The sequence below is a fragment of the Hibiscus syriacus genome, unplaced genomic scaffold (assembly GCF_006381635.1).
Source record: "Hibiscus syriacus cultivar Baekdansim isolate YM2019G1 unplaced genomic scaffold, ASM638163v2 tig00113123_pilon, whole genome shotgun sequence".
In the NCBI taxonomy this organism is placed as follows: Eukaryota; Viridiplantae; Streptophyta; class Magnoliopsida; order Malvales; family Malvaceae; genus Hibiscus; species Hibiscus syriacus.
Genome location: NW_024063443.1, coordinates 839,564 through 911,652, shown reverse-complemented (window position 1 = coordinate 911,652; position 72,089 = coordinate 839,564). Strand labels below are relative to the sequence as shown.

The following is a 72,089-nucleotide window of genomic DNA, read 5'->3' as shown; positions in this document are numbered from 1 at the left end:
ATTCAAAATCCAACTTTGTTAAGAAAAGTTTTAGAAGCTACAATCATAGAAGTCCTCAACGAACCTTGAATGGTAAAATTGTTAGGAGTATATGGGTTTCTAAAGAATTCATTACTACTAAAGATAAGGATGTCTTTTATAAATGGATACCAAAGGGGACAAGGATTTTAGAAACTAATGAATATGGACCCAAAAGAATTTGGGTACCAAAAATTAGAAATTAATCTATGTTTGTATGAAAAGGAACATTGCTACAAGGCACGGGAAACAAAATCCAAATTCATGGTACCTTGATAGTGGATGCTCGAGACACATGACCAGAGACAAAAGCCGGTTCATAGAGCTTAATGCCAAAAATTGAGGAGAAGTGACTTTTGGTGATTATTCAAAAGGTCACATTGAAGGTATTGGTACTATAGGTAATATCTCTTCCATACAAATTAAAAATGTGTTATATGTGAATGGATTAAAGAATAATCTATTGAGTATTAGTCAACTATGCGATAAAGGATTCAATGTCATGTTTGAAATTAATGGTTGTAAATTCGTTGACATTGCATCTAATCGGGTTATGCTTGTTGGTCATAGAATAGGAAACATATACATGGTGCATTTAGATTCTATTGATATGACTAATTTGTGCCTAGTTCCTAAGGATGAACATGATAGTTGGTTTTGGCATAGGAGACTAGGACATGCTAATATGAGTGTTTTGCAAAGGCTAATTCAAGGTGATTTAGTTCGAGGGTTGCCTAAGCTTAAATTTGACAATGATAAAATCTGTGATGCTTGTACTAAAGGAAAACAAAAGAGAGTTTCTTTTAAATCCATTAATGATGTGTCAACTCGTAGAGTATTACAATTGATACATATAGATCTTTTTGGGCCAACTAGGACTACTAGCTTGGGTGGAAAACAATATGTATTTGTCTTGGTAGATGACTATTCTAGATATACGTGGGTTCTATTCTTAAGTACTAAAGATGAAGCATTAGAAAATTTCATCACATTTTCAAAAGTAATACAAAACGAAAAAGGTTACTCTATCACAAGTGTTAGAAGTGATCATGGTACTGAATTTGAAAATCTTGGATTTAATGAGTTTTGTAATTCTAATGGTATTAGCCATAATTTTTTAGCACCTAGAACCCCTCAACAAAATGGAGTTGTTGAGAGGAAAAATCGAACTTTAGAAGAAATAGCTAGAACCATGTTTTGTGAAAATAATTTGCCAAAATATTTTTGGGAGGAAGCTACAAATACCACTTGTTATGTTGTAAATCGAGTAATGAATAGGCCAATTTTAAAGAAAACTCCATATGAAATTTTCAAAAATAAAAAGCCTAACATTAGCTATTTTCATCCTTTTGGATATAAATGTTTTGTTTTAAACAACGGTAAAGAAAACCTTGGAAAATTTGATGCTAAAAGTGATGAAGGAATTTTTCTAGGTTTTTCCTTAAATTCTAAAGCTTATCGAGTATTTAATAAAAGAACTTTGGTTGTAGAAGAGTCTATACATGTTGTTTTCGATGATAATCTCCTTCCGAGGAAGGATTCTTGTTTGAATGATGATGTAGGTATTATAAATACAAATGACGTTAGACATGACGTTGGAGAATCATCATCAAAGGAAGAAACGAAAGATGAGGAAACTCATGATCATCTTGAGAATCCAACCATTAAAGAAAGGGAAATATCTTATCTAAGAGAGTACAACTATGTCAAGGATGGTGAGATTATAGGTGATCCATCCAAAGAGGTAACAACTCGATCTTCTCTTAGAAATATTTGTAATTATGTTGCATTTATTTCATGCATAGAGCCTAAGAATATTAAAGAAGCATTAAATGATGAACATTGCATTATGGCTATGCAAGAAGAGTTAAATCAATTTGAGAGAAGTAAAGTATGGACATTAGTTGAAAGCCATAGTAATAAATCTACTGTAGGTACTAGATGTGTATTTAGGAATAAGCTTGATGAGAGTGGTAATATAGTGAGAAACAAGGCTAGACTTGTTGCTCAAGGGTATACTCAAGAAGAGGGCATAGACTATGATGAAACATACGCTCCCGTAGATAGGATGGAAGCAATTAGAATGTTATTAGCATTTGCATGTTTTCATGAATTTAAACTATATCAAATGGATGTTAAAAGTGCATTTTTAAATGGTTTTTTTTAAAAGAAGAAGTGTAGAAGATTCAAAATTTCTGGATCATATTCTTAAATTGACAAAAACACTTTATGGTTTAAAACAAGCTCCTAGAGCTTGGTATGAAAGATTGTCAAACTTTTTAATTGAAAAAGGTTTTTCAAAAGGGAAGGTTGACACTACATTGTTTTTAAAGCATAAAGGTAAAGATTTATTAGTAGTTCAAATTTATGTTGATGATATAATATTTGGTTCTACTAATGATGTTCTTTGCCAAGAATTTTCTAAGCTAATGCAAAGCGAATTTGAAATGAGTATGATGGGGGAGCTCTCATTTTTCTTGGGACTCCAAATCAAGCAAAGAAAAGATGGCATCTTTATCAATCAAGCTAAGTACGTCAAAGATATGCTCAAGAAGTTTGGACTGGAAAATGGGAAACCTCATGACACTCCAATGAGCTCTTCTACAAAGCTTGACTTGGATGAAGGAGGTAAATGTGTGGATGTTAAATTATATAGGTCAATGATTGGTTCTTTACTTTATCTAACTGCAAGTAGACCGGACATTATGTTTAGTGTTTGCTTATGTGCTAGATTTCAATCATGCCCTAAGGAATCACATTTACTAGATGTCAAGAGAATCTTTAGATACCTTAAGGACACTCCTAGTTTAAGACTTTGGTATCCTAGAGACTCTAGCTTTAGCTTGCATGCTTTTTCTGATGCGGATTATGGAAGATGCAAATTAGATAGGAAAAGCACCTCCGGTACTTGCCAATTCCTTGGAAATATGCTGATTTCTTGGTTTTCAAAGAAACAAAATTGTGTTGCATTATCTACCACTGAAGCTGAATACATTTCAGCTGGTAGTTGTTGTGCACAAGTTTTATGGATAAAACAACAACTTTTTGATTATGGAATTGAAGTAGGTACCATTCCTATCAAGTGTGACAATACTAGTGTTATTTGTCTCACTAAAAATCCCATCCAACACTCTAGAACTAAGCACATTGAAATAAGACATCACTTCATTAGAGACCATGTCACTAAGGAAGATGTAGTTCTAGAATTTGTTGATACTTTGCATCAATTAGCAGATATCTTTACAAAACCTTTAGATAAGGAAAGATTTTGGACACTTAGGAGAGAATTAGGTTTAACTGACCTATCTTCACTTAGTGTTTAAAAATAATTTTTAGCACTTTTAAGAATAAATGAAAAATGCTTAAAATAATATTTTTGATTGCATTCTTGCTATTAGTTAGGGAGAGTTTATGATTCTTGATGAAAATTAATTTTATAAATATTAATTTGATTGATTGAACATGATTAATTTTTAATATATGAGTTGCCAATACCACTAGAGCTAATTAATTTAGCATTTTGAGTATTTAAAATGGATTTTTGACTTTTTGTGCTTCATGCACCGATGCACTTAACAATGCATCGATGCATCCCTTTGAATGTGCATCGATTCATCATGTTGATGCACCGATGCACGCCTTGAATGTGCATCAATGCACAGGGTCATGCATCGATGTATTTGTCGGGTTTTGGGGTTTTAAAGGCTTATTTTTCTCATTTATTTCAAACCCTAAAAACTATTTCTCTCTAGCCGTTCATCTCTCTCACTCTAAAAATATTCATTCTTGCTCAAAATCAACGCTTTTTCGTCGGAATCTTCAAGTTTTTCAACTTTCAAACCTGCTTCAATCATTAAATCGCGCAAAACAACTCTTCATCCCTCTCAATCCGAATTTTCAAGGTATTTTTCTATAAACCTCTATTTTACAAATTTTTGATTTTAGAACTAGTTTTAATTAGTTCTAGAATGTACATTATATCGGGTATTAATTGATTATTGATTCTAAACAAGTTTTAACAACCAATTTCATCAAAAACACACAAATTTTCAAAATTGATTTGAATTTCGAAATTAAAAAAAATCGAAAATTGAAAATCAGAAATATTTTTTTGTCATAAAAACTATATTATAATCAAATATTGTTTTCAAATAGTTTTTCAAAATATGCCCATTAGGATATGGTTTAGAGAACCTTGAATTATTGAGGACTCATTTGAGTTTTGGGATTGATTGTACATACATGTGTTTCAAATTGCAGGTGATATTCCTTATTCCGATTTCCTTTAAACAATGTCAAATCCTAAACGCCCTAGAACTTCATCGAGTCGTTCTCGTTCAAACCAACCTCCTAATCCTATTCCTCCTCTCTACCTTCATCTCTATTAGGATCTTATTTTAACATGCCTGAGCTTCGTAGAGACGAATTGTATCCTAGGTACATAAATTCTTTCCAAACTTATAGAATTCGCGAAGAGCGTATTCCTTCGCTTCAAACCATGGTTGACATTGACTTCGAATACCTTCCGACTCTTAAAGCTTGGAAGTTTGATAAATTGTTTCAGCTTAAACCTATCGTCTATCAACAATTGGTCCGCATTTTCTATTCCAATGCAGTGTGTATTCAAAATGAAACTCAATGTGGAACTATAGCCATTAGATCCTATCTTTTAGGCCAATATATTAATATTGACCCCGAGACTATAGCTTTCCGATTTGGGTTAGATGATAGTGGTGTATATAATGAGAATGAAAATGTGGAATATCCCTATGTTCCAAACTCCAGTGTTAGTACTCTACGATCGTTTTCTCCATTTGATGATCTCTTGGTGGTTTAGACCATCCGGAGGTAGGTACTCCACACTTTGTGCTAGGGATTTATGGTGGATGTATTGTATTAAAAATAAAATCAAAATAAATCTGCCCCACATTATATTCAGTCAACTAGTGGACACCGTAAACATTGTTCCTTCAAAACATGTTGAAACATTGATTTATGGATGTCTTCTTAGTAACCTCTTTATCAAACTTGGTCTAGAAGTCTCTCTCGACAATCCTATCTCACTCCAAAATCAAATCAATCTCACATCCTTGAAGAAAGAGGATTGGAAACAAGATGAGGTAACCGATCAATGGGTTTTTAGACCCGGCAAGCAAACTCCGGGAATTAGTTCCTCATGAACTGCTCCTAGCTCCTCTCGTGCTCCTCCTCCTCCGGCTCCGGCTGATGACGATGATCCTGAATTTCAACAACTTATACAAGAAATCGATGATCACGTACCTGATAACAAGCCTGCACCGGAACCAGCACCACAAGAAGATCAAATACCTCCATATTTTCGTTCGTTTTTGGAGACATTTGATTTACGGTATGCGTCCATGGATTCGCGCTTCACATTCATTGAGTCCCAGCTCTCTACCTTGGGAGCTCGACAACAAGATATGAATGATCGTTTGGATGCACTCTTGCTTGAGAAGAGAGCTTGTTACACTCCTCCTCATCTCGATCCTTCAATGGATGAATAGACTTATCTTGCTTTGATTGTTTTTGGGTTGAACTTGAATTTAAATTGTTAAAACATTTTGGATTGTCTTTCTTTGATTGTTGGATGACTGTTTGATGGATATTTGAAATTTTATTTCATATGTATTTTGGTTTGTTACAATATATGCATCATTTACTTTTTAGTTGAAATATGACCAATTTACCATTTCACATTTTATTATGAATATTGATTATGAAACTAATGTCTAATCTCTCTTTTGATTGTGATATTAGCAGCTTAAGCTATATATATATAGATATTTAATCAATTGGCTATGTCTTTCAAAACCTTGTTTAAATCGATTTTAAGTCTTTTGATTTAACAAAAAGGGAGAAAATGTTAAGTGTAAAAGTTTTAAAGGGGAGAGTGTTATAGTAAGGGGGAGTAATTTGGAGTAATTTTCAAAATTGATTTCAAAACTTATTTTCAAAGAAAATCTTAAAATTACTCAAGAGTTTTGTTATATCAAAAAAGGGGAGATTGTTGAAAACATTTTGATGATTCGATATAACAAATTAAGTTAAATGAATTTTAAGATTTTACAAATGATTTTCTAAAAGTATATTCGATTTAATTACTCGAATATCAAATTATTACTCCAAGTCTTTTAAGACCAATTTCAAACCTTACTAAATGTTAAAATTGTTTTATACTTAATATATTTTTGAAACAATTTTCACAAAGTATTTTGAACCAAAATCAAGCCTAAAATCAATTTTTCAGAGTGATGCACCGATGCACCAATCCATGCATCGATGCACCATGAATTAAATTGAACATCGAATGCGTTTCATGTATTGATGCACATACCATGCACCGATGCACTGAGGATGTTATGAAAACATCGAATGCATTTGATGCATCGATGCACCAGTCATGCATCGATGCACTCTAGCTATTTTGAAACATCGAATGCACTTGATGCATCGATGCACTCTTAGTGCACCGATGCACTAAGGGTCCAACCGTCAAAATATTTGAATTTTACACTGATGCACCGATGCACCATGGGTATGCATCGATGCACTGACTCCCAACTGCTTTGATTAATTGTTTTCACACTTAAACGGCTCTATTGACTCCACTAATCATCCCCAACGTTCAGAAGTGATTCAAGGTGTATTTAAACAAGCTTAGAAGCCACTGATAAACAACAAGAAACATCAAGCAACTAGAATCAAGAGAGAATCAAAGAGAAAGCATCAAACCTCAAGTTTGAAAATTTCAAGCCTATTTTTCATTCAATATTCATTTTGCTTTCAAGAACACTTATTGTACTCAATTTTATTTATTCTTGAGTGTTCTTTATTTGTTCTAGAATTGTGCAAACATATTTTCCTTGTGAGGTTTTTCTTGTGAGTTTCCAAATTTGTAATATTCTCTTTGAGAAAAGAGTGCTCTCAAGAATTGGGGTATATTCTTGAGGGAGTTGTAAGGTTATCTCTTTGGCCTCAAAAGAAAGAACAAATTAGTGAATTTGTTGGAAAATCCTTAGTGTGGATAGCTAAGGTAGTGGACGTAGACTTGGGTTGATAAAGTCGAACCACTCTAAATCGCTGTGGAATTACTTTCAATTTCTATAAATGCTTCCACAAAATTTTAATTGCCAATTCACCCCCCTCTTGGCCGATTCCGTCAATCGATTAACTTAACACTCTTCTTCCCTCCTCTCCAAGTTTATTAGCAAAGGTAAGCTCTTGAGCCCATTTCAAGTTTTATTTTCGTTCTTAATCCCTCAAGCAACATGGATTTAACCATTCAAGCCATGGGTTCTTTGTTTGCAAGAGAAAGTTGAGGGTTTTATCATCAAAGTCTTGGTGGGGGATGATTTCTAGCTTAAGGAGATCAATTTCGGGATTCAATCATCAAGGTAGTGTATTTTTAATCCTTTGGAGTATTTAGATTCCATAAATTATAAGTTTTTGTTAAGATTTAAGTAGTTGAGCATTTTAGGGTTCATAATAGATTTCTTAGTTAAATCACATTTTAGGTGTTAAAAATATATTTTAAGACACCTAAGGACCCTAAATAACTTACTAAAATTTAGAATCAATTTAGAACTCAAACAAAGTTATTTAAGGTGAATTTCAAGTGTTTTTCGAGCCTAAAATATCCATTTCTGGGCAAGCGTATCGATATTGGAGGAATTAGGGCAAAATTTAGGGATTGCAGGCCAAGAGTATCGATACTTTACCTCAGAGTATTGATACTTTCCAAGAGTATCGATACTTTCTGCATCAGAATCCATTTTAGTATCGATAGTTTCCAGGAGTATCAAAACTTACCCTAGAGTATCGATACTACGCACTCAAAATGATTATATTCGAACCGATTAAGGTTCTTACGATCTTGGGGTGATCCGTAAGGATAAGACTTAGTTCGTGAGGGACGTAAATGACTATAGGGGCCTAGAGACACTCGTGAGACTAGATTACAGCCAGAGTAACCATAGTAAGTATAACACGTCCAAGAATCTTCAATGATCACGTATTAGACATATATGGTTGAAGGACTAGTGCGCAGGCTGTACCGACGAGAGGTACAAATAGGTAATTAACCTGTAAGACAATAGTGTCGTATACCGCAATAGTGACCAAGAATGTTGGATGCTCAAATATTCCTTTAATTCGAGGGTGAATTAAGAGGAAGCGTATGATTAGCAATTAGAGCATCGCTACCCAAAAATGAGCCCGAGTTAGATACCGGGTCAATTAGAACCTTACCTAGTAGCAGTAAAAGCAGTAATCGTCTTGAAGTCTCGAATCGCGTAGAGACTTCTCTAGAGTCAGAGAATGAATAAAATATCCTCTATTAGTGTATAACAATCTCAATATAGATAATCAATAATAACTCAGTAACAGAAACAAGATCAAAAACAAAATTAGTAATAGTAACAATTAAAACATTAAAAGTTGGGAATGTCATAAAAATAGTCTTTGTGTGAAACTTGGGAAACAACCAGGACACCCGAGTTACTCTAGTAATAGGGCAATTGTCTTGTTTGCAGTCAGTGGATTCAAGTCAGTGCTACGACACTTCATTGCCGACTAGGCGCCAGATGCCCCAAGACTCGACAGAGTAAGTCGGTGGGTGTACGTTTCCGATGTAGAATTTCAAATCTCATCCTAGAGTACCCGATGGTACTTCGGCAGTGGTAGAAGGGTGCGTGAGCTCCGAGATACAAAATTCCTCATTCGCACCATGATGCCAACCACAAATTATTGTTTGTTATATTATATCATGTATCAGTATATGCATAGTAGAACCAATATTGCTTTCAAATAATGCATACCAGAGTCAGTACTGCATTCTGACAATGAAATATATTCAATATCACATTCAGGTAATGCACAACAGAATAATGTATAACAAATACAAACATTAAGGTTAGAGACCCATACTTCAAAAATATGACACCTAAGCCTTAAGTAGGTAGCACTTGACTAGATCATGCATGTACTTACTACTTAACACCAGATCCTTAGCATTCTTGGGTTTATGAATTCTTGTGCTGCTTTAGATTAGCGATTATACTATTGGACTTTGTAAGCTCAGCCTTTGGATATTTTCCGTTGACAGGTTAGTAGCATGAGTAGTTCGAGGAGTAACATCGCTGTATGACTTCCAACATCTTCTTCAAGGTAACGTACCATAGCTTAGTGGGCATATATATTCATAGTTCCTTACTTATGTATTCAATTTATTAAACTCATAGTTTTATTATTTGATTCTAAATTATGTATCATTGAGCTCCAATTTGTAAAATGATTTTATACATTATTTATGTTTTATCTATCATACCACTCAATATGTTTTAAGAAAATAAATGAACAGATTTTGAGAATCAGGGGTTGCGTCGATTGTCCAATGTGACAATTAAATAGTTAAAGACAACTATAATTAATGGTTATTATTATTATTACTACTTATGAATCTAATTGTATTGTAAATAATTAATAATACTAAAATCATGATTTTAGATCACATGAGCCGACCCACACTAAGGTGTCGTTTGGTTCGCAGGAACCTCTTGGAATTAGGGGGAATTTGAATCCAATTCTATGACTTTCCCATGTTTGGTTCAAGTTTTCAAAGGGAATTGGAGTCCTAAATGACTTCAACTTTCCATCAAAGGGGGAAAGTAAATTCCATCCATAACATGAGAGAATTAAAATCCTTTTGAGGAGGGAATGTAAAATTTGACCATACTACCCTCATTAATAAAAATATTAATATTGTATAATTTATTGAAATAAAAATATTATAAAATTATATTAATTATTTATTAAAGTAATAGTGTTATATTATAGTATTAGAAATATTAATAAATATATTTTAAATATTTTAATAATTAATATTTTGATTAAAATGATATTAAAAATATTTTATTAATATTAAATTTATAAAATAAAATTATTTTGAGTATTTATTATTTGAAGTGAAAAGTTCGAAAAATGACTTACGGAAAATCAGACCGTAAGTCATTTTGGTATATTTTTGGTAACTAATTGACATACTTCGATTGAGATGTATTGAAATATTATTCCATCTTTTGGTAACTTATTAACATATTTTGATTGGGATGATTTTAACTTATAATGTTTATTAGCATGATTTTTATAATTTATTGAAATGAATAATCAATCAATAAAATGAAAATTTAATATTTTTTAAATTTTTATAATATATTGCTACATGTAAGTTATAAAACAAACTAAAATTAAGCAAAAAAAAAAAAAACAAGAAAGACAATTCTGTCATTTTATATTGTTGAAATTAAATTCATCTGACATGTCTACGAACCAAACAGAATATGTAATTGAATTCCCATTCAATTTCATGCCAACCAAACATGTTTCAGATTCAGATTCCAATTCCTGACAAATTTCAATTCCTTCACAGATTCCAATTCCAATTCCTGACAGATTCTAATTCCTTCACAGATTCCAATTATCTCAGAAACATTTCAACGAACCAAACGTCACCTAAAAGAATTGTTTATTCCACCCGCATAAATAGGAAGAGAAAACAAGATAGTCAACCGGGTTAATTGTGACATTTTCGTACCAAATTATTGATTTTATACGCACATTTGAGTCATGTGAAAACGCTTGTTAAATTTGGCCGGCAGTAAGATCAGCCGTAATCCAGGGTGCTTGGTCGGACCAGTTTAAGAGCATCGATGGACCTGTTGTTTAGTTTATAGTTTGACTTTGATATGTTAATTATGATTTTATTTCGGAAATTTAATTTAATCAATTTGATTTAAATGAATTTATCTCGTTTAATTTGATAGGTGTAGTTTGATCGTTTGGCTTTTCACTTTTTTTTTTAATTTAGAAATTTTATAATATTTGTATAAAACTTAGTTGTATATAAACTTTGGTAAACAAAAGAAATTATTCCATTTAATATATATATATACACTTGGAATTAAAATCCTGATTTGATTAATATTGTTATAAGTGGGAGCGTGATTATTACTGTTCTAAGGGTGCATTTGGTTAACGGAATGTAAGATTACCAGTGAGAATAGGATTACCGGCGAGAATAAGATTACTGAGAATATTGTATTTTGTGTTTGGTTCGTTTAGCAGGAATGTAAGATTACAATGTTTGGTTAAATGAATAAAAGATTATTGGAATATATATTTTATCAAATTGTCCTTATTATATATTTATTTTTTTAATAAGTTGAATTATACTATAATATTACTATAATTAATTTATATATTTCTTTAAAAATTTTAAATTAATAAAATTTATATAATTTTTTTACAAAACTGAAAAGATAAATAAGTTTAATGAAAGGGTAAAATTTTATTTTAACCCCTAAACTTCATATAAAATTCTAATTATAGATTTTTTTTTTGTAAATCTAAAATAGTTTAAGGATAAATCTATAATTTAACCTTCGTAGAATTTTTATTATTTAACGACAGAAGAATGGTATTTTTGGAAAAAAAATTAAGGGCATTTTAGTCCAAAATGCCGGTAATCCAACAATACCTAAGGGAAGGGTAATCACATTCCCAGTAATATACCCCAAAAATATCACTGTTGGGAATAAAAGATTACCGGAGAATAAAATTACTAGCCAACTAAACGGGGGAATGACATTCCATTCCCCCGGTAATCACATATTACCTGAACCAAACACTCTCTAAAAGACTAAAACTACACGCAAGGAAACCGAATGAAAAAGTCATCCAAGGCTCCACGGTTTGTTGTAATATAAAATATGTTAAAATCTTAAAATTGCATTGCTTTAACATATACTAGGATGTATGGATTTGATTTGGTGTAACTATATGTATGGACTTTAGTGGTGACGTAAAGGTCTTTGGTTGGGATTCTGCATAAGGAAGAGTTGAGTTCAAGAAGAGAGATAAGATTTTGTTGGAAAATTTGTGATAAACTAGAAATTTTGAGGCATATTTTCCAACGGTAAAGGTGGATATTCGAATAATGAAATTACTGATTCATATTTTACTCCATGAGGTCTTTACAACGATATCTCATATGTTTTCAATGATTGAGTGATGAATTAGAAATTAATACTCAAATTTGGGTACATGTGAATTGTGTTGTGTAAGAAAAATGAAAAAACTATATATCCCACATTGGTGGGATAACAAGCCTAAGAATGGTTTATATACGCCACTTTCTAGTTAGTTAATGACTTGGATTAAGATTGTGCTTTGTGCTTAGGCGTAAGGGTAAAATTCAAAGATGTTAATGAACCTTATTGGGCTGGGGCGCAATTAATTGATTGCTTTTCAATTTATTCATATACTCATTAATGACCTTATTTTTAGAATATATTTTTACTAACTGATTACTTCCGAATTTATTTGGATGACCTTACTTTTCATAATATATTTTTCAATTCTTCACCCATGAGAAACTCTATAAATATCGTGTAAACATACTAGGTTAAAAAAAGCTCAATTTTTTCTTCTTCTTCTCTAGTTTTCGATGATAGTCTTAGGCAAGATATGGTTCGTGATCTCTACAGTTGTATTATTGTACGCTGATCATCTCATTTTTGTATCCTGGGAGACGACAAAAAATCTCGAGCACCAAGGTGTGGCCGACAACCTGTCTTAAGGAAACTATGTGGATACAAGCCTCAACTAGTTTCCATTTCATTATTTTATCGAAATTTGAATTCTTTCCTCTAAATTGTACATTTTATTTATAAAATATTTCTTTATTTTTTAATTTTGTCTCGGATAGTTATACTTGTAACAATCTTAAGACAAATTCTATCTTCTACCTTTCATAAATCATTCGAGACGATTTGGAAATCTTAAGAAAAACATGAAAAAAAAATTAATTCGTTTTAAGATTTATCATATCATTTTAACGGGTTGCTTAAATTGGATAATTTTTTTTAACAAAATTTGTCTTTGAAGTAACATTGATCACTAATCGTAAATAAATAATACTTATTTTTTTATTTATTGAAATTATTATTAATTCCAATTTTGTTTCTTTTATAGAACAATGGAGACAACATACTCCACCAGGTTACCCACCGTGGATACCAAAATGATGATTCCAGTTCAGAATTCGAGTCTGAATATAAATTAATCGACAGTGATAGTTAACCATAGTGAGAGGTCGATGAAATTTTGTGGGCAAAATTTCAAGACATGCCAACAAAAGACATTATTTTATCTAACTGCAATGAACTATGCTAAGTTCTTGAAGGAACATCCTCCTGCTTTTAAAGAGGGAGAATGAAGAGAGGTAGATAATATCACTTCTTTCAATATGGTTGAAGCTTGCAAGCACTCTGACTTCATATACCATAACTATATCATGAATAGTTTACGGGATTTATTGTATAAAGTGTACTCTGGTTATCCAGCGGAAAAGAAATTGTGGTAGGTATTGGACCACAAATATTAATCTAAAGATGTTAGAGATAAAAAAAATTAGTTTTCGAATTCTTGAAGTATACTATGGTTGATTCCAAACCAGTAGTAAACCAAGTGGAGGAATTCCAACTGATTAATAACGAAATCCTTGCTAAAAAAATGATCATAAGCGAATTATTCCAGGTGGCAACTATTATTGAAAAGCTACCCCCGAATGAAATGACTTCAAGAATTACCTAAAGCATAAGAGGAAGGAAATGACCATGGATGAATTGATTGTCAGATTTCGAATAGAAGAGGACAATAGAGTTAATGCCAAAAAGCTCAACAAAGAAACCTTCAAAGAGGCTATAGCAAGTGTGGTATAATTCAAAGACTTCAAGAAGGGAAAACAACCCAATAATAGGTCAAAATTGAGACCTAAAGACATAATTTCCAGGAAGGAAAAATTCCAAGGAAAGTACTACAACTATGGAAATATGGGGCACAAGTCTAGTGAATGCAAACATCCAAAGAAAGTCGAAGCTTACGAGGCTAATATTATGGAAGGATTTGTCAAGAACGTGGAGGACTTGGATCTATGATATGATCTCTGAAGTCAACCTGATTGACTCTAACACAAGAGAATGATGGCTTAATACTAGAGCTACACGTCAGGTTTGTTGCAACAAGGATTTCTTTTCTAAGTTGATACATTGTGACAATGGGGAGAAGCTCTACGTGAGCAATGCTATGACTTTCAAGATCAAAGAGAAAGGTAATGTAGTCTTAAAGATGACTTCTTGCAAAGAACTTGAGTTGTAGAATGTGTTATATGTGCCTGAGATACAAAAAAATTTTGTTTCTGGTACACTCTTAAGTGTTCACGGCTTTAGAATGGTGTTTGAATCCCAAAAGCTGATTTTGTCTAAGGATGAATGTTTGTAGGTAGAGGATATGTATTAAATGATATGTGGAAATTCAATTTTATCTCTCTAAAAGCAAAAAACATGAATAAGAATATCGCTTCTTCTTTCGTTTATATGTTTGAGTCATTTAATTTATGACATGATATGCTTGGACATGTTAATTATGATAATTTGTATAGGTTAATTAACTTAGAACAAATCCCTTTGTTTCATATTAATTATAATTATAAATGTGAAATATGCGTGGAGGAAAAATTAAAAAGATAATCTTTTCAAACTATTGAATGACATACTGAACTACTTAGTCTAATACGTAACGACGTTTTTGACTTAAAATTTGTTCAAATGAAATGAGTGAATAAATATTTTATTACATTCATTGACGATAGTACAAAATATTTCCATGTGTATTTTTCTTAATAACAAAAATGAAGCTATAGAGAAATTTAAACTTTACAAGCAGGAAGTCAAAAAGCAACTTAATAAAAGGATTAAAATGGTGAGAAGAAATCGCGGTGATGAATATGTTGAATCATTTGAAGAATTTTGTTCACAAAATGATATTGTTAAAGAAATAATTTCACCATATTTTCCTCAATCTCATGGAGTAGCCGAGAGGAAAAATCTGACTTTAAAAGAAATTATGAATGCTTTGTTAGGAAGCTCTTGGTTATCACATAATATGTGGGGTAAAGTTATTCTCTTACCAATTACCTTTTAAATAAGGTATCTGTTAGGATTTGTGTTGCTCTATTGATCAACCGAAAATGGTGCCAAGAGGGGATGAATTGGCCAAATAAAAATGTTGGGAGTATGTAGAGAAAAAAATAGACAATTTGTACAACGATTTATAGTGGTTCGACTTACCAACCAAGTCTGCACTCACTTCCTTAGCTCCATACTAAAAATTTTCTAACAAATTTACTAATTTGTTCTTTTTTTAGGCTCAAGAGTAACCTTTTACAACTCCCAAGTTTTCAATGACTAAACTGGAACCAAACCCTTTTTTCAAAAGGATAAATAAAATATAACCAAGAAACCTCTTAAAGAGAGGTGTGTTTACACAATTAAGCTCACTAAAAACACTTATGTATAAGAGAAAAAGAAAAATAAGAATGAAAGAGCTTTTCTATTGATATGGATTTATTGGATAGGTGTTGTAACAATCTTCAAGTGTCTTCAACATCTTTTTATATGTTGGAATGAGTTTCTAGCCATTTCTAGCTGTTGGGGATTTATAAATTTGCAAAATAAAACTGTTCTGACCAGGTAGTATCGATACCTAAGTGATGAGTATCAGTATTGCCTTTAATCAAACTAGTTGTTTTAGCTGAGAGTATTGATACTAGGGTTTACATTGGTACCGATTTTGCATATTGGAATCTGAACACATTAAACCGATAGGCAGTATTGGTATTGCCATGGGAGTATTATTACTTCCCTTACCTTGGGTATCGATATTATAAGAAAAATATAGATATTGTTCATGTGAAATCGATACTGTAAGAACAATATCGATACTTCTTTTCTATAAAATCATTTTTGTGTTCAAATTCAAGTTTTATGGATTTTGAATTATTTTTGAAAAACTTTAAATAAATTCAATCAAGTCCAAAAACATTTTGCCCTTAAATTTGTTATATCAAAATATGTTCAACAGTACCCTGAAAGAAAAAGAACAAGCCACCATATAAGTTATGAAAAGGTAAAAAATCTTCATACAAATACTTGAAAATGTGGGGGGTGTCTTGCCAAGGTAATGACCCCATTACCAACGCAAATTTTAATAGGTCATAAAATCGTGGATTGTATTTTCATTGGCTATGTAGAACATAACAATGCATATCAATTTCTTGTATATGAATTAAAGAATCCTAAGATTCACAAGCACACGATAAGGAAATCAAAGAATACATCATTCTTTGAAGATGAATTCCTCTTTAAATCCAGGGTGGTTGATCAAAGTTGAATAAAACGAATACAGACTAACAATGAAAATAGTCCAAATGATCAATAAGAAGCTGAAACTAAAATAGAGCCAAGAATGAGTAAACAAGCAAGAGTAGAAAGATTCTTTGGATCAGATTTCCTAACCTTTATGTTAGAGTCTGAACTTCAAATGTATTTCGATCTATACGATCTTCGGAATACACCTTACAAAAGAAAGCCATTAAGAGTAAAATTGATTCCATCATGTAAAATCATATATGAAAATCAATAAATCTTCCTCTGGGAATTAATCCACTAAGTTCAAAATGGATTTTCAAACAAAAAAATGAAAACAAATGAAACAATTGATAAGTATAAGGCCAGATTGGTTATAAAAAAGGTTATCAACAAAAAGAAGGCCTTGATTATTTTGATACATACTCTCATGTATTAATAATAACATTAACAAGAATGATACCTACAATTGATGCTTTACAAAATATAGAAGTACATCAAATGGATGTTAAAACAATTGATGCTTTACGAAATACTTTCATTTCAAATTGCATAAATATAAGTATAAGAAGGAAATGATATGAAATAATAATTTGAAATGATGTAATGAAAAGATTAAGGAAGTTGTTTGAAAGTGATGGTTGTTGTGGTTTAATGACAATGAAAGTAGATGGTGAAGTATGAATTGCGTTGCCGTGGCAAGTGGTGTTGTCGTGTCAAGTGTTGTAAGGTTAAAATGGATTGTGACCTGTTAGCTATTTGGAGCTAAGAACCAACAATATAAATAGATGGAATCGAAATGGTAGGGTATTGAACATGACCCACTAGTTATAGGAACTAGGAACCAACGCTATTTATAAGCGGAATGGATGAAGACTACAAGACTGACTTGAAGTTGATAAAGTTCTTTCAAAAGAAATAGAATGAAAGCAATCTTACAAAAAGTTTTATATAAGAAAAAGGTTCTGTTTACAAATAAAGATAAGGTGCATATTTAAAGTGAGAATAGGAAGCATATGAAAAGGTTTACAAAAAACATTAAAATTATAATCTAAATGCACTTGAATTCACTTGAATGCTTTTTCTTTCTTATCTCTTGATGTGGTCGGCCATGTTGATTGAAATTGGATGAATTTGAGCTGAATTATGAATGTATCTGGCCTCATTTTCGTCCAAAAGGATGGGGACTCTTGAGTTGCCTTGCTTTGTTTGATCATGTGATGAATTAATTTAAATAGAGGCTTTGAATGGTAGTTATGCTCTTGTTGTCCACTTTAGAGTTTCTCCCCTTATTCTATGTTGATTTATATCTCTTAATTGTATTAATAAGTAAATAATTCAGCCTTTATTGCATGTCTTCTTGCAACACATGAAAAGCCTTCAAAATGTGATAATAATGGCCATGAATACAAGCTTTAAATGCTTGTAATAGCTTGTATCATACCAGCACGTGAATGGCCTCCAAAGATGATAAATTAAACATTGAATAAGTGAATTAAGAAGACTTAAATGCATTATCTTTGTTGGAATACGAACAACCCTTGAAAAATAAAGAGAAATCAGCCTTGAATTGTCTTGAATGGGTGAGTTAAGATGATCTTCAATGGCTTGTCTCTTGGTGGAAGATGAAATGACTCTCTTTTAACTTGAAACAATCCACATATTCCATGCACCTATACACACACATAGACTTTATTCAAACTTTAAATGAAATATGCATGAAAACAATTAAAGAGTTAGTTAGATTAAATGCATATTTATTATAGTGAATTAAATCAACTAATTTGCATAATTAAACATGAAAACTAAGTAAAGTTCATGAAATGTCATGCAAAAGTAACATCATGCAAATGATAATGAAAATATAGTGCATAGATGAGCAAGTAAAGGATGAAGAAAACAATAACTCCCTTTATATCAGCCTTGGTGAACTTCAATGATGTGATCAACCCAAAGAGAAAGTTGGGGCTAGTTAGGATCACTTCATTAGCCAATAGGATTTTGGGCATCCAAATTAAAAGGTCATCTGAAGGCCTCATATTGACTGAGTCACACTATATGGACAATATTCTTAAAAAATTAACAAGAATGATTTTGGTATAACCATAACTCCAATAAATTCATGTTCACATTTATCTAAAAACCATGGTGAAAGTGTTCACCAAGTGAAATATGCAAGGGGAATAGGTTGCCTAATGTATCTCATGAGTTCTACTAAACCGAACATCGCTTTTACTGTGAATAGTCTAAGCATATTTACAGGCAATCCAGGTGAAAACCACTAGAAATCGATAACGAGTATAATTAAACATGAAAACTAAGTAATGTTCATGAAATGTCATGCAAAAGTAACATCATGCAAATGACAATGAAAATATAGTGCATAGATGAGCAAGTAAAGGATGATAAAATAATAACTCCCTTTGTATCAGCCTTGGTGAACTTCAATGATGTGATCAACCCAAAGAGAAAGTTGGGGCTGGTTAGGATCACTTCATTAGCCAATAGATTTTGGGATCCAATTAAAAGGTCATCTGAAGGCCTCATATTAACTGAGTCACACTATATGGACAATATTCTTAAAAAATTAACAAGAATGATTTTGGTATAACCATAACTCCAATAAATTCATGTTCACATTTATCTAAAAACCATGGTGAAAGTGTTCACCAAGTGAAATATGCAAGGGTCATAGGTAGCCTAATGTATCTCATGAGTTGTACTAGACCGAACATCGCTTTTACTGTGAATAGTCTAAGCAGATTTACAGGCAATCCAGGTGAAAACCACTAGAAATCGATAACGAGTATAATTAACGAGGATAATGCGATATCTCATATATACTCGAGATTATGGGTTACATTATTCTAGAGATCATGTTGTCCTAGAAGGATACTTCGATTCCAGTTGGATATTTGATATTCAAGATACCAAAGGTACAAGTGGATATGTATTCACTTTGGGATGAGGAAATGTGTCATGAAAATCCTCAAGATAAACGATTATAACTCAATCCACAATAGAATTTGAGTTTATAGTTCTAGACAAATCTAGAGAAGAAGTAGAGTGGCTTTGATATTTTCTTGAGGATATACCTAAATGGACAAAACCTCTGCCCATAGTATGCATATACTGTGACAACCAAGCAATAATTACTGAGAACATAATATCGTTAGACAATTGATTCAAAGGGTATTATCTCTATTGATTTTGTAAGATTAAATGATAACATCACAGATCCACTAACCAAATTGTTAAATTGAGATAAGTTGAGAAAACATCTAAAGGAATGAGGCTAAAGCCTATGGAAATTAAAGGTGTTATGTGAAGGAAACTCTACCTTGTTGACAGGGGATCCCTAGATTGAGGTTCAAAGAGACAACCTAATTATATAAACCGTGTAAGGTCACTGTAGGGGTTTCTAATCTCAAGTCTGTTCCTATGATGAAAACAATTATTAAAGTGATATAGGCTAAGCTAGGCTTTTAATGACCATTGTGTTCTTCGGTCAGCTGAGAAAAATAAGTCACCAATGTGAGAGTGAAGTGGGGCTGCTTCAAGGAGACTATAAGACATAGTTCTTTCAAACTTTTGTAGAACCAAACAATATTCACGGCTAGATGGACATACCAATGAGAAATAATATGCTTGTCAGAAAGAAAAATATGTGAAGTGTATTTTTTTTACACAAACTATAGAATAGTTCAAGGACATCACATCTACTTGTTAGCCAGTAAATTAAATATACTATCACAAGGGAAAGTTCAAAGGATGATACTTACATATCGTATGCAACTATTGTTCGTAGGGTCTATCACCATATTGAGTAAAAAATGCTTTGATAAAATCATCAATTTTATTAATGTGGGAGATTGTTGGAAAATTTATGATAAATTGGAAACTTTGAGGCATATTTTATAAGGGCAAAGGTGGAGATTTGAATAATGAATTTATTGATTCATATTCAAGTCCATAAGATCATTACAACAATATCTCATATACTCAAAATGATTTAATGATGAATGAGAAATTGATGCTTAAAATAGGGTGTATGCAAATTGTGTTGTGTAAGGAAAATGAGAAAACCATATATCTTACATTGGTGGGATAACAAGCATAAGAATAATTTATATACATCCCCCACTTACTAGACATTGAATGACTTGGTTTGGGATTGTGCCTCACGCGCAAGCGTAGACGGGGTGAAAATCAAAATCGTTAAACCCATCGGGGTTGGGGGCGCACCCGCACAACATGGGCGACACGAATGTATGGACTGATCGGGCCTTTGAGAGCATATGAATATTTTACCCAATTTGAATTAAATATTTTTCTTAAATGTAACATATATTTTTTAATATTATGAAAAAATGATATTATATTATTTCTTTTAATTAGAATATTAATATGATATATCTTGTAGTTCATTCAATTAAATGTGGTATTAATTGATTACTTCCAAATTTATTCAGATACTCATTAAGAACCTCACTTTTCAAAATATATTTTTACTGATTACTTTAGAATTTATTTGGATACTCATTAATAACCTTACTTTTCAGAATATTTTTTCAATTCTTCTCCCATGAGAAACTCTATAAATATCGTGTAAACCTACTAGGTTAAAAAAAAATAAAAAAACTCTTTTCTTCTTCTATAGTTTTCGATGATAGTCTCAGGCAAAATATAGTACATGATCTCTACAGTTGTGCTACTATACGTTAATAATCTTGTTGTTGATGCATCTTGGGAGACAAACAACCAAAAATCTCGAGCACCAATGAGTGACCGAAAATTTGTCTTAAGGAATTGTGTAGCTATAGGCCTCAGCTAGTTTCCAGTTCATTATTCCATCGATATTCGGGTTTTTTTACTCTAAATTGTACCTTTTATTTGTAAAATATTTTTTCTTTTTCGTCTTGAATTATTATATTTGTAACAGATTTTATGTTGGAAAACAAATATATAAAATTAAATAAAGATAAATTTATAAATTTTTTAAAGAAATAAAAAAATATTTTTGATAAAAAATATATAAGAATTTAAAATAAAAAAAATAACTCTCACCTATTTTCCTCCATCTATCCCTAGTTGAGTTTATAGGAGGGGTGACAATGACAATCTCTTTATGGGTATGTATCAAACCAACAAAAAATTTTTGCCTTCTTTTTGGTGTCTCTTTTGGTGTTATTCCGGTAATACGTTGACACCTAGATTAAAATATTAAATTATTTTAATTTATTTTTACCTTTAGTAAATCCATATCATCATTAGAACCTTCATTCTCCTCTATCTTGATCTCGACGATCGATGCAACATTACCTCCATTGCCACCAAATGTAGGAGTAACAATGGCACCACCACCACCACCACCACCACCACCTAAAAGAACTGAAGTCAACTTCTCCCTTTAATGGCTTCCCCTGTTTGGGCATGCTTTGTTTGCTTTGCTTTTCTTCTTCGGACACATTTGACATGGTGCTAGAACCCTGTTCAAAGATGTTTTTACCGGTATTGATCCAGATTTGTATGCTTAAGTGGAATTTGGAACATTCCAAAAACTTGGAGATCCAACTACAAGAAGACAAGTAGTCTGATGTAAGATTGCTTTGTTATTTTTTGCTTTTGCTTTCTATTTGTGATTTGATATAGGCGACTGGTGATTAAAACCGCTATCTTTTCCTTTTTTTTTTCTTTCTTTATTTTTTTCGGGAGATGATTTCAAATAAACATGTACGGAAGTTATAATTGTAAACCACAATCACATTTATGGAAGCATTGGTTTATACATTCCTCTTAGTGTCTACTCTAGGGATCTATGTTGCACAGGGACGGCAGAGGGAGTACGCGAAACGTCCTTGGCACGGGGACAGTACGGGGATGGCTGGGGTACGTACCAGGGATGTGCCACGGTGGCAGAGTACGGACAAACGATATGAGGGACGTTTCGGTGCTCGCTAGGGACGTTTCACTCGTTTCTCACATGACTCCTCAATCTCCATTGCCATAGCAGCTTTCCCTCTCGAATCAGATCAGTAATCCTCCAACAATTAAACTGCAAGAAGGTTAAAAACACCGTTTCTCTATTCGTTTTTCCTTCTTTGCAGTGAAAATGGCAGAGCCTGCAACAGTAACACAAGCAGCAGCACCAGCACTGCCTCTGCTGAAAGATGAGCTCGACATCGTTATACCAACCATAAGGACTTGGACTTTCTTGAGTTGTGGAGGCCTTTCTTCCATCCTTACCATCTCATCATCGTTCAAGATGGTGATCCTTCCAAGACCATCAAGGTCCCCGAGGGATTTGAGTACGAGCTTTACAACAGGAATGACATCAATAGGATCCTCGGTCCTAAGGCTTCCTGCATTTCCTTCAAGGACTCTGCTTGCTGTTGCTTTGGTTACATGGTCTCCAAGAAGAAGTATATTTTCACCATTGATGATGACTGCTTTGTAAGTTCCCTTCTATTTTAGTCGATTTTTCGGATCTCTACATTGATTTGAATTCTTGTGGTGTTTTTGTAGTGGGTTTCTGTTATTTTGGTCAAAACAAAAGTTCTATGCTTTTATTGTTTTGCTGTGAGATTTGGATTAACTCATTTGTTGAATCTCCTCTGTGCCCTTCATTATAGTGTCTAGTGTCTACAAAGTTCCCTTCACATGGAGTGCACTTTTGGCAGCTTTGCACGTTCCTAAATCATGAAAATATACCTTACAATTATTAAGGGACTGCTTGCATTGTGATGTACAGCTATGGAATTTTAAAATCTTGGATGTTATATATTCATGTTACATGATGAACATCAATCTGCGAGTCAAGATCTGAGATTTGGGTCTTGTTTTTATTGTTGTTAGGTTGCTAAGGACCCATCTGGCAAAGCGATCAATGCACTCGAGCAGCACATTAAGAACCTGTTATCCCCGTCCACTCCCTTCTTCTTCAACACCCTGTACGACCCGTATCGGGAGGGTGCGGACTTTGTCCGTGGATACCCCTTCAGCCTTTGCGAGGGTGTTCCGATCGCTCTCTCTAATGGCCTTTGGCTAAACATCCCGGATTATGATGCACCAACCAAACTAAACTTAATATTGTAGTTTGAGTCTTGATATTTGACTTTATTTATAATTTTTTACATCTATTTTATATATCGTACTCTTGCAGTTCCCGTACCCTGTAATTTTAGAAATTGCCGTTTCCTAGCCCCTTCCCCGTATCAGTGCAACATAGCTAGGGATAACTTCTTTCGCTATCTTTTTTTCGAAAACCGCCTAAAGTTCAAACTGAAAAATGAAACGATTTTTCATTATCTCAATTGAAGTAAAAGCTCGATCATGGAATTTCCACAAGAGTTTCCAAATTTGCTTCTTTGACTTTCATTAAGACTTTTTTATTAAAGTTTACTGATTATTGGATTTTGCAAGTCATTTTAAGAAACATCGTAATTTGTTATGAATAAATTCGTCAAGCTAATTGCATCTGAAAGGAAGAAATTGGCTTCAATTCCTTCAGGTGACAGTGGTGCCGTCGTTGCTCCTCCAACATTTGGTGGTGATGGAGGTAATGCTGCATCGATCGCCGAAACCAAGGAAAAGAAGAAGGGTCTGATGATGATACGGGTTTACTAACTGTAGAAACATATTAACGATAAAAATATATTAAATGATTTAATATTTTAATTTTAGTATCAACATATTATTGGAGGGGCACCAAAAGAATTCTGTTCTGTATAAGACATAGTTTCTTGTATTTTAGAGCTACAAGGATTTTACCAAAACTTTTTGTTCGTATTTTAGAGTTACAAGGATTTTACAGTTTTCTTGTACATGATTTATATGATGCCATTTTAACGGACAATGAGTAAAAAAAAACTCAAAAAAGGGTGAAAAAAACACAAAGGTAAAACCAAAAACCCCACAAATCGTATTTCTAATTCTAATTGCTTTGGAGACTTGCATTGCCTGGTTATGGACAGTGGACCTTTCCATATCGCTACTCGCAGCAACAGCTTCAAAAGCGACAAACACTCATTTCACAGTCTCTCTTTCCCGATTAAACCGGGTTGAGGATGTTATAGTACGTGATCACGAAGTAAGCGTTCATCAATCCCCCGAGCATCGACAGCTTTTGTTATTAGCCAGCATGCTGTCAAATATAATCAAGACCTTCATTTTGATGCGGCGGGAATGGTATCGTAGGACGTTTGAAAGTGGAGACCGTCACCTATGTGTCCCGTTGTGGGGCATATCCAGCAGAAGATATTTGGACCCAATGCCTGAAACAACAAGACGGAAAACAGATGAAATAAGTGTTGAATGCACCAAGTTCACGATGTTCGATCTAGTCTCGGTCGGCTGGAGTACTAGAACTCAGCATATCAAGGCCACTTAAGATATACAAGATTGGGGATATTTGAACACTCAGTGGCTACAATCTAAAGCTAAAAATAACAAAATGAGGCCTTTTCTGATTTGACAAGATAAAAGTTCCGCTACTGGTGATTACCGACGATAGATTTTCATAGGCCCTGAGATCGTATGGATGCTGGTACACAGTTCCTCCTTTCTCTGCAAGGCACAGAGCTCTCACCCCTTCATGATACTGCCAAATTTCGAACAAAAACAAAAAAGGAAATGTTTAGCAATTCAAGATCAGAATTGAAAATAAACAACATACGAAACATATAAGACTCTCATTACCTCAATAGTGGTCTTGTTTTGCAAAATGAGGTAGATATGCCAACCCAGCAAAACACTTAAGGCCACACTCAATGGGAGCAGAAACAGTCCAGATACAACCTGGAAATGCAAAGTCATGAGCATAGCACTAAGTGAGTTCTAGCTCTATGGGGTCGATAATCATCGGCATTACATATATGATTCTGAAAGAATCTCTCTGCTGCTCGTCGATTCGGGAATCGCTGTTAAGGCTACCAACAAGTAAAACCTGACAATTAAGAGAATAGAAGTGACCAAATGGTTTCAAGAACCCAGGGTGAAAATAGATATGTTATTGTGATAGAACATACCAGAGAATAGAAGCAAGCAATTACGGCATACACAACGAAGACAAAGAAGGCCTTGTAGTTGGCATGACCGACACAATTATTAATCCAAACGCAATGGTGATCCTTACAATCAAGAAGAGAACTTTAGCACATTATCGAGGACATACGAGTACATGCATGAATAATGATAATAACAATGTAGATTGCACCTACCATTCTCAGAATGCACCTCTTGCAAATACGGCAGTGATGTGCACGAGGAGGCTTAAAATGAGAACACTTTTGGCAATATCTCAAGTCCCCTCCCTATGGTACATTTCAAACAAATGATTTTAACTCCCAAACACGTCTGTTAACCTCCTAAATGAGAAGACAATTCATTGACTACATTCATACGTTAGATCAAACATGAGCCACAGAGACATATGCTTAGAAGTTAGCCGTTAAACACACGACAAAATCACAACGGTGACACAAGACGGAGATACTTCCCCTGATTACGCTAACAGATTGATGAATCGGTAGTTACAGAGTCCTCGATGAAAGCGAGGTAAGCGGATCAGTATAGAAACCAACCATGGTGATGCTATAATGAGTCAGAACCCTGAATGCAGGAGCAACTCAGGGGCAAGAATTTATTGTGGTTTCTTCACCACACTCGAGAAGTAATTATGTTTTTAGTACCATAAATACATGTTCAAAGCTTAGAGACGATGTTACTGAGAAGGAGAGACACAAATCCTAGTTATATCTAAAAAAGGACATGTTTGATACCTAAATAAGTAGCAATACTTTTGAGAATGTATTTTGCTAATACATAAACGGACATCTTTGACAGAACAGGAGGATTGGCCTCCTGTGAGGATTCTATTTCTATAGAGATGTTGGGTAATGGTTACTCCCATTTTCAAAGGGTATTCTTAAAACAAATACAGTTCGGAAGCTAATACATAAGACTTGCCATTCAGCCAGACAAATACATATATGCCCCCATCCATCTTCCTCAAAGGATTTTTTTTTGCATGCAATAACCCCAACATTATTTTCTATTTTTTATAGCAAATTCAAATGGCAAAAATTAACCATTTTCATCAAAAATAAAATAAAATTATTTAGAGGAAAAAGAAAATCACGGACGGGAAACATAAGCAACCTTACCAGACAAAGGAAAACATTGGATTTTCTGACCGTACCTTGCGTTTGATCTCATGGATAAAAACTTTGGAATGTTCGATGTCGGGCATGTAAGTAGAAGGAACCAGACCCGGATCCGCGAAGATGGCAGCGGCGTAATTGAACACACACATGATGGAAATACCGGTATAAACGAGGGCGTTAATCATGCCGGGGGAGGTCATTAGACCGAACCAGCGGTGAATGAAAACGAAGACGGTACAGCAGTAAACAAAAGTGATGATGGAAACAACAACCGTTACGGGTAAGGAAAAGCTGACGCCCGGTCTCATCATAGCTGTTTACTATATGATGTTCAGACAAGTTCGGGATGCGCCGCCCTGAAAAACGTAAGCTTTTCCGGTGCTGCTGATATCAAGGTGCTATCTTTTTTTAAAACCAAAAAAGCAAAAATAAAAACAAAAAGTTATGTTTTGCGGAGAAATGTTTTCCCCTTTGAAGGAATTTTGCGGAGAAATAAACCTTTTAATTTGGAGGTTGTCTCTGTTGGGAAAAGACTGTTATATTATAATTTTGGCTTAATATATCAATTGGCTCCTAAACTCTATAACGTTTTTCAACTTGATACTTCAAATATTTTTGGAACCACTTTAACAGCTATACTTGACAATTGTTCTCAATATGGAACCTATGGTTAATGCCATTTAATTTTTTTTCCTACTTTGATATCTGAATTTTACAATTGTTCTCAAAGTCTTACAATTTAATATTAAAGTGGTATTTATTTATAACTGGTTAGATATTAAATTGTAAATAAATACCACCATTGTGTCTAATCTCGTCAATCATTCTCATTTTAATATTAGCATTTCGAAAGTAAATGACGTTAATCATAGATACCCCTTCGAGAATGATTGCCAAGATTAGACACCGAAGTGGTTAAAAATGGTTTAGATACTAAGTTGAGAAACATTATCAAGCTCAGGGGTCAATTAGCACATTAAACCTATAATTTTATATAGCTAGGATTCTTGATGGTTCAATGCCGTTGTTTTTTTCTCTTCTTTTTCTCCAATGCCCGCTTGTTCATATTATTTTCAGATTAATTTTGGGATTTTATTCAGGGGTCTGCGTTTGTTTGATATGATCCGCTGGACTTCTCCGTATAAATTGACTCTAACCCAAACAACAAAACTTCCGAACCGGCCGGCCACCGGCCACATAAAGAGAATCGTTTGAAGGTATAGAGTCGGAGCTCAGTTAAATTGCCTGATTTATTCAGTTTAACAACCAGTCCGAACACATAAAGCCCATGTAGATACATACAATTTATTCTGTAAGAAAATTAAGGTAAGGTACTTCAATCTATCTTTTATCTCTACTTTGGGATAATCGACTTATGAATATTATAAATGATAAATTCTGTAATAAAGCCTACCTTTCCTTTTACAAGTCTCGGCAGTGGCTAAGCTAGTAGATAATAACATCCTGTTCACAATAAAATCAAACAATCCAATCACATCACAAGCAGCATTCCAATTACAGAGCTTGGCAACAATATCACAAGCAATATAACAGTGTATCAACACCACCACACCAATTACAACATGCATGATAAGAGACACTTTAACCAGCCTTCCTAATCAAGATGATGCACAAACATCGGGACAACTATAACTAGAAAGCGCTGGAAATGCAATAGTTTCAGTATGTACACTCCACAAAACATCCCACACCATGCTCTGTTTCGAGCTTAGTATTATTTGCTTTCTAAGATTTAGTGCAATGCTGAACTGCTTGATTGCCTTTCTCCTACATAAACTCTGTAACATAATGCATCACTGGCATACTGATTTTTACCCTTTCAAACTCACATTGGCTGATTGGGAAAAAACTCTTGCACCACAAGAACCGAGTGTTATAGGGTAAAAAGAAACTAAAAATCAACTTCTAAGGCAGAGTGTTCTCCAAGATAACACTTAATTTTCACTAATTAAAGCATTCATGTCGAAAGAATGTAACAAGGGAAAACAAATGACAGTAGGAAACCCTCATTGCATCAGTGAGACTGATAACAATTTGACAAGGTATTGAATGGAAAATTAAAATTATAGAATCCATCACATGGTAAGGTAATTCAAGCGAAAACTCAAAACCAGCGAAGCATACCAGTTCCTGCATGCAGATTGGCTTCCAGTCAAGTAAAATCGAATATAAACAATATCAACAACATGATCATTTGTATTAAGGACTGCAAATAAACAACAAGATCCCTGATAGAAAATTACATATAAGAAAGAAGCCAGGGCATGAATTATACTAATCGAACAAATTTAGGCCTAATATCGATTTATATGGGAGGAATGGTACCTCAGCAACCACTAAAAGGTCATACAAACCAAAAGAGCTTCTTGTACTTCTTCCTCTTGGATGCACATACCAATTCATAAAAGCCTATTTCTCTTTCAACATAATCTAAACTCGAGCAGTTCTTCATTCTTTCACCAAACGTGTTGTTATTTACATTGAGTAAAATAATACAATCTACAAACATTCCCTCCCTTGATTAAAATTGCAACATTATAGTATCAGATAAAAGGAAAACAGATTAACTTTAAAATGTAGAAGAATCCATTCCACGACCATTCAATCCTCGAAATCCAAATTGCTATCTCTACGAGATGATCTACCAAACACTGAACTTGTTCTACTTCTCTTCCTAAACCCTGAATCTGAACCTGAACGAGATGAAGAGCTCCTAAACCTACCCATGAAAGAAGCAAAACTCCGAAAAACTTGCCCCAATCCACTTTCTTGTGACCTTCTCCCATTTGGCGCTCATGAAATCCTTCTAGGAGAACCTGCTGCATTATTAAACCCACCATCCATCTCAGTGAAAACAACTGGAAACTCCCTCTCCGCTGCTCTCCTCCCACCGGGAAACCTCCCCACTGCGAACCCACCTCCCGGTAACCTCCATATTGTTAATCCCACGGCTTCTTCATCTCTAACTGTTTCGCTTTCCCCTAAGTTGTTTCCGTTATTTTCCCTTGGCAAGTCATGGCGGCAAACTGGACATGAGTATCGAATTGAAAGCCAGGGTAAAATGCAATCCGAATGGTAAATATGCTTACAAGGCATTTCCCGAGCTTCACAATCTAGGTCGAACAGCTCTTTACAAACTGCACAGTGGGATTCCGTGCTTACATGTCCCCCAGTGATCTTAATCACCGGCATTGATTCAATAGCCGCTTTGGAAGCCGGTGGTTGCTCGAAACGGCCAACTCCGTTTACTTCTAATTGGGATAACTGATCAAGAATCCGGTCAAAACCCGAACCAATTAAAAACTAAGACATGCTAGCAGGTAAGGGGCGAAGACTGGACCCTGATCCATCATCATAATAAAGCTCAAAATTGCTATTTCCTCTTTCGGCAACTACACCTTCGGACTCGGAGGTAGGTCCACGGAGAAGAACGACGGGATTGAAAGGGGATCGATCTCCAGCATTTCGTCGAGCTCGTCGGAAATGAGGAGTTCCGGTGGGGCTGAGAACTGGGTTGTGCGTCTCGGAGTACATAGCGGCGGCAGGGAAACGGTGGTGAATGGGAGAACGAGAGGGAATTTTTACTTCTTCGATGAATCCGCTACCGCAGTCGGGGCAATGGATCGAATCTTGTGGGGATCGGACCCGGACCCGGACCCAGATCCGGATGAAACGGTTGCACCTGTAGCACCAATAGGGTGATCTTATCGACTCAATCGAAAAGAATTAAGCCCAGAAGTTTTGAAGAAATCAAAACTTTGAGATGTCTGAGAAAATTTAAAACCTAGAATTTCAGAGTGCTTAGGAAAAGAAGGTTTTTTTTATTATAAAAAATCGCCCTAAAAAAATTAGTTGTCAGTTACCAATTGAAAAATAATGTCCGATGTAACACGAGAGAGAAAAAGGTGCATCCGACGAAACGTTCCTTAAGGCTAAGGCGCGGCTGGTTAAATGCACCTTAGGTCCATTGTATGTGGTTGATGCACCTTATCGATTTGAAGTAGTTGACACATTGAGTTGGAGGTTCGCACTGTTGGTATTTTTATTTAGAGAAATGTATCAGGCTATAAATTATATGAAGACTTCTATTGGCTGGTGTCTCATGCTACTCCAATTGTGGGCATGGTACCACATGCTTTTTTTCTGCCCGCTCGTGAATGAGCCAATTTCGTTTTTGTTACTATCAAGGTATCAATACTAACTATATATATATATATATATGTGGTAAAGTAATAGAAAAAATCATCGTGATATCCTAGAAGAATTGCAAGATATCCGATTAGTCATTGACCAGAAAGTTGGTGTAGAGATACATTTTTTAATTTTAATTTTAATTTTTTTAATTTAATTGTATTTATATAATTTGAATCTTATTTTAATTTTGATTAGAAATATATAATTTTGTTTTAGTTCAAATGGTTTTCATATTTGGACGATGAATTAAGGGTTTGCATCCCACTTAACTTGAGTGGGCTATTTGATGTATGGGTGGCGGTTGTACCCTTTATTTGTTATGCTATTGTTGAGTGACATATGACTTATCACGTGCTTCATCAGTTTGAGTTTACACAATATATTCTAGAAGCACCAAGGAACCTCAACAATATGCATAACATCGATAGATGGGGAAGAAAAAGGTGAATTGGTTGGTGAAGCATAGAGATTGGTTGGTGATGTGGGAGAACTAACATCAAAGCTTACCCTATCGACAATATATAATAAAAATTGGTTCAATGGTTTCAGATGGCTATATTGAATGGTTCAACGCAAACGGGAAGCCATTCTTACTTTCAGCGGAAGCACGATGAGTGGCAATTCATCGTTGTCGAAAAAAATGTCTGACGCCAAAACATCATCGTCCCCCCTACTACTAGACAAAGAGCAGGTGCTTCCAGGTCATCCTCAGCTATGCTACTAGAATCATCATACCAGCAACCAACGACATCGGTTTACATCCCTAGCCCTCCAATTCACATGGGGACACCATTTAACTTTCAGACGCCACCATAGCCGGTTCAGATGCCACATCTGTAAGTCCAAATGCCATATATGCCGGTTTAGATGCCACCATCGTATAGCTATGCACAGAGCTCGTAGGGTTTTTTGACACCTAATAGCATATATTTTTCGACTATGCTTACGGATCTAACATTTAGTACCTACGCGAATTATCTTGCGAGTGGTTATCCACCACAAACATCTCAAACGCAATATGCGTCGCATACATCGATGTCCAATTTTTCAAAATTTTTGTAGTTTTCAACGAGTGGTGGATCGTCAATCATACACCTCATAGAAGTAGGAGGAGGATGACGATGAGTATGAGAAGGAAGAGGATGATGACGACGACGATGAGGACGAGGAGGAGCAACATATATGAAGAAACCCTTATAGAAGTAGACAACCACCACCCAATGGAACACATTCCAGGAGACATCGATGAATCTGACAACCACGATAATCTTTTTATTTATTGTTTGTTTATTATGTATTTGCCTCTTATTTTTTTATCATGTATTTATATGAAGTAAGATTTTTCCTCTTAATTGGTTTTTGCCTCTTATTTTGTTTCATTAGTATGTATTTATATAAAGTAGGTTTTTGTATGATGTTTAAAGTCTGTGAAAGATGTGTGGTATTTCTGGTTCGTTGATTTGGTATGCTTCATGTCATGTTTAATAGTTTGTTGTTTAATGTAACGTTTATGGTTTGTTGTTTTTATAGTTCACATCTATAACAAATCTCATATTGAATTTAATTAGTCCTACTAAGAACAAAATCCATTACAATATTACTTTCACGATTCCAGAAACAATAAAAGCAACCTCTAAATATGTCATCACATGAGCAATATGTTTGTGGAATATTTTTGATGTACGAAACTGAGAAAATTTTGGCAATATTTGAGATAGTCATGTTTTTGTAGTGGAAAAGCTCTTTTTGCTTCATCTTTATATGCATTGGGTTTAGGTTGGACAACACTTGATATCCTTCTTGTAGCCTCTCTTTTATGTGAAACAATCGTATGCCTAAAGCGTAAGTTGCTTCGATGAGACCCATGGTAGATGCTTGCTTAAAGATATGACAACCAACTTCAAAATTGGCACAATATTTGGAAAATCACTCAACTATACCTTCTCTAAACAATGCATCTGGATTTCTGAAAACATAAGCCTTTCATACAAGCAACCATTCAGAATGATCCAAAGGTTTGAAGGCATACTGATGAAGTCAAACATTTGCAAATATGAATCTTTAGTTTGATGCCAAGAAAAATTTCCAGCAAGTTAAACGAAGGTGGAGAAAATCCTCAATAGAATTAGAAGCAACGCAACGTAAAATCTCAACTACTGTATCAATTGGGAGATAAAATAATGAATATTTAGCTGCAATTGAAAACAATGGAAAAGTCTATGAAAATGATAAATAATATAATCATAAAGATACACAGAAGGCAAAGTACTGAGGACCATTTTCTTTATCTCTCATATATATAGTTTCTGACGCTGGATAAGATAAAATTTGAAGAAAAATAAAGACACCTTTCAATGGAAGCATTTGCCCCATTTTCAGAGAATCTCATTCATGGCATAGTGTTTTCCATTATTATTCAGAGAATCTTTGCCATGTCATAGAGTTTCGTCCCATCCGAAATGAAAGGCGTGTTACAAGGAAGCATTTTCCATATTATTTAGAGAATATCTACCATATCATAGTGTTCCATCCTATCCAAAATGAAAGGCACATTCCAGGGGAAGCGTTTTCCATTATTATTCAAAGAATCTATGCTATGTCATAGTGTTCCATCCTATCCGAAATGAAAAACGCGTTCTAGGGGAATCATTTTCCATTATTATTCAGAGAATCTATGCCATTTCACATAATTGACATGAATTGTTCCTCGACCCTCAATATCTTAAACTCTTCAATTCTAAAACTCTGTATCTTTAAAATATTAAACTCTCAAATGTTCAAATTTTCAAACTTTGAAACTCTCAAACTCTCAAACTAAGAAAATGGCTAATATTTCAGCTGTTGTTTACTATGATGGAGAAACTGGAGAAGATGAATACGGGGTTATTTTCTGATCAGATCATTATATCCTTTTATCCTTTAGAAGAAACATCTTTCTTCACGATTTAATCACAAAAATCTCAAAGAAGTCTCGTGTTGGAAACAATAGAATACTTTCAACACTTTAGTACAATTTTCGACTGGAATTTATTCATTAACATATACATTGTTCAATATCTCAAACGAAGATGATGTTACTATGATGGTTGATGTTTCTAGTCAAAATGCGAACTCTATTACAAAAATGTATGTCATTTTTATTGACGTGCATACAGTTTGGGGTATGTCCTTATCCTCTCACTATGGCTTGCTTGAACCAGTTTATTAAGTTGACAGTCCAACTCAAACAATATGTAATTATTTCACGTAATTAATGCCTAACCTACCTCTTGTTAGCATACCATCAAGTTCCAGGGGAAGACATTCATCGACCATTTTTTTCGACCTCAATATAGAGATGCCTTCCAGTTTCTGGGCGAGACATTCATCTACCAGCACCTTCGACCTCGATATGACAATGTCTTCCACATAACGTTCAATTCATAACCCATATGGTGACATCCTTTCAAGTTATAGAGGAATACATTCATCTGTAAACTTGTTCGAACTAAACATCAGAGTCATAGAAGAACCCTAATATCCTTCAGAAGAATCTCTTCATGAGCCAGGAGCAGATGGTGCTGAAATTGGATTATTCCTTGAACCCGAGTCACCGTAATTCAACAAGGACTCTGATAATGATGAAGATGAACACTAGTAGAAAAAACCCCTTTAATGACGCGCATTGCGCGTCATCTATGGGTGCGGATGACACACATTTACTTGTCGTTGAAGCCACCGACATGAATTTCAGATGACGCACAACTGTGTGTCATAAATATATGACGCGCATTTATGACACACATTTATGACGCGCATTAATGACGTTCATTGAGTGTCATTGAAGCCCCCGTCATAAATTAAGATGACACACATTTGTGCGTCATAAATTTATGACACGCATGTATGACTTACATTGCGCGTCATTGAAGCCCCCGTCATAAATCTTCTTGACATACATTTGTGTGTCATAAATTTATGACACACATGTATGACTTACATTGCGTGTCATTAAAGCACACGTCATTAAAAAAGACGACAAACGTTGGTTTGTCGTGATTGTATTTCGTAAATTATATATATATATATATATATATATTGTAGATTCACAAATAATCAAACTAAATCACATTGAATGCCTCATAATACTAAATTTATGTATCATATTATATATAAGCAATCCATTTGCATACAATATATTCACATTAAGTTATCAAAAATATTGTATTAATCATATGTCGATACAAAATATCAAGGCACAATAAAGTTTGCCACATAAGATACCCATTCTTTGTGAATATCATCAATGTCATCATTCGTGTATTCTTTTTTCCTATCGCCGACCTAAGTAAAAAATATGAAATAAGTATATAATTTATACTTATTTAAATTGAAGTATATAATGAACTATTAAAGAGTACTAAAATGACCAATTTTACATATGCATTCTTTGAAGCAAAATAATATTATGCAAAGTCATCAAATCAATAGCATTATAAAAAGTACCAACTTTGTTCACAACAATATCACTACAAATAATAACATTATGCACTATACTATGTGAAAATCAACGATGTATATGCTTTCAATAAAAAAATATATGGCATGAACAACTGAATCAACCTCATGTTCTTCCACAATAGAGCTCTAATTTTTTAACTTTTGGCACCATGATTCCTCGTGTGAAAATGAATTATCTTTTGCTTCCTAAATTCATCAGACTCACAAAGCTTCAATATGTCTTATTGATCATAAAATCTCATTTTTGTCCATTTCGCATCCAACAAGAAAGTGAAAGTAACAATTGCATCATCTAGAACTATTGAATCTACAGGACATAAAACTCGACAATCATTTGTTGACCTTTTATCACCACAAGAGAGTCCCTATTACGTCTAGAGTACTTAACAAAATAAAATTTTGGATTTTATGTGCTAGTACGTGTCAAAACCTTTCACAACTCCACCGAACATTTCAAATTGTTCCTTTAGACATTGATTCATATATCAAAAAATAGTATTGATTGCCACATGCGTAAAACATGTAATTAGATTCATGAATTCACTCATTACTTACAACAAAATCTATAAGTAGAAGCAAATAACAAGAAGTTTACCATCAATGTAATCTTTCACTAAGTTATATTCACAAGATTTTTAAGTTTGTTTCAAATTATAAACGATAACCTCCATTCCATACAGAAACGTGAATCATCAAAATAAAAAACATTTCAAACTACAAGGTGATAACTAGAAGTCTAGAATAGCATCTAACTATGAGTTTTTCAGTAGAAATAAAAAGAGCATGACAATTCTTATTAATATAAATAGACAAGATGTTATTGTAGATGAATTTCCAATAATATCATCCTACTTCAAGTCCATATGATAGCTGCATGACTAATGTGTATGTATGATATGACAGATGTGTATTAGAAAAGTTTGATTACATTCTTATTGACCAACACTTGAAGTCCATTCTCGACTATCTCTTTTACGAACTACAAACATAATATCCACACTCGGTACATCCCGACTGACGGAGACACTACAAATAGTTTACAATAAATGATTAGTCAAATTGAAAGCTACAATTTAAACAAGGAACGATCGTTCGAAGTTGTCACCAAAACATTGATCCAATTGAGGCTAACCCTTTTGTTAGATCCACTTTGAGGAGTGTACAATTTCATTGCCCTATAAAAATTGATGAAATATATCAAAGAATATACTATAATGTTTTGATAATTTATGTTACTTACGCATCAATAACTTGCTTCAATTGCTAATGGACATTGGTGGGTCCCAAGGAATCAAGATAATAATAACTTGTTGCTTTCATATCTATCACCGCCAAAACCCAATGTCTTCTATAAAAACGAAAAACCAAATTAAGTTTCTAAAATATATTGATAATCAAATGAAAAAACAAACTCGGGATTATATGGCACTAGGACGATGTCATTGTCCTTTCTTAGAGACAATCGATCTGCAACGCTTCGAATTGCCTCATCGCTATTTTTGAATTTTGCCTTACGTCCTGATGGCGAGATTGCAAACGGGCTCATAAAACAAATTCCATGATCTATTTTTGGCCCATTATTGATTTCCTCAAACAAAAACCTATATATTAACATTAGACAAGTACGATGATTAAACATATTGTGTTTGAATAAAATTAAAATTATGCACTTACATCATATAACAAGTAATCGCAGAACCGGTCATCTCATCCACAGTAAAAACCACTTCAAAATCTTCCCAAGTTATGTACGTGAAACTGTCGTACCCAAACATATCGTCCTCACATTGCACTTTCACGGACTCCACATTTTTATGTTGTATATCAACCATACGTGCAAACAGTTTCAAAACACGGTTGCTTTCAACTCTTAGCATTGTCCTCATTTGTGCTCTCGTCCTCCTCTTTTGCGGTGTTCCCTCATCCTTTTCTTTCTTTTTTCCCTTTTCGGTGTCACTTCTCCTTTCTCCTCTTCCTTTTTCCTTTGTAGTGTCCCTTCTCCTTTACCCTCTTCCTTTTCTTTCTCTTTTTCCGTCTTCAGTGTCCCTTCTCCTTTCTCCTCTTCCTTTTCAACAAGTTCTCTTTGTAGTGTTTTCCTTTATTATTTTCTACTTCATCTCCGTTCACACGTTTTTTCCCATAAACGCCAACACTTTTTCCTACAAAAAAAATATAAATATATAATTTAAATTAGACATATATAATTTCTTTAAATAAATGAAAATATTACCAAATCAGAGCATCGAATGACTAGATGTCTAGGCCACTTCACTAGGAACCCCACTGCATCTTTAACCTTGTAAATGAACTCCTCATCTAGTGGAAACGGTAGTAAAGCGTCTTCTTGCACACTCATTTCCATCATTTCTTCAATGTTTTCACATGTTATATAAAGTTATTACTAAGATACAATATTCTAAAAAGTCAAAAAGAAAACTAATAGTTTTTGTAATACCTGATAGATCATTGTGCTTCACTATCGTTCCTTTGGCAACTATATTGGAGGCAATATCAATCGCAAGATAACATGAAGTATCCTACAAATTATATATATATTAGTTGTAGTCAAGACTTACATTTAATTCATACTATAATTTAATAAGACTTACAAGTAATTCCTCGGGTGGGTTGTCTTCAAAATCTGCTTTGCCCCACCCTTGGCAACTTGCGCCTTCAGAAGCATGATTCATCCCTTTTTGTAGTTTCTCTATTGCACCTTCAATTTGGTTGAACCTTTTTTCAATCTTTTTCTTCTCACCATCTAATTAGTTCTTCACGGTATTGGGTAAGTAAAAGTATTGGTGTTGCCTTACAAATTTGCCCATCCCTCGTACTCGCCCACATTGTTCCTGGGTACCTAGGGCTTGGGTAAGCATGTCATTTGTTCCACAACTAACCTCTCTTAAAGTTTCTGACTTCTGCATCTCTTCCTGTAGTGAAAGCAAATATTCATATTCAAAATATTCAAAGGATTAAAGCTCATATGGTGCTATAATAATAAGATGAAAATAAATAAAGTAGGAATGTTCATAGGAACTTACCATTTTATCAACAATAATATGGACATTCGGGTCATAACCTCATTTTTTCATTTGTCTTACCTTTTTTCACAACAATGCTCTATCAATCTCATTTTTATCCTTTCTCATTTCTTGCATCTAAATTAAAAAGAATAACAACAATAAATTAACATAAACAACTGCATATCTAAACTATTCAAGTAATTTACTACATACAATCTCAAGAGTTAGTCTAACATATCATTTTCTACTCAACCGATGATTGTATCTATGCTGTTCACGCATTTTTTTAGCTTTCTGACTTATTTCCTGCATTAGAAACATTAAAACAACCAAGACTGGTTTTTAAAACTAATATATATAACAAATACAAACTGGTTTCTAACCTCTCACATATTTGAAAGTCTTTGCAATACAAAAACCTTCCACTCATCTATCTTCAAATAAGGATACATCTCTGGAGGGTTGAGCAGATTTGCATTAGGGTCATTCTTAAACTTCTCAATGAATTTCTTATACAGATAATGCTTAAAGTTCTTCCACTTTGTCCCAATGGATTGAAGGGTGTTCTTCCGACTCCTTGGATCAAGTTCAAAATTAATCTGAAACATAAAGCATTAATTTAAAAAAATATTATTTTTAACAAAAAAGATTAATTGGAAGTTAAGATCAGATGTTAGACTTACCAAAATGTATTGCCATAAGTCTTCCTTTTTTCCTGTTCAACATCTCGCCAAGTGGTATAAGTGATAGTCACCATTGATCTTGCTAGCATGCCCTCAAAGGAAGCAAGTTTCATTGCTTCAACACCAATCGGAACACCCTTTTTATTGTAAGTAACGATAACTTTTCCTTTAGTAGTTTTTCCCTTTATTGTCGGACCTCTTTGTTTAGAGTCTTCATCATGACTCAAAGACTGATCCGATTCCATGGTACCAAGTACAACCTGTTTCAACATGATTCAAATAAAAAAGTTAGTACATTGCTATTTCTTGCAGTTGGGACAGAATTAATAACATACAGATGTTGAAATAAAAACATACCAAAAAGTTCAAAAAGATTTTATTTTTGTACAAAATATTTTAAATTAATATTCCATCGTCTTCTGGGCGTGTACACAAGAAATCATCATCAAGTTCTATTAAAGGGGAGTCTTGTGAAAAATCAAAATTAGCATGGTATTCCAACATATCATCAGTTTCACCATTTGCTCCATACTTGTACATCTTATGTGGTGTGAAGCCGACAACAGACAAATTCGCATCTTGTTGATCTTGAACATAAAAAACTTGTTTGGCTTGATTAGCTAATATGAAGCATTCAGATTGGTGATCAAGCCTAGCAAAGTTAACCACTATGAATCCAAAATCATCTTTTTTTTATTCCACGACTATCAACCCAATCACACATGAAAACAGGAACAGTGAATATACGATAATCAAGATCCTATATCTCCTGTATACGACCATAGTAAGTAACAGCTCCATACACGGGATTGGAGTCTTTTGCACTAGCAATCTGTATAGCATGTGCAACTAGAGATACTCCACTACATTGAGTTGTTCTTGATTCATCTCGAGATGTTGTATGGAACCAATACTCATTTATAGAAAAACCGCTATATTTCTTCACAGCAAAACTTGGCCCTTTGGCCAACCAATGAACACTCTCACAAATGTCTTCCCTGTTAGCGAAATGTGTTTCTTGGTCTTAAGCCAACTAATAAATGTTCGACTGTGATGAGTCTGCAACCATTTACTATTTCGAGAGGCACGGGGGTTATGATCCTTCAATTCCAATATATGTTGCCTAAATAATATTTGAAGATAGAATTATATTAGAAGTTAGAAAAAGTTTAATGCATTACATAGAGTACAAAGAAGACACAGTGGTTCTTACTCTATATATGACTCCACATCAGCAGTGTTTCGTAATACATAAAGATGAGCTTCATCAATTAGCTTAGCATCTACAACCTTGATTGTACCCCGTGATAAAGGTTTACCGGTGTGAATTCTTTCATCAACACGTTCATGAGGATTGCCAATTGATTTCATGTTTTTAAAGTAGTCTGGGCAAAATTCCAAGGCTTCCTCTGCCACATAATATTCTGCAATACAACCTTCGAGTCGATGATGATTCTGTACATAGCCTTTGAGTGTTTTCATGTATCTCTCAAATGGATACATCCACCTAAAATGAATCGGGCCACATAACCTCACCTCTCTAACTAAATGCACCATCAAGTGGATCATGACATCGAAAAACGAAGGAGGAAAATACTTCTCTAACAAATACAAAGTTAATACGATATCACTTTGCTACTTGCCTAGCTTATTAACATCAACGACTTTACTACACAACACGTTGAAAAAATGACATAAACCTATAATTGTTTTCCTCACTTTCACATATAACACCCCTTTTATTGCAAAAGGGAGAAGTTGTTGCATCAGTACATGACAATCAGTAGACTTCAAACCATTCATGTTTGATACAACATCAGACATGAGATTCTTCAAATTTGAACAATACCCATCAGACACTTTTATGGTAGAGAGGGTCTCGTAAAACCGATGTTTTTCCGTGGTATTCAATGTGTAGCACGCAGGTGGAAGCCAAGTATGAATCCCTCTTTGTTGAGTTTGTAATTCAGGCTTAATGCCCATCGCCTCAAGATCTTGTCGTGCTCTTAACCCATCCTTTGTCTTGGCAGGCAAATTCAACAATGTCCCATAAACACTCTCACACATATTTTTCTCTATGTGCATAACATCTAACTGATGATGAACGAGCAACTTCTTCCAATATTCAAGTTAAAAAAAATTGATTTATTGTGCCAAAATTTAGCTCTTTCATCGATGCTTTCTTTTTCCTTCTTTGACATTTTCTTCTTTGACGTTTTCTTCTTAGACGTTGTCTTCTTACCCCATGAAGTCTCAAACCCCGTAAGATAGTCGTAAATCTCTTCACCTGATAATGGTTGTTTTATAACACCATCCTCTTGTTGATTGTTGAAATCTTTTTTTCTTTTACGAAGAGGATATTGAAGTGGCAAGAATCTTCTATTACCAAGAAAGCATACTTTTTTCGAATTTGGCAACCACTGTGAACAAGTATTCTCTGAACATATTGGACATACATAATAACCTTTCATAACACACCCCGAAAGATTACCATATTGCTCTTAGATTCAAGTATTCTTTCTTATAAGCATCATATGTCTTCACGTCATTTTCCCACAAGAGTTTTAGATCTGCTATCAATGGTGTCAAGTAGACATCAATATTGTTACCAGGTTATTTTGGACCTGATATCAATAGAGTCAACATCATGAATTTTCTTGTCATGCACAAATAAGAGGGTAGATTATAAGTTATTAAGATAACCGGCCGACAACTATACTTGGAACTTAATGACTTGTGAGGATTGATACCATCAGCGGACAAGGCTAATCTAAGATTCTATTTTTCTTCTCCGAATTCTTTCCACATTCTATCAACAAGCTTCCAAGAGGGGGAATCGCGAGGATGACTTAGCATACCGTTATTAGCCCAACTTATGCATGCCAAGTTAAATCTTGTTCCATTTCTGAAGACGAAAACATTCTCCTAAATCTGGGGATGGGAGGAAAATACCACAAAACTTTCGAATGTACGTTTTTAGTATTCTTCTTCCAACGAGATGTGCCACAAGTTGGACATTGAGAAGCTTCCTTATGTTCTTTCCAGAATAGAACACAATTGTTTTCACATGCATGAATTTTTTCATATTGTAGACCTACTCCTTTCAGCAATATCTTGGCATCATATAGGGAGTTAGGTATTCTATTGTTTAATGGTAAGACATCTTTTAGGGAACCTAACAATACTTCAAAACTACCCTCAGACCACCCAAATTGACCCTTGATATGTTGGAATTTCAATAATCCACTAAGTGCATTAAACTTTGACCCTACGTAAAGTGGCTTCTCACATTCTTCAAGAAATGTCTTCAATGAATCGGGTTCTTTTTCTACATCTATGAAGGCATCATATAGCATATCTATTGTATAATCAAAGTCGGGAGGAATAGATTTGTTAGGGCATCTAGAATCAAGCTCGAGCTGTCTTTCTCCATTGAAATACCAAACCTTATAACTTTCATCGTAGCCATAGGCAAACAAATAATAGCGCACGGTCTGAATTGAGTGGTGCCACAAATTGATACAATGTATACAAGGACATCAAATAAGATCTGAATTTGGATAATTACTTTGTGCAAAGTCTAGAAAGGTGTTTACACCCACATCATATGCATCAGATAACCTATAAGACGAAATCCATGCTTTATCCATCGACCATTACTTACCAACCTAAATAATTATAAAGTATTAGCAAAACTACAACTTTATAACTAATGATTGATGAAATATTTATGTAAGATATGAAGAACAAAATGTTTACCCTAAATTACCGAGTACAAAATAACCCTAACAAATTCATTTTGTACTATGCTATAGAACAATGTTCAAGGGTTATGACCCATTCATAAAATCTAAAAAACATATTCGAAACTGGAACAAACCCTAACAATATTAGATAAATTATTGATGTTAGCCTATTCGATATCTTCTAACATTTTTGGTGTTAGCCTCAAAATATATGTCTTGTGCTTGTTGTAATTTAAGTTGAAGCACATGGTTGTAACATGAGAAAGCCTCATTGCCTATATTCGCAATCATCATTCAAAGAATGCATTCTTATCTAAGTTAATAATCGTATTTTACGTTACTTGAATTCGAGTGTGAGCATCAAATAGGAGTACATGTCTGAAACGATTATATTAGACAGAAGATTCTTAAAATTCATATGCTAGTACCCATATGACAGACAAAGATGTTAGAAATAAACACTTCAAGAAAATAATGAAAAGTCGGAGCAACATATAGTTACAAAATTCGACTAAAATAAATAATAAGATAAGATGTCACTAACCAGTATACCCAGAGAACTGTGGATATTATGTATGGGTCATTTCTTGAGAGAGACTCAACAAAGTAATGTCATGTTCCATCCAATGATAACATCCATGCCAAAGTTATGCCAACCTACATTTATAAAAAAAAAATTAAATTTCAAGAGGGAGTGTTTAGTTAAACTAGCAAAACAATAAAAAGGGAACTATGCTACTCGAACGTAAGTATGAGTGTTGAATACATGTATTATTAGATTTTTAAAGTTATTTCTATGCATTTAGAAGATCTTTGGAGGTCATATCCACATATCTATATGTCCGACACAAAATGTCAGATACCGGTGCTTCAAATGAAAAGAAGAATCCAAACAACATAGAAAGCAGAAAAAGGCAGGAAAAGTTGTGTTAGTGAAACATTAAGTACCAATGCAAAGGACAGACCCAGATATTTAAAGCCTTTTCACTAATGAAAAGTCCACAACCAGCAGCCATAAGCAACCAAAAGTAAATCCATATGAAACATGGCAATTAGGTAAAAACTTGGAACCATTCTAGTTAGCGAATGAAATACATATGTGGGAACTGAGAAGCAGAGGCACCTCCCTGACTCCTCATTTTTTTAAACAAAAAAATCCCAAACATAATATAACCTTCCAAAAATCCTTGAAATATATACTATTGTAGGGTTATTCAGACCTATATCTCTTGGACTCGGAAGTGAGTAACGGATACGAGATTCTTTTTGAGGTTTGTCTATGTCGGACAATGATACTTCAAGTCAAGTGAAACAAGATATGTCTGTAAACATTTCAACAAGCATAAAAAACATATATAACAAGATAATCAAAGTTTAACATTTTTGAACCAAAATACATAATCCATCAAACCCCAAAAATAGAAAGAGATCAAGAACTAGAATAATAGTCCACTGAAGTAAAAAAACTGAAATAACCCACTTAAACAACCTATAAAATGAACAAATCAGTAGCGATTAAACAAATAATAGAAAATAAAACAAGCATGCATGCAACAAATCTCGATTCAAAAAAACATATATGAAGTAAAAGCATCAAACCCATTAAATCAGACAAAATAGAAATCAACAAGCCCACAAATATTGGAATAGAGAACGAGGATTACCTATGGAAACCCTTGATTTTTAACTCCCTCGACTGCGTTGTGGTGAATGGTCAAACCGGTACTGGGAGGTTACAAAGACAAAAAGGGAAAACAGAGAAAAATAGGGGAAGCACGGCGTGAACTTTTGTTAACCAGGGGGGAAGCAAAAGCAGGAAATTAAGGATGAAAAATAAGGGGGCGGAATTAGAATACGACTCCTAAAGATGAAACACAAAATTTATCTGTACTCCGTTTTTTTCTAAATTTTTTGGATTATGACTATTAAATATGACACATAATATTGTAAGTCATAAATCGTTCAGATTTTAAAAAACATGACATTTTTTTATGACACATATTTTGCAAGTCATAAATTAGCGTGTGTCATCGTTCGCGTGTCATTAAAGGTATATTTTCTTGTAGTGTTTCCTAAAAATTTGGTATAATACGAACCTTCAGTACACATGTATGAAGTTGACTATGATGCGATGTACGGGCCATAATATCCTGATATGCCTCATCTTGAAAACTATAGGAAGCATTCATCAGTTAATGATGGCGATTTATATCTTGGAATAGAGTTCATCTCTAAATAAAAAATAATGATGGCAATTAAGAATTACAATATTTGTAATTTAGTTCAGTCTAGAGTTGAGTGATCTATCACCGAAAAGTATGTTTGTTATTGTGTCCAATGTGATAATAGCTGCAACTGGATGGTTCTTGTTTCAAAGAGGAAGAAGACCGACAGATAGGAACTAACAAAATAAAGTGGTTCTTATCCATGTTGTGCACATGGGATCAACCAGGACCATCCAAACTTGGACTCCAACGTGATTTGCCAAGCCATCATGCCCTTGGTCAGAGCAAGCTCTCACATATCTATTGCAGTGCTGATTTTTGCAATACAATCTTAATATGGGTACATCGTCTCCTATAAAAAATCATGGAAGGCAAAACAAAATGTCATTATAAAACTACACAGCGAATGAGATTCATTTTACAATGAACTACCCAATTAGTTTAACCTGGTTCAACGACTGAATCCTGGGATAGTAGTTGAGTTCAAAACTCGTCATGCCTACAATGCATTAATGCAGTGAAATATTGTAAACCCGTTGTCCAAATTGATGGTACATTCTTGTATGAAAAATACAAACAAATTTTATTATTGGCAGTTGTCCAAGATGGTAATTACAACATTCTTCCTATTGCATTTGCCCTTGTTGAAGGAGAAGATACAAAGTCTTGGGCTTTTTTCCTGAGAAATCTACGGTTACATGTTATCATGAGGGAACATATTTGTATCATTTCAATCCGAGGAGCTGGGATCAAAGCAACAATGGACACTTTGGGTCCAATGTGGAAACCCCCACACGTCAAATATCATCTCTGTATTCGACATATTACTTTAAACTATCATGGCAAATATAAGAAGAATGATGAACGACAGTTAATTATATGCATGGGTATGTTACATTTTTCTCAATTTCATTTTCACTCATTTTCATTTTTTTATACTAACTACTTCATTTCACTTAGGTTACGAACTCACCTCAAACGTTTGAGGTTATGCTTCAAGAATTATGAGGAAAAAATGAACATGGATACAATTACATCACTGAAATCAACATAGAAAAGTGGACAAACACATACGATGGTGGATATCGATATGGACATATGACAACCAACTTGGATGAGATAATCAATTTAACCTTAAAGGCCCCCCGTCATTTACCAGTAACTACTTTGCCTAAAATGACATATTTTCGTTTGGTTCAACTTTTTGCCAAACACAGGGGACAAGCTCATACTTGGATGCAAAACTGTCATGTTTATCACCCACGATTAGTAGCATATCTGCAGCAAAAGGTTGCAACATCAAACAACATGTTTGTAATAAGCTTTTCTTGCACCCAATAATTATTTCGGGTCACAGAAATGCCACGACCTCTACAAGGGATTGAATTTAACTCTTTCAAAGTTAATCTGAGAGATATATGCTGTGACTGTGGGTTTTTTCATGCTTTGAAGTATCCATGCTCCCATGTCATAGTAGTTTGCTCATTTTCTTGTCAATACTATAATAGTTATATGGATCCCGTATACCAACTTTCACAAGTAATCAAGGTATATGAATATGAGTTTCCCCTCATAGGTAATGACATAGACCCAAATGAGGTTCAGACTTGGCTTCCAATTATACTAGATCCAGACTCATTAAAGGAGTTAGGCCGTCCAAAATCCACTAGAATTCATTGTGATATGGATATTCAAGAGACGTCAAGATAAAACTTAAGATGCGGCCATTGCAGAAACCCCAACCACAATAAGAAAAACTGTTCATCTCTTTCATCATCACGTAGCCGTTGACCACTACTAATATAATCATATTTTCTATTATTTCAACTTATATTATTTCATTTTCTTTTAGTTTCAATTAATGTGATTTCAGCTTGTTTATTTTATAAGATGACATTTTCGTATATCTATATATTTTTTCCAATTAAATATTTAACGTTTATTTCTTACAATCTAGCATACAATCAACTTTAACCCTACCCTACTTTAAGAACACAAACATTCTAACATATAATCAATTTAACCCTAAATTTCTTTTAAAACCCTAAACTATACAAATATAACCCTAAAATTATTTTAACATAAAACCCTAAACCTAAAACTACCGAGCGTAGGATGTGTGTTCCCTACGATGCACCATTCAAGGGAGGCGCGTTCCCTAGGACGCGTCATTCATAAAAACCCATGAAACCCAAGTTTCATGCAACATGTCTTCCCTCCCCTCAACTAAGGCATATCTCCTACCGTGCGCCTCATTCTCTCTCCTATGAAAAGGTGTTAGATCGAGAAATAGTTAGGAAAGGGTGTTTGAAGGTAGTATTTTTTAATAGGGTAATTTTTTGGTCAAAAACAGAAAAGAAAGAGGGAAAGTGAGAGAGAAATAATAAAATGGTAAGGGAAGGGAGGCGCGCATTGTGTTGAATTAAGTGACAGATTATGCACTTTTAATACTTTTGAAAATGATTTAATTAACAGAATTTTGTTGGCTTAAGGGTTATTCAATTACGTCGTTATAGAACTGACACTAGAAGTGGTTACAATTTTTTGCCCACTCAATGTCTTGATTAAGGATGATTGTAGTTCGTGTTTAATTTTTGTTTAAGTTGAATTTGATTCGATGAATAAATTTCTTTACCTGACCTAGTTATAGGAGTGTTTTGTTCGATTTAAAATTTAACTCGACTTTTTTTTTGGTAAAAAAGCAAACCCAATTTAAATATAAATATATAAAAAGAGTTATTAAGTAATAAGAACCTAACTGAAAAAATATAATAAAGAAGTATATTATAAGCGTAAACTATACTATTGGTCACCTAACTATTGTCTCTTTTCATTTTTGTTGAACTAATATTTGATTTTGATATAACATGATTTTTTAAATAATTTAATTTATTAAAATTTGCATTTTGTAACTATAAGAAAATTTTTCATAAAGTTTTTTAAGTGATTTTTAATTGTAAAAAATAACTCATATTATAACTTATAAACATTTTTCAAAGCTCAAAATTATTCATTTTTGTACAAAAATCCATCTCAGTCTCAAAACTAACATGCCAATATCGATAACTTTTTTCAGTATGTTTTTTGTCGATATTGATAGTTGAGTATCGATACTCACTTGAACTGTAATACTATAAAATTTTGAAAAGTGACCAAAATGTGAAGTTTGAAGGTTCGGTGGCCAAAGTAGAAATTTGGGAAAAGTTCAAAGACCAAAGTGGTAATTCTTTTGAAAAAAATATTTACTCCATAAATAAATAGTTCATATTTAATAATGAATTCTCTATAGAATTCAGATTTCGATCCAAAATTTGTGTAAAGAGTTATTAAGCGATAAAGTTTGGTAAAGTATTCAGATAATCAGATCGAATCAAAAGTTTACAAAAATTTGAAGGATGTTAGTATGAGGTTAGAAATATTATATTTATATTTTTAATAAGTATAATTTAACATAAAACAGTGGAATTAAGTGAATTTTTCCATGTTAAATTTGAATAGTGAAAATTAAGTGACTAAATTAAAATTTTGGAAAAGTGAAAGGGAAAGGGTGGAAATCAATAAATATTATTTTTATATTGATATGATGATGTAAGTATAGTGAAAATGGTAGATATCTTGATTCATTAAGGGTAGAAATGACTTTTGGACTAAAATGAATTTAAATTCATTTTAATTAGAAATTATACAAGTGTACATAAATATTTTAGGAGATTTATCTAGGAACAAAAGGTTTTATTCTTCCTCCATTTTATATATATGCCGCCTTGAACCTTAGAAATTAAGGAGACAAGGTAAGTGTTTCTTATTTTCTTCATTTTAGTCTTTTTTTCCTTTGATTTTTAGATTAAGTCATGAAATAAAAAAAATATCTATATCAAGTTCTCTTTCATTTGATATGAATATTACATGATTTCCATGCTTAAATCAGTGATTTGGTTGTTAAAATGAATGATGAACAAGTTGGATTTTGATGATTTATAGATAGATGTTTGTGTTGTTAATGTTATGGAGTTGTTTTCAAGCTTGAATAATGATCAAAATTACTTAAAAATGTTTATATACCATTCGATGGTTAAAATTTATGGAAAAATGTTTAATTTGATTAGTCTTTGTTATGAAAAAGTTTGAAATTGCATGGAATTAATGCTATAAACTAGAATCCATGCTTGAATCAAGAATAGAAACTATGTTGGGGAAACTTTAATCAATTTGACCAAAGAGAAATAAATGAAGAAAAATTATGGAAAAATTATATAAGGTCTAGAAATGATGTATGAGTGATTCTACATGCTTAAAATATGATTTGAACCAAACTGGAAAATCGTGAAAGTATAAGGACTGAAAAGTATAAATTGAGAAATATGAATATTAAAGTGCACTTGGTTAATAATTGATGTATTATGTTGAAATTAAAAGTTGGAGTGCTAAATTTGATGTTTAGATGATGATTTAGATTAAATTGAAAATTTGTGAAATTATAAGGACCCATTAGAAATTTATGGAAAATTTAGAGACTAAAGTGCAATTATTCAATTGTTGAAGTACTATGTTGGAATTTAAAAGTTACAATGTTGAATTTGATGTTAGAATGTGACATTGGACTAATTTGGAAATTTGATAAAGTTTGAGGACTACATTGTAAAATATGGAAAATGTAGGGACTTATTTGAAAATTATGTAATTGTTGAGGTATTATGTTTTAATTAAAATGTTGGAAATTTTGGTTATATTAATCAAAGCTTGAATTGAAGTTAAAATTGTAAAATTGTTAAGATTGAGGACTAAATTACAAATTGTATAAGTTGTGAGTTTGAAATGGAAATTGGTATAAGTTAATGAGTAGCAATTGAACATGTTGTTGGAGTGTTTGAATTTGTGTTCTGATGCTTGAATCTAGGATTAAATGACAAAATGACTAAATTATAGATATGAAAAAATTATAGATATAATAGAAAAGTTGTGATGAAATTCTAAAAGAATTTACCTTATGGTTAAAATTATGGTATTATAGATTTAGAATCAAATTTGGAAGAATGTATACATTAAAGGACTAAATTGTAGATATGAAGAAATTATAGATTAAAGTTGAAATTGAGTATGAGATGATGAGTGAAGTTTAAACAAATATTATAGGGACTTGAATGGTTAAATTGGAATTTGGATCAATGTGGAAAGTTGTATAAGATAGAAGTCCAATCTATAAGTTTTAGGAAAGTTGTTGGTGAATTGATAATTATGTAAAGTTAATGCACTAGATTTAATATAATGTGAAAATAATTGATATGGATTCAAATTGAATATGAAGGAACTATTTTGGATATTTCAAAATATTGAGATTATGATTGAAAGAAAAGTTTATTTATGGCTAAATGTGAAATGTTGAAAAGTTGAATGAATAGTTGTAATAAATAATCATTTAAGGGACTTGAAAGGTTAATTTGATATAATTAAAGTTAGTTTTGAGTTGATAAAAAATTTAGTATCAAATATACATTAATGGTATTTTTAGAATATCTATACGAATATGAATTTATCATATTAGTGTAAGTATTAATACATGATTAAAATAATATATGAATTTGATAATTTTCTTATAAATGCTTTATATGAAAAAGAATATAAAATTTAAATAAAAACTCAGTGTATAATAATTGAGAGTCAGTGGTACACTGGGTGAAGTGATTACTGATTAATAATTTCGGATACTAGCAAGCCATAAGGTAAAGTGTTGATCATTTGATCCTATGTTAGTGCAATATGCACTCCTGTATTAGTGCAAATATACACTTCTGTATCAGTGCCGTCGAGCACTCCTGAACCAATGCGTATACGCACTCCTGTATTAGTTCGAATACACACTCCTGCATTAGTGCAGTGTGCACTCCTGATTCCAGTATATTTATGTACTCTTGACACTATGTGTGTAGTTATGGGATTCATAATGTTTTAACTTTATGGATTTCCATTATGATATTTAGTATAGTGAATACAATATTCTATTGTACCTATATTATTATTACATTGGGCTATAAAATTAAACTAAAAGAAATAGTACATTAAAATTAAAAATATAGTAAAAAGATATAGTATGGTAAAAGACAAAGTATAGTAAAAAGTACAGTACATGAAGTTGTACAATAAAAGAATCAGTAAAAGAAACAATACAACTAGAAAAAATAGTGTAATAAAAGAATTAGTATGGTAAAGGAAATAATACAGTGAAAGGAACAGTACAAGAAATAAAAATATTACAAGAAAAGTAACATTACAGAAAGAAAAGTCAATATTGGTTTGATTATTATGTTTATAGTAAAGTTTCATATAAAGTTTAATTTAAAAATGAATGATTTAAAGACAAAAAAAAGTAAATTTGTTTGAATTGGAACATGCATGAGATATATATGTGCATAATATGGACTTTATAATAATAGTTGTTGTCAGTGGGTGGTCGTGTGGTGGTATATAACAACCAAAATAATTTATAAAATGTGAAATAATATAGTATGAGAAAACGTAATAAAGAGAAGTGAAAAAAATGATAAGTTGCTAAATGATTATGTATGAATGTGGTAATAAATTATGCTATAAAGACCAATCGGTTGAGTTTTAAATTAGGCAATTTTAGTTGTGATATGAAACAATATTAAGTTGCCTAGTGGTTGCCTAAAACGGATATGAATTGAAAAATAAAATAGTACTTATGAATTTATATGATTAAGTAGTCTTAAAATAAATGTTAAATCTGAAAATTTTAAAAGAAACAAAATTTTACTGGCTTTCAAACATTAAATGTTATACAGAAACAATATGAAATTCTTAACTTGTATTTGGTTACGAACGTGGGTTAAGGGTGTTACATGAATAGTATCGATACCAAAGGTGTAATGATTATAATTTTGACCGTTAGGATGTTTGGTTTCGATACCCATTTCCCGGTCGATACCTAAGGTGCATGTGAGCATTAAATGCTCAAAATTAATGAATCCAACGACTCTAATCAACCACCAACTGCTCCAAATGGATAGAAGGATGTTAGAAGACATAAAAGAAACTAAGGTGGTGTTTGTTTTTACTGTGTAAGGTCTGCAAAGCTCTTATGTATCCGTCGCGCAGACCACGCGCAGATATTGGGCTTCGCATACCGTTTGTTTTTTAGAAGACAGAAGTTCTTCTAACGTCTGTGCATGGTCTGCACGGAGCAGACGGTGGTCTTATGTCTGCAGGCGTCTTCTAACCTCTTCAAAGAGGTTTTATATTTAATTTTATATTATATTTGATTTTAATTTTAATATTAATTTTTTAAATAAATTACCTATTAATTTTTTAATATTATATTATAGATATTAATTTTAATATTAAATTTTTAAATAAATTAAATATTAATTTTTTAATATATATTATAGATATTAATTTTATATCATATAAATTATTTTATATATTATTAAAATTTATATTTATTTTAATTATTTTGATTTAAGTTTAAATATAATATTTTTTTGGATTTGTTATTTTTAAATTATATTTAAACTTTTTATACAAATGTAAGTATTTAAACCACATTGCTTAATAAAAAATGATTTCATTGTTTGATAATTAAGATTTTAAAATATAAAAAATTATAAATTATGTTTTTAAAATTTTAAAATATAATCACAATTAAATAAAAAATAATCATAAAATAATTTGATAAATTAAAAAATATTTTCTAAAATATTATAATTATAAAAATAAATTGAATATATATTTAAAAAAATTAAAAGTATTACATAATTACATATTTAAAAAAATCATATAATTTAATGATCATCTATAAATTTTATTCTATACAACTTATAAAACTAATAATACATGTGATTATGTGAGACTTATAATAGAATTAATAAGGTGGTGTTTGTTTTTCTAAAAAAATTATTATTGTAGTTGTATGAATTATTTAAATTTCAGTATTGTAAAACTAAAATTATTTAAATCTCAGTATTGCAAAACTCTTTTAAGTTTAAAAATCAGTTTATTTATATTTCAGTTTATTTTAGTAGTCTATAGACGTTAAAAAACAAACAATCTTCTTCTCGCAGATTGCAGGCTGCAGACTTTTGGTCCTCCTCTTCCGCTGCAGATGCCTGCAGATATGATCCACAGACTGCAGACCTTTTACCTCTGCAAAAACAAACACCACCTAAGATTCAAATAGAGAACATGAGGAAACCATATTGCAAGATCAAACCAATATCAAAAGAGTTTTAGAGATAAAATTGTCATATTCTTTGTAACATACTTGTGAGCTTCTTTGTTTATTTTGCTCAAGTGTGATTTAAGTGAAAGCTAAATTATTTCAAACACATTAACCTTGTAAGGTTTTCTATTTATTTGCTTTAGTTGTAATTTCTCTTGTGGAAAGTGTGTAAACAAGACTTTGAGTATAAATCTTGTGAGTTGTTGTAAGCTTACACATTGTCTTTAAAGGTTAGCAAATCTAGTGGATTTGAGAAATCCTTAGTGCAAACGCTAAGATAGCGGATGTAAACTTGGTTTAGAAGTCGAACCGCTCTAAATTTCTTGTGCAAAAGTTTTATTTTCGGTTGTTTCCGCAACAAAATTTTAAATGCCAATTCAACCCCCTCTTGGCATATTTTGGTTGTTCGTAAAAACTAACAATTTTATTTGGAATTTTTGTCATTCAAGTCACCCAACTATTTAAATGCATTCAATCAAGCCACATATCGTTAACATTTAACTAAAGTGCCGACATGGTAGTTAATAAAATTGGTATAATTACATATTTGATCCTTAATACTTATATATTCTATCAATTTAGTCATGATTAATTCAATAATTTTAATCCTCTAATCATATAATGATATGTATCACCGTTTGATTAGAGATTTTTTATAATTTAAATATTTAATTATTTTTTTTTCTTCCAAGCACATAATGACACGTGTTACTATATAGTTGGACGAAAAACAAATTAGAGGAAAAGCAATTCAACAACGTGGAGGGAATCAGACTCATGCCTCTAAATGTTGTAGGTGCCTTTACCATTCCGCCTGCCTTATCATTTAAGTTGTGAAATATAAAATAAAATTATATATATATATTATTTAATACCAAAAAAGAAGGAGAAGAAAATAGCTAAGATAGGATTTGAATCTATATCAGATATAAAATTTGATACCATAAAACTTAAAACAAATTTCATATTTGGTTAAAATTTGGATATATATATATATATATATATATATATATCAAACACTAATTTATACAAGATTAAAAGAAAAATTAAATTTATGTTTTGCACATGATTAAAATTAACTTATAATTACACATTTTTACTTTACAACCTAATAAAAAATTAATTAAAACATAAATGATTCGTATAATTTATTTTAATAAAAAGTAAGATTCTTAATTAAATTAAAAGTATCAATTTTATATTATATCTACAATCATTAAATTATAAAATATGGAAAAATATTAAATTTAGTTTTAAATATTTAATCCAATAAAAAATAATTAAAATATAAATAATTTGTATATTTTAATAAAAATAAAATTATTAATTAAATTAAAAGTATCCATTTGTAGATCATATCTATAATCATTAAATTATAGATTTGAAAAAATATTAAATTTAATTTAAAATATAAAAAAATTTAAATTTATTTTTTAACTCTTGTATAAACTTGTGTTTGAAAGATATATAAATCTATCTAAATAATAATCAAATAAATGAAATGACCATCCAGCTCAGTTGTTAGAGCACAAGGTTCTTAATCTTGAGGTCGTAGGATCGAGTTTCATAGAGGGCATTTTATAATTTGGAGGTCTCTTACGGAAGCTGCTCTCAACCTAGTGTTGGGACAGCCTACTATCTTACCTCCCCCTTACCCCATTACATATGGGAACAAGAGACAACTATTTTTTTAAATAATAATCAAATAAATAATAATAATTTTAGTGGTTTTATGCTGTATAATTTTATATTTGGTCTAGTTTTGAGTCCTACCGACTACCATTCCCATTTTCCTTTCCTTATTTTCTGATATTAATTAAAGTATAATATTTATATATATTGTGTATATCTTAACTTAAATGATGAGCAGTTTCTTCTATAATTTGTTTTCATCCAACCAGATAGTGACATGTGTCACTATTGATTAGAATATTAAATTTATTGAATTAAGTAAAAAATTATGACTAAATTGATAGAATATATAAAAATAGAAGAGCAAATGTGTAATTATACCGATTTTATTACCTGTCATGTCAACACTTCTATCAAATGTTAACGGTAGGTGATTTGATTGAATGTATTTAAATAATTATGTGATCTGATTTACAAAAATTCAAAATGGTGGTCAAAATGAAAAAGGACAATAATTAAGTAATCATTGATATAATTTACCGTACTATAATTATCTCTAAGTATATAAAATATAATTATATTAATATACCAGATAGTTTTTTTATCCTAAATTCTAACTCGGCCTAATTAGACTATACCTTATGTTTTTCTTTTACTTAATTGGATACTTGAATCGATAAAACACATCAAGCAGCTACTTTGATTGATCTTGATCAATATTGTGTTGATATAACAATCAATGCAAAAAAGTTAATATAGTAGATGAGTTTGATTAATTTTTTTAAAAAAATTAGATTTTTTTTTACAAATTTAGTATTTATTTAATTCTTAACCAAAAAATATATAAAGACATATAGAACTTAAAAAAATATTACAAATGTAAAGTAAATTAAAAATTATAAAATAATTAAATATAAAAATATTTAAAAAATATTAAATAATTGAAAATTCATTAAAAATAACACACGTTTAAAATATCCAAGAAAATATAAAAATATTTTAAAATTATAAAAATAATAATTTAAAATTATAAAAATAATAATTTAAAATGTTAACTTCTTTATTAAATAATTCTTTGCTTTTGTTAACTTCAGATTATTAGTGTTCATCGAATACATTTTTAATAGAATCAACAATATTTTAAGTAATTATCTTTCATGAGGTTCTATCCTACAGTTTAAAAATAACGATATAAAATTTACAATAAACTCGTGCCCATGAGTCTTTGTTTTAACTTCAAAATTTAATTTGTTTAAAAGAAATCGACAAACCAAGAAGACATTAGGTTGAGTTATGAACACCATTATGTGTATGCTGTGTCCTAGTACTTTTTAAACTACAAGGAAACATCATAAGAGATAATGGGTCCAATACAAAGTTTATTTGACTGAAAATATTCTTAAGGAATGACTATAGACTTGTGATTTTAATTTTATTATCATATTTTAAAATTCTATTTTCGATTTATCAATCGATTAATCCGAATCAAATTTTAGAGAGATTTATTACGAGGACAACTCTCTAACTCAATTTATTCGTTTACAAAATATCATGATTCAAAATTTTAACCTTATTTAAAAGATTTAATACCTCATCACACCATCTCACTACATCAACCATTGTAATTAAAGATTTTGAAGTGTTTAAAACCCTCACTTTACCATCAAGGTCTCGTTGGCTTACGAATAATTATAAAATTCGCATTTGCAGTTTAATTTATTTTTGTGAGACAAATAAGTTACCTATAAATTGCAAAACAGTTTTGGCTCATCTTTTTCTAAGGAAATAGGATCGATTATTCATGCGGCTTGTAACGCACTAATCCAATTTGATCCGAAGATCCATGGATTACAATGTTACACTGGACTACCGAAATAGTGACCCAAAAATTTTCTTTAAAAACTATTTATAATCACTGGAATAAATCCATCCATATAAATAAAAATAAACGCGATAAAAATCTGAGTTACAAAACGATGGGGAGCTCCCAAAATATATATAGTATCAAGTACAAATCAAAGTTACGATTGAATATACATAAGGGTCCATAAATAGTACATGCCCTCTAAAGAAGACTCAAGATGTACTATGATAATCACTACTGGTCTGGTCTGCTACACTGGAATATCTACTGACGATAACTCCCCACGATCTGCCTCTGTGAACCTGCGCACGGAAACACATTCTGAAAGCTGAGCTTACGAGCTTAATGCCTTACTAATAAATGTACTATACTACATGGATTCACTAAATGAGATAACTGGTGGAACAAGTCCAAACATGCAAAACTACTGATTCAACTACTGAGTAGACATCATGGTACAGTTGAGGGTTCTACATCTCAGAGTTCACGCACCCCTCTAGCCTTTCTGAGATACCCTCGGGTATCTAGGGTGAGATCCGGAGTTACATCAGAAACGTACACCCGCCTACTTACTCCGTCGAGTCTTGGGGCATCTATGCTTAGTTGGCTGTTAAAATGCCTTGGTACTGACTTGGATATCCACTGACTGTCGTAATTTCGGTAAGAGGAACTCGGGTGTCCTAGTTGTTTCCCAAGTGTCAAACAAGGCTAGTTTTATACAACCTAGCTATTACTATTTATACTGTTATGATATTAGTTAATGTTATCACTTGAAGTCTTATTTGAGGTTATTTTGAGTATTTAGGGTACCTCGAGTATGATCCCTTAACCCTTGGATTATTTATCCAAATTATTCGTGGGTACTGATACCGACCCTTCAGTATCGATACCAATATGTTGGTATCGATACCCCTGAATGATGTGGCTTTTGGATTAAGGCGATATCGATACCCTCATAAGAGTATCGATACTAAGGTGTTGGGGTACCAATACTTAACTGAGCATCCATACCGAATTTCATTTTGATGTTTTGAAAAATAATCCAATAGGGGGAGTATCGATAATCTTACACTGGTATCGATACTCAATGGTTGAATATCGATATTATTTGTATAAAACTGTATAATTTATGCCCAACTGAAGAACAGTTCTTATAGTATTGATATCGTCGCTACTGAGTGCTTTTTTTGGCACAAAAATCTTATCTTTCCAAACCCAAATACCCCATTGAGGTCCCCAGCTGATGTTTAAGTATTTTATTTAATAATAGAGGTCATAAATAGGTCTCAACACATGTTGAAACACCCAAAATATGAATCTACCATGAAAATGTTCAAGCTCATGCATCCTACCAAATCTCATCTAAATGTGGTACACATGGTATAGGCGAGTTAAAAATGAGTTACCTTGTTAAAATTTGCAGCTGAAATGTTCAAGACTCAACCCAAGGTGAGTTTCTCATTCCCTTTAACCTTAGAGCTTTTTCCAATCTCCTCATTAGAAAAAATGTAAAACTATGGTTACTAGCTGAATTTAGGGGTTAAGAAAGGTTTAAAAACACTTCTAAGGGCCTAAGCTTACAAAAAATCAGATTGTAACCCAAAGGTTTCTTAAAACCCTCAAAACCCACTTTAAAAAACCATAGCCAAAACTTATTCTTTTGGTATCAAATGGAAGCTCTAGGGGTACTGAGTTTAATCCTTACCTTGGTGTTGATAAAAGAAGATTGGAAATAATAAAGTTCCCACCTTTCACTTGAAATGCTTATGAACAAGATGAAGAAGAAATTATGAGAAAAAGGAAAATGTAAGGGAAAAAGAGGATGGATAATCAGATGTGAGATCACCAATTCTTAATTGGTTTCAACTTTTATTTCAAAAAAATGTATAATTGCTTCCTTGGTCCTCTAGTTCTGATTACAGATTAAAAACATCCCTTTTTAAACTCTATTGGGCTAAATTCAAGCCTAATTTGACTTGTTTTTAGGTCTAACCCGAGATATGGGGTGTTACACGCTGCAAAGCCACTTTCTTTATGTCTCAATGTACCATCTTAAATCGATACTGGTGATCCAATATGATTCAAGTATTATATCAGTGTCACCAGAGTGGCCCACTCTAAATGTCCACGAAAATAAAACTTTATCCAATAAAATTTTAAAATCATAAACAATCTCAATATATAAATAAATTCAGACATCTTTTCGACATTAAAATGGAATTCAATTAAACATAGTATAAAAACAAGTTTCAGACTGTAATATAAAAGCAAATTGTAAATTACATGCCCCTAATTACATGTACTGCACTCCACAAGCAACACCAGAGGAACTTCTAAAACTGATGTCGAAAAGCAAAAAATCATTTTCTTTAACTGGAATAGTAAGTGAAAGAGTGAGCTTTGGGAAAGCTCAATAATACAAAACTACCAAATGATTCTAAAGGTCAAACATATATGGTAATACATGAAAATTTCCTTAGTTATAGTAACAATCGGAAGTATCTAGATCAGAAGATGTTAGATAGAGGTAGTATCAGAGATTGAGTTCAAGAGTTTAGTGTGTTTCATCAGTGCAAAGAAACATACATATAGTTTCAAATTGTAAATATGTATTTCAGTAAAATAGACTTTTAAAGAGACAATAATATTAGTTTAAAAATCATTTAATTACCCTCTATTTGAACACCAAAATGTATAGGCACCCTTGAACTATACACCCACTTGTACACCAAGTAAGGACCTTATACTTATAGCATAAGGACCTGTGGTAAGGACTTATCCTGTGTACAAAATAGAGGAGTATGTGGTAAAGGTTTACCCTATACATAAAGCAAAGGAGCCTATGGTAAGGACTTACCTTGTGCACAAAGCAAGGGAACCTACTATAAGGTCTTACAAGTCATAGACCAAGCCTGAGACACATTGTCCAATAGTAACCAACCCTAGAACAATAAAACGATAATATCAAAAAATCATGATCCATATATATTTTGTGTAACACCAAAGATCCCAAGCTAGTAGTTTTGAGCTTACCCATAAGTGGACCTCGTGAATTTTATGAATTAAGTTGTTGGGCTCATATTTTAGGGACCAATTAGTCATAAAAAGAGGATTTTTAAATAAGGGATAAAGAACAAGGACCAAAATGTAATTAGACCATTAAAAGAAAGAAGATGATATCTTTGGCATTTAAGAGTGTTTTAGATGTGGGGTTCCCATGTCTCATATCTTCTTCTTATTTCTTCCTTCTTCCTCCTCCATAGCTAGGACAAATTCAAGGTAAGTGTTTGGGAGTTCTTCCATGCTCCTCTAAGCTTCAAAATTCATCCATAATCTTCACCCTTTCAACTTTATTCTAAGAATCTTTATTTTCATCTTTGGTTTGAGGAAAATGGTGGAAAATCAACCAAGTTCAAAAGGAGAGTGATTGATAGCAAAAGGAGGTTCATTTCATGTTTCTAAATCAAGGTAGTGTATTTTTAATCCTTTGGGTATTATGCTTTCATAAATTTCAAGTATTTGCTAGGATTTGGTGATCTGAGCAATTTAGGATTTATCTAGTAAATCACATTTTATGTGTTAATAACATGTTTTCATGACACCTTAAGACCCTAAATAACTTACTAAAACTTTAGAATAAGTTTAAAAACCCTAAATATGTTAAAGTGACATTCTTAGAAAAAGAATCGATCCCTCAACCAAAGAGATCAATTCCAAAGTTTTATCCATCTAAGAATCGATCTCTTTTCAAAAGGATCGATCATTTGAAGAAAATATCGATCCCTCAACAGAAAGGATCAATTTATTCTCTGTTTTGTTCGATGAACAAGGATGGATTTGTATTCATTAATGGTCCTAAGTGTTGTTGAATGTTCTTTTGACTTGTTTAAGGTCCATAAGATCAAGGATTATCCGTAATAGTAAGATTTAGTCCTTGAGGGACAGAAATGACCCAACATACCTAAAAACACTCGTAGGGGTAGGTTACATAAGGTTTAACCATGTTAAGCGTAATACACCCAAACTATCTTCAAACGAGGATGAATACAATAGTTGGGATTAAAATCATTACAAGATATTTGATAAGTGGTACATGAATATGTCAGATTCAATACTGATAAAAGTATGGTGTTTCGAGAACGTTAGTGAACTGGGAATGGATAAATCGTTCCCCTACTTCAAAGGTTTTGGGAGAAGTACGATAAAAGTAGTCTCAAGCTTCGCTTTGACAGTAAAAATGGGGGGATTTTAGTAAAAGATAATAAAGTGATTAAATAGGTATCAGGCTAACTAATGATTCAGTCAGTGAATAACATGCACCATAATCGGTAGAAAATTGTGAAACACTTAGAGATCTCTCTGAAGTCAAAGATGACTAGAATACCCTTTAAGTGATAATTAACATTTCCTTAATGTCTTAGGTGAGATAACGAGCGAGATTGTTCAGGTGAGAGGAAATGGCCTCCCTGACTTTAGCAAGATCGATAACGAGTAACTGAGTTACTTTGATTACTTTAGAGGGACATCAGCTAACGTGTGTTAAGACGTTAACTTTAGAGAAATACTTATAATAATAATGAGATAATAACAATTGTATGATAACCATAAGTACCTTATGAGGTAAGATTTCATAAGACTTATTCCCTTGTATGCAGCTCAGGAAACGGTGAGGACACCCGAATTACTTTAGTAGTAGGTCGTTGTAATATCCTCAATACTGGGTTAGTGACTAAATTGTAAGGTTTCAAAATTTGGTGATTTAAATTAGAATAATTGAGTGGTTTAAAGACTTATATGAGAAATGAGGTGTAAGATTAAATTGAAAAGAATGAGGAATGAAAGGATAGTATGGTCATTTGCAAAGAAAAGAAAAATATAATAATATATGGTATATAGATACAAAGATTAATTTGCTTTAAAACAACAAGATGAAGAGTTTATGAGGATTTAAGATTTGGGTTTTGAATGAAATATCGAAATAAAGTTTATATTGAGAATTGGAAGTTGAATTTGACTTGTCCCGAAATTGATTAAAGGATATGAAGGGTTAGAATCAGAATTATATCATATGGGAATTTGAGTGAAATTCTTAAATTCTATGTGGATGAATGGATTTTGAAGTGTAAGAGATATTGAATGGGTATTAATTAGTTTAAATAAGTGTATGAGAGTTAAGAACATGAAAGGGGATGAAATATGAAGCATTTGAGTTGTTTTGAGTAGATTTTCGGATTTAAAATGAATTTTGAGCTATATCGATGCACATTCAAGGTGCACCAATGCATTAAGTGTAAATCTCTAGAAATTGTTCAGTATGTATCGATGCACAGGAAGCGCATTGATGCACCTATTAAAATGGAAACATCGAATGCAATTGGTGCAACGATGCATAAGGAGTGCATCGATGCATCCCCTTAAAATGAAAACATCGAAGGTGATTTGTGCATCGATGCACGGGTACTACATCGATGCACATGCTAAAGAATTCATCGATGCACTGTTGAATGCATCGATGCACTTCAAGAGAAATAGAAATAACCTTTCTTTTGGTCTAAGAAATGAGATTAGAGTATATTAATTGGATATTGATATGTATCATGTATTATTATGTAGATATTGAACGTGACTTTGCTTCAAAGTAATCGAAGGGTTAGAATTGATTCAATTCAAACAAGGCTAAGGTGAGTGCATATGCATAACATGATTATATTAGTATATTCCTTTCTAGACTTGCGATAAGTCTAGATTTAATATCTTGATACATGATTCATTCAATATTATTAAAGATGATATGAATTCATACCATATGCATTATGGGATATACTATGCAGATTGTGGTAAGTCTATTTCCAGATTAGAGCTTATATATGAATGTATGTGTCATATGGTATTGAATGAGTTACGAGATTCTATATTGGTATATGAAGTGTGTGTGATGTTTTTTATGGTTTATATGTATGAATGAGCATATGTATTGACATATTACAATATATATATTATATGAGTTTGTGTAAATAGGTAGATAAATGTGTTAAATATGTGAAATAGTTAAAATGATCAATATGATTTCATAAGAATATGAAATAAGAAGTATGGAAAGGACATAAGAAAGAATATGAAATATATAGCATATGAATATGAAATCATATGAGGGGTGACATGAATTATATGAAAAATAAACTACGTGATTACAAATATATGAAAATATGCTAGTGTGATGGGACCTAGGAACTAATATACGTGATATATATACATTTATATAAGTTATTGGATGAAAATGAACAAGAGATAAAAGAGATGAAGGATAATACTATAGGAGTATGATAAAAACATAAATGATGATATGTATGTATGTATGTAATGGTTATATGAAAAGGTATAGGTGATAAGATGATCATATGAACATGTGATTGACAACTGTCGTTTCGGATGTCAAATAATTCCTTATTCTCAATCAATAAATTAAGAAAATGTATAGCAAAGAGAAGTAAGGGTCGATTCCACAGGGACTTAGAAAATTATAAATTTCTGTCTGAATTATTTATGCCAGGCGTGAAACAGTAAAAATGGGGGGATTTAGTAAAAGAATAAAGTGATTAAATAAAGTAATTAAAGTAAAATAAGAAGATGAAGATTGTGAATAAATACGGTAAAAGTAGCCTCAAGCTTTGCTTTGATTCAATTTCCTTTAGATCATCGAATAAGATTTTCTCTTCGGGATTCACGTCGGTTACTTTGTCTACAAGGGCTATCCTTGTGACTCTATCTTGTATACCGAATACCCAAGGCAATCTTTGATTCCGGCTTCGGTAGTTGATTCTAACAACATCTATTGTCGTAGATCAAATACCGTTTAAGTTCGTGGCGACTGACTCGGATTGTTGTTTCTATAACCGTCAATTCCGATCTCAATTCCCTCTTGGCGAAGCTATCTCGCCAAGTGTGTTCCCGGGAAGTCGAATTGCTTTCTATAAGCCGAATCTTCCTCCCACACGTTTAATCGCAACAACTTCTTGACCAAAGTCAATCTTCGATTTTGAAAACTGTTTTGATTTTGAAAAATAAGCGCAGAGATTGAGAGAGAGATTCCGAAGATATTAAGGAACCGTTTCAATTCTCCCGTTGGAATTGAATCATCGCGACAACTCTTGGCTTATGAAAAGTTTAGCTAAGCATGACAAAAGTCATACTTAGCATAAGAATAAAACTTGAAAATAAAGAAAAATAAAAAGAACTTGAAAAGGAAAAGAGAAAACTTTTATAAAACTAGAGAGAAAAGAAGAATGTATTCTGAATGATGAGTTTAGGCTTACCCCAAGTGGGTATTTATAGCCTCTCAAAGCCTAAAGGATAAACAAATAAAATAATACAAAAGATAATTGTTTTTAAATTTAAATTCAAACTTAAACTAGTCTCCTAATGCAACTCTGCTCGTCAATCTTCCAGAAGGCGTGCATACGAAGTCTCCTAGAAACCGCCGCTGACTAGACCTTCTAGAAACTGCCATGTCAGACCGCGTCGTGCCCAGAGTCGTGCCCATGTCTCCAGCCGTGACCAAATAATAAAAAAAATGCAGAATTCACCCGTTTTATCACCAATTCTGGAAAGTAAGGACCTACACGAAAATAGACATAACACAACCAAATCAGCAGCAATAACTTCACAAAATCGAAGAAATAACGAATAGATATTAATGATTCTGAACACTCATCAAATTCCCCCTCACTTATCTCATGCTTGTCCTCAAGTATGATTAACCAAATCAGTCAAAACTTCATTAAATGTCTTTGTCAAGTTTCATATTCAAGGAAGCAAGGTAGAGACCACAATAACTATTGAAGTCAAGAAATCAATCAACTGAACATCACCAATTGAAACAAGTCAAGTGCAATTGTAATATCCATTCATTCATAAATCTCAATGCTCATAACTCAATACCTTACCGGATTCACTCAATCACTCAATGTGTTTGGGGTAAAGAAACACTCAATGTCAGAATCGACACGATATTACCATAAGCCTGCAAGTAAATCAAATCTCCACTACTAATAAGAACAAGATGCATAAATCAAATGGTCTTTTATTGGTTGTAACGTGGCTTAGGTAAAGGTGGGGAAAAGGCTAAATATATGGCTAAATTCAAGGCAAGGAACTAACAATAATAATCTCAACTCCATCAAAACATTAAGCACAACAAGATAAAAGACGACATATCAAACAACAATTTTCTCGTCGAAATGCATTTTTTCTTTTTCACACTTTTGTTGTTTGTTTTCCATTTTTCTTTCATGTCTTTTTTTTCGAACAGTTTTTTTTCTTTTTCGAACTGCTATTTTTTTTCAACATTTTTTTGTGATGGAGAATACAATGGTAAAATTATTCACTTGCCCTGAAAAGGTAGAAAAGAGGGATAAAATAAAAGGCTCGGGTTTATGAATATGGTGGAAACAAGAAATGGAAATAGGCTCAAAAGTGGTTAACTAAGGGAAAATATGCATGGGTAGGCTATTTAGTGGGGAAACGGAATGGTTAATCCTAAGGTGCCCAAATCATTTTTAAGCATCATGTTCATGTGTAATCTCGACAGTATTTAACATGCAGGTTCTAGAATGCCAATGTCAAATTCGACACACTCAATCAAACAAAATGAGAGCGAAAATGATATGCTCGTAAAGGCTCAAATCTCACCAAATTGTTTTCATGCATTGAGCTAATCACATTTCAAGCAAAAAAATCATGGAATATCACAAAAATACCAACTTATCACAATCCATGCTATCCATTATCAAGAATATCATAACCTAAATAATCATGTGTTCCCAAACAAGCATAGCATTCCAAAAATTTTCACCAAGACAAAGACAATCAATGAAATTTCCGACCAATTCAACTAACACATACTAGATTCAAAGCATAAAAATAAACAAAGGGAAATACAACCGACACTCTACTCCCCCTCACTTAAAGCGTTTTGCCTCAAAACGAAAAAAATTAAAGTGCAAGAGAAAGAACAGAGAACTCCCCGGATTTAATGTCGACCGCAGCCATGGTGGGAGGTATTGGAACCATCATGTTGTCGATGGAAAACCAGCATATACATCCCCCGATTATGCGTACCATTGTGAGTGGAGAGGTTGAAAACACGTTAGCAAGGGAGACGGTGAGGAGAGGAAGAAAGGATGATGGTCTCGTGCTTTTTGGGGAATGAGCGATCGAGTTTGAGAAGATGAAGATGGTTGGAATTTTGGTTAAATTTGGTTTAAAATTGGTTCTTGCCGTGGGTTGTAGAGTTGGGAGTAAATGAGGACTTTTGGTTTTTCTGTAATTTAGAAAAAGGTATACTTAAAAATTGAAGAGGTGATTGAAAACGATAAGGTGGGGTCCATGGTCAAAGTAAGATAAAAGAGGGAAGGGGATAAGGTGGGCGGCAGAAGATAACAAAAAGGGGGAAAGAAAAAATGGGGTTTGCTAACGTGCGCCGGCCCCTCTATGGGTTTTGCTAACGTGCGTCGTTTAGTTAAACGGTGTGCACGACTTGAGGCTCTTTTTTTCTGCTCAATTCGATCGTGTACTGCTCAATGGACTCTGAAATTAACACTGTTCGAATCATAATTCCGTAATTTCTCGCCGTTTAAGTTTGAAAAAATATTCGGTTCCTGCAAAATAAAAATAAAAATTAAATTAAACATGCTTGAATGAATAAAAATAAAAATGAAACAAAAAGTAAAGATAAATAAAAAAAATATGACGAAATTGAAAACAATGGGTTGCCTCCCATGAAGCGCTTTATTTTACGTTATTAGCTCGACGACCTGGTTCAGACTACAGGTTCTTCCAAGTTGAGATCTTCAATTAAGCAAACTTCGTTATTCGCATAATATGGCTTAACCCTGTGTCCATTGACTTTAAACCGAGTGCCCGAATTATCTTCAATTTCGACTGCGCCATGAGGAAATATTCCAGTTACTGTATAAAGCCCGTTCCATTTTGACCGAAGTTTACCTGCAAAAAGTTTTAATTTTGAGTTAAAAAGAAGAACTTTTTGCCCGATAGAAAAAGATTTAGAAACAATTTTTCGATCATGAAATTCTTTTGTTTTGTCCTTATATATTTTTGCGTTGTCGTAAGCATCTCTCCGAATTTCCTCAAGCTCTTGTATATGTAACTTCCGTGTTTCGCCAACCGCTTCTAGCTCCATATTGCACTATTTTACGGCCCAATACGCATTGTGTTCTAACTCGATAGGTAAATGGCACGGCTTACCGAACACAAGGCGGTATGGTGACATGCCAATAGGTCCTTTGTATGCAGTCCGATAAGCCCACAGAGCGTCAATCAATTTCAAGCTCCAATCCTTGCGATTTGGCTTAACTATTTTCTCAAGAATCATCTTGATTTCTCGGTTTGAAACTTCCGCTTGTCCGTTCGTTTGCGGATGATAAGTCGTGGCAATTCTATGATTCACTTCATGCTTCCTCATAAGCACATCAATTACTCGATTGATGAAGTGTGTGCCACGATCGCTTATTATCGCTCTCGGTGTACCAAACCTGGAAAAAATACAATTCTTTAGAAATTGAACAGTAGTTTTAGCATCGTTGTTGCGAGTGGCCTTAGCCTCCACCCACTTCGAAACATAATCAACCGCAAGAATTATATAACAATTGCCAAAAGAAGAAACAAATGGACCCATATAGTCAAGTCCCCAAACATCGAATATTTCGTATATATGTATAGGATTAAGGGGCATTTCGTTTCTTCGACTCAAATTACCTGCACGTTGACAATTATCACAAGTTTTGCAGAACAAGTAGGCATCACGAAAAATATGAGGCCAAAAGAATCCGCATTCCAAGACTTTATGAGCAGTTCGTTTCGGTCCAAAGTGTCCACCACACGAATAAGAATGACAAAAATTTAAGATTGAGCTTACCTCACTTTCAGGAACACATCGACGAATTACCTGGTCTGAACAATGCTTCCAAAGACATGGATCATCCCAAATGAAGAAACGAGATTCTCTCTTAACGCGGTTTACTTCGGCTCTCGTTAAATCAGATGGTACCTTCCCTGTAGCTAAGTAATTAACTATATCTGCGAACCAAGGTATTGATGTTTGCGCCATCATCAAGATTTCCTCCGGGAATTCTTCACGAATGGGAGAATCAACCGCAGTGATTGGAAGTCGGCTTAAGTGATCGGCTACTAAGTTCTCACATCCTTTCTTGTCCTTGATTTCCAAATCAAACTCTTGGAGGAGTAAGATCCAACGGATTAGTCGTGGTTTCGCCTCCTTTTTGCTGAGCAAGTACTTCAAGGCTGCATGATCGGAGAAAACAATAACTTTAGTGCCAAGAAGATATGATCGAAATTTATCTAATGTAAAAATAATGGCAAGTAATTCTTTTTCGGTTGTTGAATAATTCCGTTGTGCGGAATCCAGGGTGCGGGATGCATAAGCGATAACGTGAGGTTCTTTCCCGATCTTTTGTCCGAGCACAGCCCCAACGCTTCCATCCAAAGCATCACACATAACCTCGAAGGGAAAGTCCCAATTTGGCGGTTGGACTATGGGTGCCGACACTAACTTTTCCTTCAATACGTCGAACGATTGTTGGCATTTTTTGTCGAAATTGAAGATTTTATCCTTCTGTAATAGCTCGCACAATGGTTGTGCCACTTTAGAGAAGTCCTTAATGAATCTACGGTAAAAACATGCATGACCAAGGAAAGAACGAATTTCCCTCACCGAAGTGGGGTAAGGAAGTGAACGTATGATATCCATTTTCGCCTTATCTACCGCAATTCCTTTGGACGAAACAACATGTCCTAGAATCAAACCTTTATCAACCATAAAGTGACACTTTTCATAATTCAAAACAAGGTTAAATTCTAGGCACCGACGCAACACATTTTTCAAATTTAATAGACATTCCTTGAATGAATTACCGTAAACAGTGAAGTCGTCCATGAAGACCTCAATACCTTTCTCAACAAAATCAGAAAAATACTAATCATACATCTTGTGAATGTAGTAGGTGCATTGTAAAGTCCGAAAGGCATACGTCGGTAGGCGAAGGTACCGAATGGGCACGTGAATGTCGTTTTTTTCTTGATCTTCAGGTGCTACTGGAATTTGAAAGAAACCTGAAAATCCATCAAGACAACAATAATGAGATTTACCGGCTAATTGTTCTATCATTTGATCTATAAATGGAAGAGGAAAATGGTCTTTCCGAGTTAATGAATTCAACTTCCTATAATCGATGCAGACTCTCCACCCATTTTGAACTCGTGTTGGTACAAGTTCTCCTTCAGAATTTTCAACCACAGTAACTCCAATTTTTTTAGGAACTACATGTACCGGACTTACCCACTTGCTATCCGAAATTGGATATATAATATCTGCATCTAGGAGTTTTTGTATCTCCTTTTTTACCACTTCCATCATTGGTGGATTCAGCCGGCGTTGACCCTCACGTATTGGTTTTGCGCCTTCTTTGGTTTTAATTTTTGCATACAAGTAGATAGACTCAAACCTTTTATGTCAGCGATGGTCCATCCTATATCCCCCTTGTTTTGGCGTAAAACCGTGATCAAGTCTTTTTCCTCCTCCTCGGATAACCCTTTTGATATGATTACTGGCAGAGTGTTGTTTGGTCCGAGGAAGGCGTATTTCAAGTGGTCAGGCAACTGTTTAAGTTCAACTTCGGGTGCCTGCAGAACGGAAGGTAAGATTTTAGAAGAAATCAAATTCAATTCTGTATGATCATAATTCACGTTCTCATCCTGACCCTCCAGCTCCCTGCATATATCAAAAGAGAAATTAGTCTTTAAAAATTCGTCAGCCAAAGGATCAATTGAGTCGACAGAATTTAAACTTTCCACTTTATCAGGATATCTCATTGCCTTATATACGTCAAGTTTAACGATCTCACCGTCAAACTCCATAGTTAAAATTCCGCTTCTCACGTCAATTTTTGTGTGTGCAGTGCTCAGGAAAGGGCGTCCCAAAAGAATATCGGACGATGTGTTCGTGCGTTCATTCTCCATGTCGATTATATACAAATCGGCGGGAAATATCAAGTCGTTTACTTCCACCAATACATTCTCCAAGAGTCCTTCAGGATAGATTACTGATCTGTCGGCAAGCTGTATCGAAATCTTTGTATTCTTCAAAGGATCGTTAGTGACCATTTTATAGACAGATAGAGGTATTACATTAATTGATGCACCAAGGTCACACATAGTTCGTTTAATCTCAACCTTACCAATTTTACAAGGGATTGCAAACATACCTTGGTCCTTCAGTTTGGGTGGTAACTTTCGTTGGAAAACGGCTGAGACGTAAGCTTACTTTCTCGACTCCGGTAAGCTTCCTCTTTGTCGTACAGAGATCCTTCAAAAATCGGGCATACCTTGGAACTTTCCGGATAACTTCGAGGAGAGGTATGTTAACTTCCACCTTCCGAAGTACGTCTAATATTTCCTTTTCCTCAGCTTTTTTATCATTTTTAACTAACCTTGATGGAAAAGGTGGTGGCACATCGTAGGGAGATGGCTTCGGATCGTCCAATTGTTCTTCTTCATTCTTATTCTAGGATCCTGCATCATTGGTCTTCTTTTCTTTTTGGACTGCTTGGTCTGATGGGATAGGTGGTGCTACTAATGTACCACTCCGAAGGGTGATGACGCTAACGTTTTCCCTCGGATTCACTTCAGTTTGAGACGGAAGTTTACATTGTGACTCTAATCTCCCAACGGTTTAAGCCAGTTGGCTCAATTGCTTGTCCATCTCTTGGAAGTGGGCTTCAGTTCTGATCTGGAATTTCTCCTGGGATAGTGCTAACCTCTCGACAATCAATTCTAATGATGACTTCTGCGGTTGTTGCGGTGGTGGAGGTCTCACTTGATAGCCTTGATTCGGTCTCGGGTTCAGCGCATAACCGAAGTTCGGATGGTCCCTCCATCCTGGGTTGTATGTATTACCATAAGGATTATAAGCTCTTTGGGGAGGTCCCGGGAAGTTTCCGACTACGTTGACTTGAGTTGTTGCATCGTCTTGAATCAGTGGACAACCGTCTGTTGGATGATCAGGTAGTGCACATATTCCACATAATCGGTTTTGTCATGTCTTTCCTGCAACAAGAGAGTTTACGACTTCAGTTAACTTATCTATTTTACTTTCCAAGGAAGATGAACTTATCTCATGAACCCTTCGAGAAGGTTCATTATTTGCGCGAAACTGTTGGGAATTTGCAGCCATCGTCGATATTAAGTTTCTTGCTTCAGTAGGAGTCATATTCACCAAGGCTCCACCGCTAGCAGCATCGATCATCTTCATTTCCAGGGGAGATAATCCTTCATAAAAGTATTTGTTGAGTTAATCGAATGATGAAATTGGCCAAGAGGGGGGTGAATTGGCAATAAAAATTTTGTGGAAGCTTTTGCAGAAAATTGAAAGTAATTGCACAGCGATTTACAGTGGTTCGACTTTCTCAAACAAAGTCTACGTCCACTACCTTAGCTATCCACACTAAGGATTTTCCAACAAATTCACTAATTTGTTCTTTCTTTTGAGGCCAAAGAGATAACCTTACAATTCCCTCAAGAGTATACCCCAACTCTTGAGAACACTCTTTTCTCAAAGAGAAGATTACAAATTTGCAAACTTACAAGAAAACCTCACAAGGTAAGATGTTTGCACAATTCTAGAACAAGAAAAGAACACTCAAAGATGAATACAATTGAGCACAAAAAGTGTTCTTGAAAGCAAAATGAATATTGAATGAAAATAGGCTTGAAATGCTCAAACTTGAGGTTTGATGCTTTCTCTTTGATTCTCTCTTGATTCTAGTTGCTTGATGTTTCTTGTTTTTGATCAATGGCTTCTAAGCTTGCTTAAATACACCTTGGATCACTTCTGAACGTTGGGGATAATTAGAGAAGATATTATAGCCGTTTTAGTGTGAAAACATTTAATAAAACAGCTTGGAGCGTGGGGGGAATCGGTTCCCTCTCATAGGGAATCGGTTCCCTAAGTGTAAAATTCAAATATTTCGACCGTTGAACAGGGGGGAATCGGTACCCCCTTGGGGGAATCGGTTCCCTCCGAGCATTCTGGAAATCTCGGAGCCAAACCATTCAGGGGGGAATCGGTTCCTCCTATGGGGGGAATCGGTTCCCTCTGAGTAATCTGGAATTTTTGGCTTTGAATTGGTTCGAAATACTTTGTAAAATTATTTTGAAATTGTTTTATGATTAAACTTAATTTTACACTTAAGTAAGGATCAAAAATGATTTTTGAAATATTTGGAGTAATGTTTTGATATTCGAATAGTTATATCGAATATACTTAGAAAATCATTTGGAAAATCTTAAAATCCATTTAACTTAATTTGTTATATCGAATATTAAAATGTTTCAACAATCTCCCCCTTTTTGATATAACAAAACATTTTAGTAATTTAAGATTTTTGAAATCAAGTTTTGAAATTACTCCCC

The 72,089-nt window shown here is 33.3% G+C and overlaps 1 protein-coding gene and 2 pseudogenes across 1 annotated transcript; 1 reads left to right on the top strand and 2 right to left on the bottom strand.

The window, feature by feature from the left end:
- Window positions 1-22,413: 22,413 nt before the first annotated feature.
- LOC120185383 lies at window positions 22,414-23,927 on the top strand (annotated as a pseudogene).
- A 207-nt stretch (window positions 23,928-24,134) lies between these two features.
- On the bottom strand, window positions 24,135-26,920 carry LOC120185455 (probable protein S-acyltransferase 16). Its single transcript, XM_039189666.1, has 7 exons — window positions 26,500-26,920; window positions 25,520-25,612; window positions 25,328-25,429; window positions 25,171-25,245; window positions 24,999-25,097; window positions 24,805-24,900; window positions 24,135-24,574 (listed from the first exon to the last, which is right to left on the bottom strand). The coding sequence occupies exons 1-7, from the start codon at window positions 26,773-26,775 to the stop codon at window positions 24,467-24,469; spliced, it is 849 nt and encodes a 282-aa protein (XP_039045597.1). The 5' UTR covers window positions 26,776-26,920; the 3' UTR covers window positions 24,135-24,466.
- A 1,865-nt stretch (window positions 26,921-28,785) lies between these two features.
- Window positions 28,786-30,208, bottom strand: LOC120185382 (annotated as a pseudogene).
- Window positions 30,209-72,089: the final 41,881 nt, after the last annotated feature.

Excerpts from the sequence above, each read along its gene's own strand:
- LOC120185455 (XM_039189666.1), bottom strand. The coding sequence starts at position 26,775 with ATGATGAGACCGGGCGTCAGCTTTTCCTTACCCGTAACGGTTGTTGTT. Across the intron at positions 25,613-26,499 it reads TCCATGAGATCAAACGCAAG|GGAGGGGACTTGAGATATTG; the intron begins GTACGGTCAGAA and ends AATGTACCATAG. Across the intron at positions 25,430-25,519 it reads AGAGGTGCATTCTGAGAATG|GATCACCATTGCGTTTGGAT; the intron begins GTAGGTGCAATC and ends CTTGATTGTAAG.